The sequence below is a fragment of the Tubulanus polymorphus genome, chromosome 10, assembly GCF_964204645.1.
Source record: "Tubulanus polymorphus chromosome 10, tnTubPoly1.2, whole genome shotgun sequence".
NCBI classification, from domain to species: Eukaryota; Metazoa; Nemertea; class Palaeonemertea; order Tubulaniformes; family Tubulanidae; genus Tubulanus; species Tubulanus polymorphus.
In genome coordinates this window covers 11,835,073-11,898,289 of record NC_134034.1, presented here as the reverse complement: position 1 = coordinate 11,898,289, position 63,217 = coordinate 11,835,073, and the positions used below count along the sequence as shown (strand labels likewise).

General features: G+C 39.2%; 1 protein-coding gene across 1 annotated transcript; it reads left to right on the top strand.

Moving 5' to 3' along the window:
• Positions 1–21,018: 21,018 nt before the first annotated feature.
• Positions 21,019–35,150, top strand: LOC141912066 (autophagy-related protein 9A-like). The gene is made up of 20 exons (XM_074803247.1): positions 21,019–21,153; positions 21,655–21,810; positions 22,399–22,507; positions 23,188–23,331; positions 23,865–24,000; positions 24,316–24,418; positions 24,736–24,835; positions 25,088–25,137; positions 25,450–25,534; positions 25,613–25,712; positions 26,302–26,405; positions 26,488–26,562; positions 26,916–27,025; positions 27,206–27,381; positions 28,570–28,749; positions 29,308–29,391; positions 29,464–29,530; positions 30,741–30,829; positions 31,788–32,058; positions 34,192–35,150. Exons 2-20 carry the CDS (start codon positions 21,696–21,698, stop codon positions 34,569–34,571), a joined length of 2,478 nt encoding a protein of 825 aa, XP_074659348.1. The 5' UTR covers positions 21,019–21,153; positions 21,655–21,695; the 3' UTR covers positions 34,572–35,150.
• The last annotated feature ends 28,067 nt before the right edge of the window (positions 35,151–63,217 follow it).

The following is a 63,217-nucleotide window of genomic DNA, read 5'->3' as shown; positions in this document are numbered from 1 at the left end:
GCTTTCTCCCTCCTCTCCATCTCCCTCCCTCCCTCTCTCCTAATGAACTCTTTCAACTGGTCTCCGTAGATGAATGATATTCTAACAGAATTTCTCATACCTCTATTCAAGTTTCCTGCACGCTGAAGTGAAGACTGTTGAATTATTCTTATCAGTCTCTCTTAGAACCTGCAGCAGTTATCGGTACTCAGTACTGGCAGTAGTCATCGGTTACTGTCCTGAGGGCACGAGATATCCGTAAGGTCATGTACCTACATAGCTAAACTCTTCATTCCGAAATCCAATGATAAAGAGCTTTTGTACGCAATTGTTTAAAGATGACCGAATTTTGAAAAAAAAAACTTCTTTAGAAAAGGTTAAATTTACTAGAATATGAGTTTGCATCAGATGGTTGAAATGTCTGTAATAATCATAGGGTATTCCGCAAACCTAAAATATCAGATTTTCAAGACTTTTTGTGCATTCCTCTCCAGAAATATGTTCAGTCTACTCGTACTAATATAATTATTACATCACCTGTAGCTGTGTGGCGTACGAGCGTTAGAAAAACAACGTGATTCCGTAAATAGCTGTTATACAATAATTTTCATTTTTTGCCCCAAACAACTTATTGTAAAACAGGTGGCACCTCCGAACACAGGCAATTGAGTCTCTAGTCACTGTAACATACATCTGTGGAACTGGGTTCGGAGTAAAACTAAACCAACACAACTGTAGAACTGGATTCAGAGACAAATCAAACCCACACAACTGTGGAACTGGATTCAGAGACAAATTAAACCCACACAACTGTGGAACTGGATTCAAAGACAAATTAAACCCACACAACTGTGGAACTGGATCCAGAGACAAAGCAAACCTACACAATTGTGGAACCGGGTTCAGAGACAAATTAAACCCACACAACTGTGGAACTGGATCCCACACTAATTATAACTGCTAGCAGGGTTCATCATATGTGATATATTTGAAACTGTTCACACAGGTTATTGATCAATACTTTGCGTCACTTAATAAAAACTATCGATAACAATTTGTATAGATTTCCGGAGAGAATTTCACCACATTTTCCTCCAGCAGGTTCCGCGATCAATTGATCGCAAATCACGTAGATTGCTCCTCCTCGTCGTCGACGACGATGAGTATCGAAAAATTAACGTTTTTTTAATTTTGTCGATTAATCGCGTGGTTTCTCTACGAGGGACCGCGGCTGGTTTCTCGACGAGAGACCGCGGCTGGTTTCTCTACGGCAGACCGCGGCTGGTTTCTCGACGAGAGACCGCGGCTGGTTTCTCTACCAGAGACCGCGGCTGGTTTCTCTACCAGAGACCGCGGCTGGTTTATTCATTGCACAAAAACGTTACATTTTTATTAGAAAATTGATCGATTCATTTCGATTGCTTCCTTTCTATTGTTGTGATTGTTCCTATAGTTATTGACCCCCGTACTCTCTGATATACAAATCAACTGCTTGTCTTTTTATCTGTGATCAATTTCAGTGTTCTCCATTGCTGTTCTTATCGTATTTTTTTTACCCATCTCCATAATCTACGCCGGATCCTGTTGCGCAGTTATGAGTTTAATCTTTCTTTTATCATAAGTTGCTTCATTAATAGAAGAATGATTTTGGGCATGTATATATGGAACCATGGTTATATGAACCGTAGTCGTGGGCATGTATGTATGGAACCATGGTTATATGAACGGTAGTCGTGGGCATGTATGTATGGAGCCATGGTTATATGAACGGTAGTCGTGTGCATGTATGTATGGAGCCATGGTTATATGAACGGTAGTCGTGGGCATGTATGTATGGAACCATGGTTATATGAACCGTAGTCGTGGGCATGTATGTATGGAACCATGGTTATATGAACGGTAGTCGTGGGCATGTATGTATGGAGCCATGGTTATATGAACGGTAGTCGTGGGCATGTATGTATGGAACCATGGTTATATGAACGGTAGTCGTGGGCATGTATGTATGGAACCATGGTTATATGAACCGTAGTCGTGGGCATGTATGTATGGAACCATGGTTATATGAACCATAGTCGTGGGCATGTATGTATGGAACCATGGTTATATGAACCATAGTTGTGGGCATGTATGTATTGAGCCATGGTTATATGAACCGTAGTCGTGGGCATGTATGTATGGAGCCATGGTTATATGAACCATAGTCGTGGGCATGTATGTATGGAGCCATGGTTATATGAACCGTAGTCGTGGGCATGTATGTATTGAGCCATGGTTATATGAACCGTAGTCGTGGGCATGTATGTATGGAACCATGGTTATATGAACGGTAGTCGTGGGCATGTATGTATGGAACCATGGTTATATGAACCGTAGTCGTGGGCATGTATGTATTGAGCCATGGTTATATGAACCGTAGTCGTGGGCATGTATGTATGGAACCATGGTTATATGAACCATAGTCGTGGGCATGTATGTATGAAGCCATGGTTATGATTGTCTGGGAACGTATGTATGGAACCATGGTTATGATTGTCTGGGAACGTATACACCGGTTGGGTTGTTATTGTCGGGTTATTAAAGGCCGCGATTGTTTAGTCGATGTTATTCTCATTAATGATTTAAACTTCATTCATGGTTTGATCTTTCATTGCGTAAATCAATCGATGTTAACGCATTACCAGTGAATTCACTGTTGTACACTAAATCATCGCCGATAGCAACGGAAATTCGATACTATTACAATCGGGTCCCGATTGACTTGGAGAAACGCTCATAGACTGTCGAAAGAAAACTCGTAAATTCTATTATCTCTGATGTGCCGTTTATCTCTTAGGGATTTAACACAAACGACTTCCTCACTCTACCCTACTTGAGGCTTAATAAACAAATATGCAGCTGAGTCAGTTCCACAGTTGTGTGGGATTGATTTGACTCTGGATCAAGTTCCACCCTTGTGTGGGTTTAATTTGACTCTGAACCCAGTTCCACAGTTGTGTGGGATTGCTTTGACTCTGAACCCAGTTCCACAGTTGTGTGGGATTGATTTGACTCTGGATCAAGTTCCACAGTTGTGTGGGTTTGATTTGACTCTGGATCCAGTTCCACATTTCCACAGTTGTGTGGGATTGATTTGACTCTGGATCAAGTTCCACCCTTGTGTGGGTTTAATTTGACTCTGAACCCAGTTCCACAGTTGTGTGGGATTGCTTTGACTCTGAAGCGAGTTCCACAGTTGTGTGGGATTGATTTGACTCTGGATCAAGTTCCACAGTTGTGTGGGTTTGATTTGACTCTGGATCCAGTTCGACATTTCCACAGTTGTGTGGGATTGATTTGACTCTGAACCCAGTTCCACCGTTATAAGAGTTCAATTTGACTGGATCCACTCTCATAGTTGTGTGCGATTAATTCGATTCCACAATTTTGAATTCTCTTTCGACTCTAGATGAAGTATTTTACATATTCTACATGTTTCAGTCAGTAGCTCCACCCCCTATTCCCCCGACCCCCGACGGGCCCCCTACCCCATTCCTACATCTGCCACTTATTGCTCTGAACTATTGTTCTAACAGTGAGAACACGTCTGCGCTGATATTTTCACTAAACAGTTTATCGTTGTTGATGAATCTTTTTACGAGAAAAAAATCGCGAATATCCGAAGAAAATTTTTTTTCCCGCGCGAAAGTACATTTCAACTGGGGCATCTACAAAAATTGGAATGTGCTCGAATCTAATGAAAAAGAAAGGAATTTCTCGGATAAAACTGCCACACCGAAGGCCACGCTTGTCGCCCCAACTTCGCCGGTAGATATTTCTGAAGAAGTTCATCCGAAAGGCTACGATTACCGAGAGGTTGAGAGTCAAAGTTACAGGTTTTAAGGATCGGCATCTTGACAAAAAGGGCAACAACCTCGTCGGTAAGGCAGGGATCTGCATCCCCAGGAACCACCCCCTATAGACCCCCCCCCCCCTAATAGAGATAGATCGTTGCTCATTGCTGCGAATTCGGTAAAAAGACAATAACGTTGATTGTCCGTTAGCTGTAAGACAGCAGTGATTACTGTCCGATAAGACAGCGGAGATTGCTGTCCAGTCAGACAGATGTCATGACTCATTACACTCTCTGGTAAGATGAGACAAATAGAGAAAACAAAGTAATCAGTTTGTCTGCCGAGAGTTAATTAAACAGTCAACACTCTGTAGGATGTTATTGTCCGGTGTCTTATTAAAGTCACGCTCTTCCCTGCTGGTGTTTATTGCTATCTGTCATCATGATTCCTAACTCGTGCTGCGGGGCCAAACATCCCCCCTTGTGAAACTCCTTAAGTGTTTCATATTGTCTCTTTCGGACTTTTTTCGCCACTGATGTCTTTCGTGTCTATCAGCGCGTCAGAGATATCTCGCTCCTAGCCGACCAGAATGTGAGACCTGCTGATTTTGACCCGCTGTCCTGTCCGTTCTAAAATCTAAATATAGAATTCATTTGACGACCCCTAGAATCATCATGTGATCGTCGTGGCTATTGTTGTTTACGACTGCCGTGGTTGAAAAGTCAAAGTTACAACTGAGCTCATGCTTGAGGCTTCACTTTGATGAAAGTGTTTTGAATTCATCACCTTTTACTTCTTTAACTGTACAGGGAATGATTTATCTCGCGATTAAGAAAGATTGGATGGATTGGTATTCAGCGCAGTGTATATTCCTGTGTATAAAACTCGCAGCAGGGGGGGGGGGAGGGTGGAGGGGGATCGTCTTCGTTTTTCGCTCGTTAATTGTTCCTCGTAGCCGCAGTTCGTGATTTAGTGCCAGTTTCCTGTCATGCCACGCTAGCGGTCGCTCGATCGGTTTCTGTCCGGTGTGATAAAGATTTCCCCGGGAGCCGTCGAAGATATCGCTGAAATACGACTGGTCATTATCTCGTGGTCAGGGTCGTTAACCTCTGTTTTAACGACGCTCTAGTAATGGTATTTCTCCGTAGAAACGTCTCCAGAGTTTTACCTCTTTCAATTACGTCGCCTTTGCCCGCGTTAAATGTCATTAGTTAATCATGAAATATTCAAATCGCTAATGGCTCGACTTGTCTCACTTGAGACCGGTATTTCAGACTAGACTTGAGACCGGTATTTCAGACTAGACTTGAGACCGGTATTTCAGACTAGACTTGAGACCGGCATTTCAGACTAGACTGGTACGTCTGCTCGTAGCATTTTGTTTCATGTTCCACAGTTGTGTGGATTTGATTTGATTCTGGATCCAGTTCCACAGTTGTGTGTGGGCCATCAACTCTATATAGCTCACAAAAGTAAAGAACTGATGCTGAGGTTCGAATTAAAAGGGCCAAACTGAGGATCAAATAAAACTTGATTGTTTTCAATGTTTAGCCTCAGCTGACCTCTCTCATCTCCTCTGGCGCTGTACTTTCTCATTCTGTGGTTTTCTCCCACATTTTCTTGCACTCTAGTTTCCATATACCAGCACTATACACGTATAGGCCTACCAACCACTAAAACACGAATGATTTATACTTTCAACACCTGGTGATCTGTATCCTGTAATACTCAGTTATTCCTCTTAAAATACTCCTCAACTCATCCTCGACTCTCTAGATTAAAGCTTTATAATAAATATTTTTTCCACGTTTTTCGTAAAATTCGGATTTTGTGAAAGCTTCAAGAACCGAACGTTGTAAAGAGTCTGCTATTCATCAATGTTTCACCATTAGTTGTGTTTCAACTGCATTTTTATGTGTGTAGAATTTCCTTGAAAGTGACGTCATCAATTCCACTAGTTATGAGTTAGTTTAACTTGGAAATACTTCATTTGACTCAAATGTTTGGTCAAATAATCCATAGTTGTGTGCATGGGTTGAATTTGTCTCTGGATCCAGTTCCACAGTTGTGTGGGTTTAATTCGACTCAGGATCCAGTTCCACACAATTGCGCGGGTTTAATTTGACTCTGGATCCAGTACGACAGTTGTGTGGGTATAATTCGACTCTGGATCCAGTTCGACAGTTGTGTGGGTATAATTTGACTCTGGATCCAGTTCCACAGTTGTGTGGGTATAATTTGACTCTGGATCCAGTTCCACAGTTGTGTGGGTATAATTCGACTCTGGATCCAGTTCGACAGTTTTGAGGGTTCAATTTAACTCTGGATCCAAATACACAGTTGTATGGATTAGATATGGTTTCTAAACCCAGTTTCACAGTTGTGTGGGTGTAATTTGACTCTGAATCCAGTTTCACAGTTGTGTGGGTGTAATTTGACTCTGAATCCAGTTTCACAGTTGTGTGGGTGTAATTTGACTCTGAATCCAGTTGCCCAGTTGTGTGGGTTTTTATCAACATGAATAACATTCCCTATCCTCAGTTCCACAGTTGAGTAAATCAATGCACTCCTGTGCTGTTACTCGGTCTAAATGTGAATACATCAAACCCAGTCGACTGTTCCTTTATATTTACAGTACACTTCATTGCGAATATGACGCCTGTTTTGATTACGAGATCGAAAATTTACATTTGAAATTTACGCGTTTTTCGCTGTTTACAAATTGACAATATTTATGTGTCTCGTACTGAAAACTATACTCTCAACATAGTGGGAAACATCTCGAAAAACAAGAAACACCGTGTTACCAGAACACCACTAGAACAAAAGATATGGTTCTACAGCCAATCTAACTATTTCTGAGAAATTTTGGTTCTATAACCAATCTAACAACTTAAGACCAGTCTAAGCTCATTGTGGTTCTATAACCAATCTAACAACTTAAGACCAGTCTAAGCTGATTTTGGTTCTATAACCAAGCCAGCAATTTGAGATACAACTCAACTGATATTTGAGATTTTTCACTCTTCAGTCATAACTGCTAAGTTGGTTAATAAATCATTCACATCACTTCCTTGTCAGTCCAGAAATAAAGCCTCTCACAGTTCCTGCATCCATTTTTAGATATCTGAAAATGCGTCAAAGAGGATAATCATCGTAATTATCGACACAACATTATCAGGTATTCTTAGAGTGGAATCGACAATACCTGGTATTCAGCAATTGAACAAACAGCTAAATGACTATTTTTGAGATTGATGGAACGCTCGGGGATGTTATCAGTGTGTCTAATCAGAGATATGGGATAACAACTCCCCGATCTAATCATAGAAATAACCTTTCACTGCACCGTTTTTTGCACCGGGGCGCAAATATTTATATTTCCGTAGACAAAATATGAACAACTTGACTTATATGATAATCGGGACGTAGTTCAACCAGATACATAGTCACGTAAAACTCAGGGCCCAGTTGCACAGTCATGACTTAAGTCTAAAAGTGGTCTTAAGACTGGTCTTAAGTTTTTAGATTGGCTATAGAACTAAGTTGGTCTTAGACTGGTCTTAAGTCTAAGCCGTAACTATGCAACCGGCCCCAGAAATTGAGCGTTCAAAACTGAACCAAGCTTCTAATGAGGTCCCGGCACATATCAGATGTCACAAATTAGTTCATTTTTCAATGAAATCTGGACTGGATTTCGATTTTTAGGCTTGTTAGATTTGTTATGGTTTAGATTTCTGTTAAAGCTGATTTGAAAAGAATTAATTTTCTCGAGGTTTTAGCGCTCTCTGGTCAGTGCCGGGACCCCATGAGTAGCGTTTAAGTTATCGTCCGCTCCGGGCAAGTTCTTGTCGTCGAAGCTGTCTTCGTCCCGCGTGTCCACGCTTAACGTAAAAACTGACGCCATTGTTAATTAGCCGCATAAACGGCAGTACGAAATCTTTTCTCGGAAACACGTGAAACGTTTATCGGCGTAGAACACGGCGGCGGTGGCCGGCGACCGAATGAAATCCGATTAAACTATATCGTCACAATGCCAATACATCGCGTCTCGGTGCGGCCTTCATCAACGCTAATTTAAACATTATACGGATATATAATAATTGCTCTTTGCGCGCGCATAGCGTATTTGTTCAGTTAATGGGATTTGCTCGAATTTTAATCCACTTAAATCGGGATTCTATAGCGGCCGTAAAATCTACGGATCTTTATTGAGAGCAAGTATCGCGTGATTGTATCGTGGTTTATAGTCGGTTCTGTACGCTGGAATTCTAAAGGGGCCGCATTGTGAGATTGTGACTACCGAAATAACAAGGCTTCCAATCCACCCAAAAAAACAAAGATTAAGCTTAATTTTCGGTGTAATATTCTATTTTCTACATTTAGCTTGATATATTTCTTAACAATCATCAGCATTGATAGAATATTGGCATCCACTCTGGTCGGGGCAGCGGATATTCTATAAGGGGTGGCTGATGATTTTCAGAGGGGTGGATGTAAAAACAAAAGCGGTGGCCCAAAATGTGTTGTGGAGAACAGTGATAATGAATTTCTGCCTCGCGAAAAGAATTTATCATTCCAACAAGATCGAAGCAAGGGTGAGGTATATTTCAGAAATTGACGTATAATTACCCAGTGCCACGGTATACTAAAGCGTTCGACGATAGCAATGACTGATATTTTATTGAGAAAAAGAAGCTAAATGAATGGTGGAAAAATATCAGGTCCCAGTTCCGCAGTTATTGATTGCGTTTGACTTGATTGTGGACTCAGTTCCACAGTTGTGTGGATTTGATTTGATTCTCGGTCCAGTGGCACGGTTGTTTGTGGATTTAATTTCACTCAGAATCCAGTTGTTACGAGTTGGAATTAGTTGTAGCTTGCCCCGCCCGACAATATTATGTATATTATAAATTTTCTCATTCCAGTTCGTATTAGTAATGCCCCATCCCTGCTGCAACTGCCCGGGAATTCCCCCCATCCCTGCTGCGACTGCCCGGGAATTTGCCCCATCCCTGCTCTGACTGCCCGGGAATTTGCCCCATCCCTGCTGTGACTGCCCAGGAATTTGCCCTAACCCTGCTGTGACTGCCCGGGTATTCACCTCATCCCTGCTGCGACTGCCCGGGAATTTGCCCCATCACTGCTGCGACTGCTCGGGAACTCGCCCCATCCCTGCTGCGACTGCCCGGGAATTTGCCCCATCCCTGCTGCGACTGCCCGGGAATTCGCCTCATCCCTGTTGTGATTGCCCGGGAATTCGCCCCATCCCTGCTATGACTGCCCCGGAATTTGCCCTGTAGTACCTCGGAAGGAATTTAGTGAATTGTGAATCTAAATGTTAGAATGATATTTTATTTTGTAGGTTTGGCTGCCTATAACACTGAGCGGAGTTGTTGAAAGTGGAAATATAAATACTATGATGTACACGATCTCTGGTTACCTGTTGTTTTTCGTGTCGGTTTGGAACCCGATCGTGTTCGCCGGAATGATGCGTCAATATCGCGTCGAATTCCGACGGCTCGTCTGCTGCGTGTTCTGTCTACGTCGCCACGACGACGCCGACTGTAGCTCGTGCGGCGCGTCGTCGCAGCGTTCTCCGCGTCATCGCAAAACTTCGTCATCGTCGTCAAACGTGAGTAGCAAACTCGGCGGCAACAATACGCTCGTTACCCGGGCGACGTCGTCGTTCTCGAAGGCCGATCAACTGCGACCGTTACTCGTCGATAACGGTTGCGTAGATGGCGCCGCTGTCGTCGGTATAAAAATGGCCGATCGAAGCGCGCGTGATGAAACTAATATCTGATCTGACCACGTGAAAAGTTATTTTTGGGCAAAAATTCGCATTTCGGCAAAACTGGGACTAAATTCCAATTTCGGTTTGTTTCAGGGGGCGGGGAGAAATTGTATCGACCATTTCTCGGAATAAGAAATATGATAACTTCCGTAAATCCCCCTATGACATCATCAAATTGCTTACTAAGCGTAATAACTAGTACATTCCTGAATTCATCACTATTTTTCAGGCTCAATTTTTATTTTCAAATCAATTAAGCAAGTGTAAGTCATCTTTTGGATTGACCCTTTCAGTGCGTCTACACTGCAGTGCGGTGTACGAATCAGTGATGGATTTTGCTAGTACACTGCACTGCGGTGTATTGATGTAATTAGTAATTAGTTTTTATCTCTATTGAAAGATGGCAGCACCTGTCAAACATAGTGAAATATTAGTAACTAACGATACACCGCACCAAGGTGTAGACATACTATAGTGGTATTCCCATTATTCAACACACTGGGTTTGGATTTTTTTAAATTTTGAAATTATCACCAGCACTAAAGGGTATTAATCAGTCAGCACTGAAAGGGTTCATTGAGTTTCACTCTACGCATTGTCTGGCGATAATTGATGATGTCATAGGTGATTATATGACGGTGGACATTTTTTCCAAAATAGTAAAAAATATCTTTTTTCTGCTGACACGAAAAAAGCTTATTGAGATTATTCGAAGTTCAAGAGATCTCAGCCAGGGGGCGTATCGGTCGTTTATTGTTTAGCATTTAGATGATAACCTGTATTTGCTACATAGTATTTCCGCTTATCAAAATGATATTTCTGAGAGTTAAAACATGAAATACTAGTAATTGAAATGTTAAGGACGGGGGTTTGCTCGTTGGTATTATCTGCGCTGTTTTTTCCATTGGTTCATATGAATATTTTGCAGGCCTATGATCCGAAGGGAAGATACTCAAATGTTTGAGAAAACTGACACGTATAGTTGTTAAAATAGATTCATTACTAGATTCTAATTGCCGTACATTATCACTCGGTGTTTGTATGTGTCAGTTTGTATATAAGATAGAGAAGTATTTTATTATTCGATGTGTTGATATTAATATAGTTTTTGAAAAAAATTTTAGAGAATACCTGCGACCCAGTTCCACGGTTAACTATATTATTAATAACAAGTCATATGAGAAATGGGTTCAGAATCTAACAGCAATTGAGCTTCAAGTAGAATCTACAACACTGCAGGACTGCCAGTCTACACTGTCAAATTGTGGACAGTTCCACGGTTGTGTGGGTTTAATTTTGACTCTGAACCCAGTTCCACAGTTGTGAAGGTTTTATTTGTCTATGGAATCAGTTCAACAGGTGTATGGGTTTAATTTGACTGCACCCAGTTCCACAGTTGTGTGGGTTTAATTCGACTCTGAACCCAGTTCCACATTTGTTTGGGTTTAATTTGACTCTGAACCCAGTTCCACAGTTGTGTGGGTTTATTTTGACTCTGCACCCAGTTCCATAGTTGTATGGCTTTAATTTGACTCTGAACCCGGTTCCACAGTTGTGTAGGTTTTATTAGACTATGGAGTCACTTCCACAGTTGTGTAGGTTTATTTTGATTGTGGACCCAGTGCCACAGTTGTGTAGGTTTCATTTGACTGTGGAACTAGTTGTGTGAGGTAAATTTGATTGAATCTAGTTCCGCAATTGTGTAACTTGACACATAAACTCAGTTCCACGTGAGGATAAGCCCACAATACCACAGTGGCTCTTTGTCCGGTATAGAATTAGAAATTAGAATCAATATTGAATGCCGAGATATCGTTCATGTTACAATGTACAATGTAGTTTCATGTACGCATGTTACGTTTAAATGGTTTTCGGTTTCATTTTTTATGAAAATCGGTAGTATCGTGTCGAGTACATTGTCGCGGATTAGCTCATATTCAGTTAACCATGTTAACTTCCTCAGCGTCTGCCGGGGTGAATATCCCCCCCGGGTTGAATCCCCTCGCCTGCCGGTAATCCTCGACGCGTGGTTGATTAGTAATCTTATATCCCTTTTTATTCATCTCGACGATTAGGAATCCCCGGTAAAATAACGGCGTAAATCCATTGCGCTGACAAATAAACCATCGCAACAGTGTAAACAATAATTCCTTCTTATTATGTTTTATAACAGAGGATGGCCTTCACCTTTCAGGGCTGCCGTGGGTGTTATTTCTAATCTAGAAGCCGATATTTCTTTTAATATAGCGTCGCATTTCGTGCCATTCTGCTCCAAGAAATCAAGGAAGGATGGCCGGCTTACGTTTGATAGTTGTTTAAATCTTGAATATCGATTTTTATTTATCCCAAAATCTTGAATATGGATTTTTAGAAAACATTTTGTACTACTAGCAAACTTGAAATTATGTTGCAACTGTGTTAGCTGACCAGTGTTTGAATGTATGTTAACTGTGGCACTGGGTCTCTCCGAATTTAACCCATAATAACTGCGGTTCTGGGTCCTAATTTTCATCATCTAAGCTTCATTTTCTCGATATAACATAACTCGTAGCTATTGTCTAATGCTTTAGTATACAGCGGGTATTTGACTGAAGTTTATTAACTCAAAACCTGTGAAATCGATGAAATGAAATTCCTCAAAATCTCTGAAGAAATTCCAATTTCGTCACTTTTGGAATGGAATTGATGAATTTGTTGATATAGTTTAGTCAACTACTCGCTGATACTTTCGAGAATAAATAACCTTCTTCGACGTTTTCAACGTTTCATAAAAAATGTAAAATCTAGGATTATGAACTGTAGTAGTCGCGCTTGCATGCCTGGCATCTTTTTTCATATTTTCATCACACATGCCTTCAATGTTGTATGTATAGTAACCGGTACAATTTCGCTCGCAAAAAAAAATATTTTACCTGCAAAATTTTCCACCTTTTCGCAAGGTTGCTTAGTTTGAATTCAACCCTGGCAAGTGAAGATATTTAAAGTAACGAATCGCATGTTTTTGATGTGGAATTTTTCAATGCTTTTTAAACAAATTTGAAAAAAAATGTCCGTTCATATCAATAGAATGTGCTGCTAGAAACCGTGCCATAAAACCGAATTTGGAAGATATTTTTTTTATTCGAAGAAAAAAGAATATTTCTGTAAAAATTAAAATTTAATTTATTCACTGTACTGTTGCTAGATCTGGAAAAATTCCCATATTTTAAGTTTATATAAATGTTTCCTTGAGCTATTAGTTTATTCGACATATCAGCTTTATCCTAATAGTCAACTTTAGGAATACTGGGTTTGGAACATTTTCGGACTTAACATTTCATCCATTACTCCTTATCTTTACTGAGAAGGGTTTCAAATTTGACTTTTCAAGTTCAAATTCGATCATTGATTGTGGCAATTTACTACAGAGTTACGCTAAATTCTCAACAAGCAACAAGCAACTAGCTTCCTAGTCAAATGAGTTATTTGTAAAACTATCTCGTCTCAACTATTTGCCATTGATCATTTATAGAAAGCTCATGTGCGTCGGCTACGAAATCTAACATTCTGTTTGATACTATTTATAAGCAGGATTGAAAACGTTTAATGCGAGTATTGAGATTACTCTTGAAAGCCATTAGCCCCCTCGCCCCGCGGGGGTTTTTCGGGGATGGTGACTGCGTTCTGAAAACCGACGTGGCAGACGAATCTCCTGAGTTCATTCATAAATCAATACAAACGTCATACGCAGGAAATTAGATCGCTTCATCTTCCCGTGCCTGACCTATTCATTATTCATATCAACGCCCCAGACGGCCTGCTTACTGACCCCTTTCAAGTGATGAGAGTGGTTCGCGAAATTACGGGGAGATTAATCTTTCAAGACCCACAACGGTAGTCGATCCGTCGGCTAATTTAGAGAACTTTCATTGCTATCTTGAAGGTATTCTGGACCCGGTTCAGCAGGTTTGGGTTAATAGATTACTGCGGGGCTCGGTCCTACGCCTACGGTGTGTCGATACATAAATCATGAAATTCTTGTTCGGTGGAAAAAATGCTGAGGTAGATCTGAGGGAAGGGTGCAGGGGGTGCACATCCTTTAAAATGTCAAGTTACCCTGAAATTTAATGGGAAAATGAAAAATTTAACTGAACTTAAAAGTTTAAATTCATAGTCTTGTTCTCCGTATTTCTATGAATGTTTTCCTAACTTTCTTTCGGATGCCTTTTCAATTATGATATTCCTTTATTTTGGGGTGCATCCCTACCTAAATCAGATCCTAGATCCGCCCCTGAAATGTCTCGAAAAAATACCTCGGCACATTTCCGTCTGAAGCTGCCTCCATGAATGAAACGTTTGAATCACTTTGGTTTCCCATGTTCTAACGATAGACTGATCTTAGATTGATTAATAGGTTAACATTTCGAATAACAATGAAGAAAATTCCCGTCTACTGTTCTGACGGCATCAGTGAGATCAGTGAGATCAGGAGACGGAGTTGATTTGGACCCAGGTGGAATTTATACCGAATTGAAAAATGATGAAAGACTTACTTTACGACGTATGTTGTCACATCGGCAACATCAGAAAAGTTGTTTTATTCAAAGCATCGATGCTAGTCTTTGAAGCGCATCGCGAGGAAGGTGCCCTCAAGGATTTTTATTTAATTATTCATGTTGAACACGTCATGTTCCTGGTTTCACTCAGTGAGAATGTTTCACTCACTTAGACATCGAGTTCACTAGTTGTCAGTTTTTAGTTTGGCTTTTCAGCAAAAAGTCAAGATCCAGTGTCCTGAAACTGTTCCTGGGGTAAGCGGTCGCTATTGAGACTATTCTGAGGGTAAACTGTTCAAACAAGATCAGCTGATTTTCACACTGTTCTAGGGGTAACCCGTAAGATCAGCTGGTATTCTCACTGTTTAGGGGTAACCCACAAGATCAGCTGGTATTCACACTGTTCTTGGGGTAACCCATAAGATCAGCTGGTATTCACCCTGTTCTAAGGGTAACCCGTAAGATCAGCTGGTATTCACACTGTTCTAGGGGTAACCCGTAAGATCAGCTGGTATTGACCCTGTTCTAGGGGTAACCGGTAAGATCAGCTGGTATTCACACTGTTCTAGGGGTAACCCGTAAGATCAGCTGGTATTCACACTGTTCTAGGGGTAACCCATAAGATCAGCTGGTATTGACCCTGTTCTAGGGGTAACCGGTAAGATCAGCTGGTATTCACACTGTTCTAGGGGTAACCCGTAAGATCAGCTGGTATTCACACTGTTCTAGGGGTAACCAGTAAGATCAGCTGGTATTCATACTGCTCTAGGTGTAACCCGTATGATCAGCTGGTATTCACACTGTTCTAGGGGTAACCCGTATGATCAGCTGGTATTCACACTGTTCTAGGGGTAACCCGTAAGATCAGCTGGTATTCACACTGTTCTAGGGGTAACCCGTAAGATCAGCTGGTATTCACACTGTTCTAGGGGTAACCAGTAAGATCAGCTGGTATTCACACTGTTCTAGGGGTAACCAGTAAGATCAGCTGGTATTCACACTGTTCTAGGGGTAACCCGTAAGATCAGCTGGTATTCACACTGTTCTAGGGGTAACCAGTAAGATCAGCTGGTATTCACACTGTTCTATGGGTAACCAGTAAGATCAGCTGGTATTCACACTGTTCTAGGGGTAACCAGTAAGATCAGCTGGTATTCACACTGTTCTAGGGGTAACCGGTAAGATCAGCTGGTATTCACACTGTTCTAGGGGTAACCAGTAACATCAGCTGGTATTCACCCTGTTTTAGGGGTAACCCGTAACAAACGCTGACTGGGTTGAGCCATCTGAGTTTCTCAAGTATAACTGCAGGGCTGAGTTCGCGCCTGAGTTCACACAGTGAAATGAAAGAGTTAATGATATCCGAGGTCGTTAAACGTGTAATGTAAACATGAGGGACGTTTTATAGGTTTTTATCGGCCCGTATTTCACGAACGTCGACGACAATCTCGCGACATGAAAAATGAATCGTTAATTGCGTTCTCAGTATCCTGTACTACAGGACGCGGTCACTACCTGTTTTACCTAGACATCGAATTATTTTCTATGAAAACAACCGGGTGCTACCTTCGACGCCTCCGATGAAAATGGCTTATGATATAGATTTATGGGTTATAGGGTACATTATTGGCGAGGAAAAACTTACGATGAGTCTCGCAAATATAAGTAGGCGCCAGGCCCGTGCTGAACTTTTTAAAGGGGTACTTCTATTTCGAGAAAAGGGGGACTATCACCATGAAAATGGGGCACTTTCCTATCAAAAAAAAGGATATTAGATTTTAGATATGAACTGCCCGGGTACCTGAATGAATTATCTAAGAATGGATTACTTATCATTTTCCACAAAAAAAAACACGAGAAATTGTATCCAAATTTCGAAAAATCTTGACAAAAATTTTTTGAAGAATATTGCAATATGTTCAAGTGTTTTTCTCATATTTTCTTGCAGCTTTTGACGTATTCTACCGACTTGTATGAGTAGGATAAATCAATGCATGTAATTCAGGACCTGGTTCCGCAGTTGATTGTGGAACTGAGGTCTGTATCGTTATAATACTCCTACTCCTGTTGTACCAATACATATTCACCCGGTAGATATTTAATTGTAAATAGTTGAGACTAGTTCCAGTCTTGTTGAATATCATTAAGAGAAAACCCTGAATACAAATCTAAACAACTATTGTTTTAATGCCCCCACACCCTCAGGGTGTATTTTACACTTAGGCGTTTCAGTCATCTTCAGCGACATTCTAGTGATTCCTTACATTTCGGGTGGAAAGCTCGGAAGATGGGTGGAAGTATTCCACCGGAAACATGAGGAACAAAGCAATATTTGTTGTTCAGATTTGTACTGTGGGTTTTCGCTGAAACATACATATAGACATCATTGCTTTTTTGATTGCATATACATGTATATATGGCATTCATGTTTCACATTTGCATTTATGAAATGAGAACTTCGGGAAAATTGCAATATTTCAATGAAGTTGATATGATTGATGATCGAAAAGAAATTTAATTGAAATTTCATCGGGATCCAGTTCCGCAGTTGTGAGTCGAGCGAGATCTCGCTCATTCAGTAGTCACATTCGACTTTCAATGGGATATCGGCACACGCCAGATGGCGCCGCAATATCTTAGCTTTGTCAATATCCCGTTGTGGAACTGGTTCCACGCTAGCGAACTTGAACCCTGTAAATCGGTAGACTCTGCTCAGGGTGGATGATCCTTCTGGACCATGGATGTGCGTGCAACTTGAGCGCTATAGCTACGTCTTAATTGGATTCAACGGACAATAAACATTTGAGCTAAACAGTTAAATACAAGTTCAATCGATAGGATCCGACTAGAGGGAAGTCTACCGTATACAGATATAGAATTCTATCGCTTGTATTCAATATTCGATATGGAGCCCCAACGGGAGTCTTCCTCGTAGACATATCTACCACCTGTTTATTCCTTATTTACTCAGCTTCATCGACGCATAATATCGACGATGGTAAACATAAGTTTTTCCGGCGGTTCGGAAACCGCCCGGAATTCGCTGTCCGCGCGGCGCACGTTCGTGATCAATATCAAGTGAATCGTAGCCTTCAGGCTGTCGGATTCTCTACTCGTATGACAGACGATTACATCTTCAGATTAATCGTCGATAGCTGAATCTGATGCAATAAATCACTCTTCGTAATGACTGGAAGACCGATATTTATCTCAATGTTTAGAGTTAACAAGTAAAAACCCACTGTTGATATTGAAACGTAAAATCCATAGTTGATATTCAAAGGTGAAATCGATTTTGCTTTCTCTGATAAACTCCAAAACTGTCAGACAATAAACGTTTTGATATCAATCAACTGCAGGTTTAGACTTCGTAATCCTCTACTGACCGTAATTCTCTAAAAGAGGTCTCAGGTTCTAAAAACTGATTCTACAGTTCAGCAGTACAATGAACTGAAGTATTGTACCTAAACTTACCGGAATCGGGGAAACGCTTCCCTGCTGGAATTTACTGAAATCAATCCATAGTTAAACTCACACAACTGTGGAACTGTACTGTCTCATTGTATAAATCTGATTTCAACTGCTTTATATCCTAGAGAACTTAATTTATCACTCTAGTAGATCATATTTTTAATTGATCGTTTGGATCCCAAACGCAGTGAGTGAAGCAGAGTCTACTGTGCTTCGATTTCAAATGTTTTACACGATATTTATATTGAAAATAATTTCTCTTATCTGTCTCGAAACTTGTCTCATTTTCAAACTCATTTTTCCAACGTGTGTGATCTGAGAATTTACTGTATTTTCTCATTGCCGTCGGGCGTTATCAGCTACCCTGGAAATAATTCAATACCTAAGGGCCCTGGGTTTCGGGAACAAATCGATGCTTGTTAAAATTGCGAAAACGCTCAATTACAACTCATCAAATTTGTTCGTCGAAACCTGATGAATCCAGAGGCCTGTTTCAAATGAAGCGAATTGTGATCAGACCTAATTGCTTATTGCTAAACTGTCCTCTCTCAATCTAATGAATTCGCCAATTAAGATTTGTACTTGATTAGTTTCGTGAAGCTGTACCCCTCTAGCAGGTTCTCCTGTACTCTACTATCAGTCTATAGATTATTGGAGAAAAAATATTTTTATCGACGCAATCTGTTGAACTGTTACTAGTCTGTCATTGTTGTTGTAATCGAGTATCAGTTAGCGTCAACCGCAATAATGATCTAGCGTGCTTATTTAACCTTGTTACAAAAACTTCAGGGCCCAGTTCCACAGTTGTGAGTTAGAGTTAACTCTGAGTTAAATCAGTTCATTTTCAATGAGTTAACTCTAGAGTCAAATCTTAACTCACAACTGTGGAACTGGACCCTGGCCACCAGAAAGTCTAACCGATAGTTCGTTATATTGTGAAATTGTTGAAATCATCCTATTTGTGACTCGAAAAACTCGAGTTTGTAATAATCGATTACGAGGTTCCCTTGCAAAACGGTCAGGTTAGAATTGTTACCTAAAACTACAACTGGTCTTTCTTCCTCTGAGCACTTGTTTTTCTATCGCAATAGATTTGTTCGATTTATCAAGCGAAAAAATATTTATATTCTTGTAAAGCGTGAAACTTAAATGATTGAGTTTTTGTTAATGAAAGTTTGTAAATAATTGTCGCTGTGGTAATGATACAGACGTCACGTGACATTGTTTATGATTGTATAATTATGTAGTTCCTCGATGTAATACTGATCGTAGTTGGCAAATAATTTTAAAAATGCTGAAATAATCAATAAAATGTTGCATCATTAGATTTAACAGCAGTTTTTTGTTTGTTTTTCTTTCATCGTTTAGCTACCATTCGTTGCGGTAGGTTAGACTATTGACGAAGTCCGAAATTGCTCTTAAATCGTTCCCTAAATTGGTCTTGGGCTGGTCTTGAATCTGAGCCATGACCCTTGCAACTTGGAATGACCAGCTATTAGAGATTTTCTTAAACGGCTATTAGGACAGGTAGAACCTGACGATGACCCCTAGCGAGACTTCGAAACGCATCGTGTATTTCGATTTTAATTCTTGTTTGATGAAATTCGTATTTTGAATATCTTAATTCCTGTATGCAGTGGGTTTTAAATTTATATTCATTCCACTCTGTACATCACAAGTGTATGCGCTACAAAAATAGATTTCAACTCAACTTGTGCTGTGTATGCGCTACAAAAATAGATTTCAACTCAACTTGTGCTGTGTATGCGCTACAAAAATAGATTTCAACTCAACTTGTGCTGTGTATGCGCTACAAAAATAGATTTCAACTCAACTTGGAGATTAGTTAGGACCCGGTTCCAAAGTCGTGAGATGCAATTTGACTCGGCAGTCGAGTCGTCATTGAAAATAAGGTTATTTCAACTCATCGAAAATTAACTACGGTCAACACGAATCACAACTGCGGATCTGGAGATCTGGGAAAAGAAATCCCCAGACTTGAACCTCTACTGATAGCCTAGTATTCCGCGGTGGCCTCTAATGAAGTATGTCCACTAATACATCTAGATTGGTTACTGTCTTAGCTCGTTACTGCGCCGATATTTGTTTGCCGAAGTCTCGACTCTGGGAAATACGCCGTCCGTTCGACCGTTAATAATCGTCTATCGCTAGCAGACGACTACTGGTGTAATTTACGTGTTCGCGACAACGATTGACATCATAATCATTAACGAAACACTCTTGAGTCCGTGCTGTGGTGATGTACTAATAATGTAAAAATAGATTCCGAAATGTGAGCTAGTGTAGTTTACTTAATGTTTCGACTATAACCTAATAGTCATCTTCCGTGTTTTAATGAAAATATCGAGAGTCCCACATTAAGAATCAGAAATCAGAGTCCGAAATGTTTTCGCTTGAGCTAATACTTAATTCGATGTTTTGACTATATCAGACTTCTTCGGGAATAGTGAAATCCTCAACCCTCTTGTGTAAATGGCATAAGATAACAAGTAGTTCGTTATTATTGGAAATTGTGGTCGTGGCACCTTTGTAATATTGTATTATCATTTCATGTGACCACAGTCTGTGAGATCGAGTTCAGGTCGAGACGGCAAACAAACCTTCCACAGACCACCCATGCGCAGTCTATAGATTGACCAAATAGGTCCGATTTCTATTGTTCTGGTGCAAACCAGTCGATGGCCTGTACGACAAAAGGCCACTTTATTGTTACGTGAAGAAGCTCTGCGGCTCAGTCCTCTACACGGAGATTTCACAATGAAATGGCGGATAGGCATTGCAGTATCTTTTCCTAGGAGATATTTGGGTGATGTAAGGGTATGAAATTTTCCAAGGGAATTTTCTTCAGTTTTTAAAAATCGTGATGCACTTAAATTCTATGAATTCTATTCATTTGTCACATTGGGGACATAAGGCATAAGCTTTTGTCTAACCGGTACGATTCAAAAGGCTCTCCAAAAAATTCCTATCATAAAAAAAGGACAAGTGAGTCAATATTCTGATTGCCGTTTTGATTATACTCTAATAGCAAAATTCAGGGGTCAGTTTAATCAATAGACTGGGGTATAGTGGCATCCTGAACTTGTCAGTTTCGAAGATTAAAATCTTTAAATATGGAAAAATTCCGTGTTTATAGTAAAACTGACATAGCACAAAGATGCATCCAGTCGTCTTTAAGAGTCCCTGCGAGTTTCGTATCGAAACATTCAGAATTGGCGCCACAATTAAATACGTTAACAAATACCTGGGTAATCTGGCCGACCGGGCCGCCAGTACGAACAATTATACCGTCCAGTGCTGCCACCGGTTTGAACAAATAAACCAAATTTGAATTTGATCAGTACCGCCATCTATCGTTAGACTCTAACACCCACAATGCACTGCGTTGTTTTGATCTGTCAGAAATTTTCTAATTTTTTGATGATTTAGGGAAACTGCGACGATATAATTAAAACAGGTCAAATGTGAATGAATGGATTGATTGATGATAAAAAGAGGTTGAGAAAATATCGAACTGGTAATAATTTATTTATGTCGAATTGTCAGATATTTTACTGTTTTTGATTTTCAGTTTCTTTCTTTTCAAAATCAGCTGTTTGCTTAGTCTGTGTTTATTCCGATCAGTTTGAATGTCATTTCGTTAGGTAATGACACAATATCAAGTCGTGTACCTTTTATAGCGTTAATTCTAACAACCATACCTCTGACAATCCTCAATTTACCTCTGTCTGGTTCTTGAATGACTGACATGTTCTTGGACTTTTTTCCCTTTTAAGGAGGTACTTAGTAGTAAACAATCCTAGTTCTCAAACCCATCCCTTCTTATAGTTTTATTTTTCAGGTTCACCAACCCGTATCCAGTTCCACAGTTGTCGCCTGTAAATTTATCATTTTCATACAAAATTTTTTTTTTGTCAGATCAATAACCCAGGGGCCCCAGACCTGTGGAACGCATAGCCTATGCCATGGATGAGACCTACCTACCTAATCTATTCTAATGATTTGATTATTTTTGCAGAGATTTATAGAGAGAGTGGATAGATAAGAGTGGATAGTGAGATGGCGTCTACTAGTGGTTTTGAAACGGGATATCAACCCCTGTCGTCTTATTACGACGATGATACTGAAACTCCACAGTATGAGAACATCATACACATTGTACCTGATAATAAAAGTGAGTTCCACATCAATTCCACAATTCATCCACACAGTTCCACAGTTCAGCGCCCAGTTCTGCAGTTCACATCCATTTCCACTACTTCTGTATATCACACAGTTCCACTGACCTGAACCAGTTCCACAGCTTGACTCATTTCCACAATTCGGGATGTAGTTCCATAGTTCTGAAACCAGTTCCACTGATTAAAACCCAGTTCAGAAGTTATGAAGCCAGTTCCACTGATCTGAACCCAATTCCACAATTCTGAACCCAGGTCCACAGTTCTGAATCCAGTTCAACAGATCTGAATCCAGTTCCACGGTACAGGACCCAGTTCCACAGTTCTGGACCCAGTTCCACAGTTCTGAAACCAGTTCAACACTACAAGACCCAGTTCCACATTCTGTACACAGTTCCACACTACTACACCCAGTTCCACAGCTAGATTAAGTTCCACAGTTCTGGAGCCAGTTATGTACACAGTTCCACACTACTGCTTCCAGTCTCACAGTTCTGAACTCAGTTCCACAGTTCTGAACTCAGTTCCACAGTTCTGAACTCAGTAGTTCCAGTCAGTTCAATCGATGTGTTTTTTGTTTACAGCTCGTTGGAATCATATTGAGAATCTGGATGAGTTCTTCGCTCGCGTTTATCAGTTTCATCAGCGTCACGGGTTTCTGTGTATGGTCATCGAAGATTTATTACAACTTCTGTAAGTTAGTTTTTAAAACATCCTCAAATACACCTAATCACAGCGCAAGCATCAACCTACAGCCTACAACTACACCAGAGTGACTCTGTGTGAAGTGTGGACAGTGAGTTTTTGAAAGTGCGCTGATAAAATGTCTAATGTTTGGTGCTTATAGTTCATTTTCAATTAAAAATGTCTCAGGTGAAGTACTGAACACATGTGAAGTGTGGATGATCAGTTGTTGAAAGTATCCTGATAACTTAACTGATGTCTGGTGTTTGTAGTTCATTTTCAATTGAAAATGTCTCGGGTGAAGTACTGAACACGTGTGAAGTGTGGATGATCAGATTTTGAAAGTGTTCTGATGAAGTTAGTTCATTTTCAATTAAAAGATTGAAGCGTTGACAATCAAAATAGGAAGTATGAATGTGTGAGAGTGTGCAGCAGGGTCCACAGGCTAAAGGTTACACACAGGCAGTCAGTAACCTGTCTGTGGTTTAATTTCACGATCGGATACTTAAGTCCATCCGATGATAAGATAAAAAGCCCACTATTTACAAATTAGAAGAAATCTAAAATCCATCCGATTATGAAAGCTTACCACCGACGATTAGGTACGCAGGAAGGCCTAACTCACTAAAGGGTTACATGATGCAGATTGACACGTTTATGTCTCTCTTTCTCTCTGTTGTTATTTGTAGACAGTTTGTGTTCGTCGTCGTGTTCTCAGTTTATCTCATCGAATGCGTCGATTACAACGTTTTATTCGCCAACGTCATTTTCAACTCGACTCACAAAGTCACCATCCCGGAAACTGTGATACCTTTCAATCAATGCGTACGAGGGTAAGTTTAATATATTGCTCGTTTCGTCGATTAGATACACCGCTTATTTACATAATCATCGACTGAATAATCATCGACTAATACGTTGTTGATGAGGACTATCCTGTTAGATGGTGTGTATATCAATAGGACTACTCAATCAAAATTTAGTTCACTTTAGCCTCCTACATCGGGAACTTAGGCAAATGAAGACCTTCTGATAAACTCAGATTCATCTTCATTGTTCATATATCGTACAATATATTGATTCATCATGTATAGAATTAAGGAAATTGTGGCTAGATTTTATTTGAATTGGGCATGAAATCGGGCGTCGTTTTGTCTTAATTTAAACTGGTGACGCGTAGTGGATCCTCACTCGCCACAAGTGGAATCGTCCATTGCCGCAGTAGTTGATGTCCTACTGCACACTAGCAACACCTGGCAGATCCTAGCCTGCCACTAGTTGAAACCTCTACTGCTAAAGTAGTTGTCACAAGCGGGCTCCTCGTTCGCCGCAGTCAAACTTACGATCGTCTTCTTTTTCTCTGCAGATTTAATCCGATGATTGTAATCTGTTTGTTAATTGCATTGGTGTTCTGGATTCTACGCGTGATTAAAGTCATCTACAACATATTTAAATACTGCGAGATCAGGGCTTTCTACTTATATGCATTAAAAATCTCAGCCGTAAGTATCAGGAAAGAACATGATTATTTTCGGCTATTTAAAATATGACTTGTCTCCATAAAATCCATCTACGACATCATCAAATTACCAAGTTAATTGATATACTGGTAGATCCCTTGAGATAATATGGCCGACTCCATTTATCTCCCTATGACATCATCAATTGACACTTATAGATACTAACCGAAGTGATGACAGTCTCCATAAAAGATTAAGAAGCATCTTAAGGCACTGGTCAATTTGATGATGTCATAGTGTTATGTATGGTAGTAGCCATGTTTGTGAGGGGGTTATATATGTTGTAATGAATTGCAGGCTGATTTAAGTAACATGACGTGGCATGAAGTTCAATATCGTCTGCTCGAGGTACAGAAAGAACAACAAATGTGTATACATAAACAAGAACTCAGTGGATTAGGTAAGTTTCATAACCCGGCCACCAGGCGGCTCTCAGCGTTCTTCAGGCCTGGGTGATGTAATGTTTCAGAATTTTAGTTCCACGGTTTACGGTCCGACTTAAACGATATATCAGTCATCTACCCGTGGGAAGCAGTAACCTCCTAACAACTCGACTTGGGAGTCATCTATCAGGTCAGGTATCCATTTACTCCTGAAGAGAGGTAATGAGGATAAGTGTCTGGCCCGGGGACACTACGGGATTCGAGCCCCTGTCCTTGCTTCTCTGAGTCAGATTTTTCAATCGTTGATATTTTTTCGCCATTCGTTTTGTTTCAGATATTTATCACCGTATTTTGAGATTTAAGAATTATATGATCGCGATGGTGAACAAATCGGTTTTACCGTTTAAATTCGACCTACCGTTTATAGGAGAATAGTAAGTACATGTATAACCACTCCCTGAGTCCGCGTTGTGAAGATGATACGAGATCCTGAAATGTTTCCTTAAGCTAAGTGTATTTGACGTATTGTTAATATCCTAATAGTCATCTTCAGGAATACTGTATTCCTGGAGATGAATCTCAGGATACAGTCGAAATGTTGAATAAGCTACCGGCTGAAGGAAACATTTCAGACTCTTGACTTTCAATCGGTTTTCACAGAGTTTGTCTTCGCGATATTCTTGCAGCACTTTCCTCAGTCAAGGGCTGAAATATAACCTGGAAATGATACTTTTTTGTAAGTACCGAAATTTAGTCATCTATCGTGAATTAAAAGGTTCTTTACTAAAACATTGATAAAACGAGTCGAGCGTACGTCATCCGTGTACAATAAATATACATGTGAAATCAAACAATTATTCAGTCAAAGATTTAAAGTTGTTGAGTAAAGGGTTTATATATTTGGAGCAACGTTTCGGTAGCCATCATCAGTACACTTGATGATGGCTAGTAGTCTAAACGTTGCTCAAATATATAAACTCTTCTATTCAAGAGTTCTCTTTTTGTCTGAATTATTGTGGGATCTAGCATGATCGAATATTTATTGCAGGGGGTCCGTGGTCTCCGTTCCAAAATTACTGGCATTTAAAAGACGATTTCAAAAATATTCACAAACGAAAAGAACTAGCAGAACAGTAAGTCTTCACCTGTAGAGGATTTATCGATTGTCGTTTCAGTGAATTGACATTCTCGACGATATTGATATTTTTCAGGTTATCGAAACATATTTTGTGGGTTGGAATTGCTAATTTTATATTTTGTCCGATTATATTTCTGTGGACGATATTGTATTCGTTCTTCCAGTATGCAGAGGTAAGAGTTTATCCCGTTTAGTAATAGGGCGGCTGGGTTAGGGTAGTTTTACTCAATTCCTGAGAGGATAAGTCTGATACAGGGTTCTTACTGATCAGGGAATTCCGGATTTATTTCTCCCTGCAGAGAAAATCAGGGAATTTCTTGTGTCATGTTCTTGCATGCGATGAGTGTCACAAGGATACTCTTGATCCCTCACTGAGGATATCTTATAATGCAATCAGGGAATTTGAATTTTTGGTGTCATGTTGTTCTTGCTGGTGATGAGTGAGTGGCACAAGGAACAGATTCTTGATAAGAAACTGCCCTCACTGAGGATACGTTATAATTTGATCAGGGAATTTGAATTTTTGGTGTCTTGTTGTTTTTGCCAGTGACGAATGACACAATGAACCTCTTGATAAGAAACAGCCCTCACTGAGGATGTCTTATGATTTAATCAGGGAATTTATGGTCAAGGGTCAGGGAAATATGAGGGAATTTAGGATTCCCTGATCTGTAAGAACCCTGCTAATAGGAGGATGCTAATAGTTCAGAATCAAATTCTGTAGAATTTATGTCTGATTTTCATGGTTTTGTTTTTTTCCAGTTAATTAAAAGATCTCCGAGTAGTTTAGGAATGCGAAGGTGGTCTCATTATTCGAGACTTTATCTGCGTCATTTTAACGAATTAGATCATGAGTTCAATGCCAGGTTAGTTCGGAAAGGTCGTCGGTAATTACCGGTAGTTTTACTGATTCGTAGAAGTCATGAATGATTGTTGGCGTATTTTCAGATTAAGTCGGGGTTATCAACCAGCAACGAGATTCATGAATATATTTATTTCTCCGTTACTTGTAGTGTTTGCAAAGTAAGTCGATGATTTTAATTATTCGGAAATCTGATTCAGGCGGGAGGTTGGAGAACAGGTCAATCAGTGAGACTAGCCAGTCAATCAGTGAGACTAGTTGGTGGTGGTCAGTAACTGAACTAGTAGTGGTCAGTAACTGAACTAGTGGTCAGTCACTGAAGCAGTAGTGGTCAGTAACTGAACTTTTAGTGGTCAGTCACTGAACTCTTAGTGGTCAGTCACTGAAGTAGTGGTCAGTAACTGAAGCAGTAGTGGTCAGTAACTGAAGCAGTAGTGGTCAGTCACTGAACTAGTAGTGGTCAGTAACTGAACTAGTAGTTCTCAGTAACTGATATCTGTTAATTCATTTACAGGAATGTGGTATTTTTTGCTGGTTCAGTACTCGCTATATTAATCATTCTCACTGTTATTGATGAAGATGTTTTGGCCGTATCTCATATGTTAACCACTATGACCATATTAGGTAAGAAATTGTACTCCGAAGATTTAAAGATGAATGTTTAATTTCTACTCCAATAGCTACGTGGTAGTTCGATGATGGCATAAGGAGACAGACATTTCTGAAAATGGATTGTTTGTTTATGTCATTCGATAGAAGCGACCATTATATGGTGTTTATCAGTTTAGCGGTATTTTTTTCCAGGTGTCGTCGTGACGATCAGTCGCAGTTTAATCCCCGATGAACACATGATATTTTGCCCGGAAGCGTTGCTAATGACGACCCTCGCTCAGATTCACTATATGCCCGACTCGTGGAAGGGTAACGCTCACACGTACCGCGTCAGAGATGAATTCTCACAATTATTTCAATATAAAATCGTAAGTTTTTTCGTTTGAAAGAAATCGTTGATTAGAAAATAATACGAAAACATAAAAACTAAAAGTAAATTCATGATTTTCATGAGTTTAATTGCTGTAACACTTCATACAACCCAGTGCTATTCAGCTATTCTTACTGTCGATTACTGATTAATTTGAACAGAAATATGAAAGATGTTACTGAGGGTCTTACTGTCGATTACTGATTAATTTGAACAGAAATATGAAAGATGTTACTGAGGGTCTTACTGTCGATTACTGATTAATTTGAACAGAAATATGAAAGATGTTACTGAGGGTCTTACTGTCGATTACTGATTAATTTGAACAGAAATATGAAAGATGTTACTGAGGGTCTTACTGTTGATTACTGATTAATTTGAACAGAAATATATAAGATGTTACTGAGGGTCTTACTGTTGATTACTGATTAACTTTGAACAGAAATATGAAAGATGTTACTGAGGGTCTTACTGTTGATTACTAATAAATTTGAACAGAAATATAAAAGATGTTACTGAGGGTCTTACTGTTGATTACTGATTAATTTGAACAGAAATATAAAAGATGTTACTGAGGGTCTTACTGTTGATTACTGATTAATTTGAACAGAAATATGAAAGATGTTACTGAGGGTCTTACTGTTGATTACTAATAAATTTGAACAGAAATATAAAAGATGTTACTGAGGGTCTTACTGTTGATTACTGATTAATTTGAACAGAAATATAAAAGATGTTACTGAGGGTCTTACTGTTGATTACTGATTCATTTGAACAGAAATATAAAAGATGTTACTGAGGGTCTTACTGTTGATTACTGATTAATTTGAACAGAAATATGAAAGATGTTACTGAGGGTCTTACTGTTGATTACTGATTCATTTGAACAGAAATATAAAAGATGTTACTGAGGGTCTTACTGTTGATTACTGATTCATTTGAGCAGAAATATGAAAGATGTTACCGAGGGTCTTACTGTTGATTACTAATAAATTTGAACATTTTCTTTCATATTTCAATGAAATGTTACTGAAGAAAAATTAAATTTGTTACTGATAGCACTTTTCAGAGGTTGGGACTCTTATCTATCATTCTTAGTTTGAGACTTTCATCTTTCTTCACGACGCGGACCTGGAGTGTTAAATCAACGGTTATGATAATGATGTTTATATCGTTATATTTTCAGACGTGTATCCTCGAGGAGTTATTAAGTCCTCTGATTACGCCGTTCATTCTGTGTTTCTCGTTGCGACACCGAACTCTCGACGTTATCGATTTCTTTCGTAATTTCACCGTGGAAGTCGTCGGAGTCGGCGACGTCTGCTCGTTCGCTCAGATGGACGTCAGAAAACACGGCAATCGGCAGGTAATGCTAAAAACGCGGCCTCGGTTAACATCTGATTTGGTAAACCCATCTGATTTGGTCAACAAAGAAAATTGGTGCATTTCATTGCAGTAGTACATTGCCTTTTTGGACATCAAATGCCCTTATGGGACTTTGAAATTGGCCTCTTGATCTGCCCCTGAAAGCAATATGTAGTCCTATACTATGAACTCTTAAGTGATGGAATTCTAGGTGCAGTTGTATGAGTGAGATCCAGAATCAAACTACACTTCTTACTGTGGAATTGAAATCGATAATCCTTATTTTCCCTATTATTCTTGACTCGACCTGGGGCCAATCGCTGAATATTTGGTTCATGATAGATATCTTATCGGCGGATAAATAGCATAGTAACAATGCAACTTTAATTGTCACTACATCAATCCACTGGTTAACTCTTGAGCAACTCTTGAGCAACTGCAGCCCCTGGTTGTTTTTGATAAGTAACCGGGACCATTTTTAGACTATTTGAAAGAGTCGCAATGGAACTGGATGTTGAGGAATGCGTGAAGATGAATCTGTATTTTGTTTTATATTCAGTGGGTTGATGAAGATTTAACTAACGCTAATCACTACCAGCAGGCGGAGAACGGTAAAACTGAATTATCACTGATGCATTTTACTGTAAGTATCAGATATTCATCTCAGTGAGTTTCTCTCGTTCGATCGTTGACTTTTCCTATTTGTTGTTTATAGTTGACGAACCCTGAATGGAAACCGCCTCAAGACTGTAGTCTGTTTATTCACAATGTTAAACAGCAAGGTATGTAGCAGGGGTTCACACAGGGGGAGGGGGATCGGGTCTGTACATGAGTAGGGGGAGAGGGTCTGTACATGGGGAGGGGGAGAGGGTCTGTATGGGGGAAGGGTGAGAGAGGGTCTGTACATGGGGAGGGGGAGAGAGGGTCTGTACATGGGGAGGGGAGAGGGTCTGTACGGGGGAAGGGGGTCTGTACGGGAGAGAGAAGGTCTACATCAGGGAGGAAAAGACATAAAATTGGAACCTACAGGCCATGAGGTTAGGCGGTCGGAGAGAGAGGTATAATAGGAGTCTACTGGGTCTGTACAAGGGTATGGAGCCTGTAGACTCTTAGCTTGAATATAAAGAACAATTAGTCTAAGGTGAAAAGGATAGAGAGCCTACATGTTGAGAGGATAGTGGATATATACAGGAGTAGGGTCTGCATAGGGAGAGGGGGCTCTAGAATAAGAAAGGCGGTAAAATGAAAATTCAGGGGAATTTGCGCACAATATGATAATGAATGGATGATCCTGCCTCGCGAGTATAAAATACAACAGTTGGTAGAATAGTTATCCGGTTAAATTTTTCCCGATTCCAAAAATATACCGCTTCGAATCGATTATTTCGTCGGCCAGATTGAATTGTCATTTCGTAGATATTCGATGATTACTGCTGTAATTTACAGCATTGTTTTTATCCACGTTTTAGACGAGTATGATTTTAATTACCCTGTTGAGCTGCACACGTGCGCGTGACACCTTGAACTAATTGTTCTTTATATTCAACCCAGGCATCTCCTGTGTCAGTTTCAAAAAATCATGGTATGCATATTCGCGCCTGTGACCGCATTTAGATCGGGATCATCCAAAAATTCCTAATCCTGATTAGCCCGATTTCGAGCTTGAATTATCTCTTGGAAATAGACCTAGGGTTCTGATGAATTTTTTAAGATGAAAACAAATGATTTTGCGCTGTAAAACGTTTCATCAATTGAGGTCTAGATGCATATGGTGTTCTATTTCTACTCTCACTGTCAAGTTAAATGTTAATTTGTTTATTTGTCTTAATGTTTTTAACAAATTGACAATTATTCGTATTGTTAATGTCGAGTATTTCATTTATTTTCTCATTTTATGTTAAGTGCAGATATTACCCTGTAGATATTAAGTAAATAGATTATCATTATTATCATTATTAATCTTCTTTTTTTGATGATTGTAATTTTTTTCAGCTCAAAGAGATGCGTCTAATACGTTGGGTCCTTTACAAGAGAACGCATTGTTTAATTCTATTAATACATTGTCTTCCAACGGTCCAGGGGTAAGTCTGCAGTAGTACAGCCAGTACACACTTCCACAGGGTTTGGGCCACTACGAAGTCAATAAATAAGCACCCACGATGGATGACTCACAGCTGCCATTTCTTCCTGATTTTCAGTATTTGTAACTAATCTATAGTGAGAAATACCGATTTGATTTGTTTGATGCAAATATGAAACATATGAAAGACGTTACTGAGGGTCTTAACCCCCTTGATTACTGATAGATTTGAACGGAAATATGAAAGATGTTACTGAGGGTCTTACTGTTGATTACTGATTAATTTGAACAGAAATATGAAAGATGTTACTGAGGGGGTCTTACTGTTGATTACTGATTAATTTGAACAGAAATATGAAAGATGTTACTGAGGGTCTTACTGTTGATTACTGATTAATTTGAACAGAAATATGAAAGATGTTACTGAGGGTCTTACTGTTGATTACTGATTAATTTGAACAGAAATATGAAAGATGTTAGTGAGGGTCTTACTGTTGATTACTGATTAATTTGAACAGAAATATGAAAGATGTTAGTGAGGGTCTTACTGTTGATTACTGATTAATTTGAACAGAAATATGAAAGATGTTACTGAGGGGGTCTTACTGTTGATTACTGATTAATTTGAACAGAAATATGAAAGATGTTACTGAGGGTCTTACTGTTGATTACTGATTCATTTGAACAGAAATATGAAAGATGTTAGCGAGGGTCTTACTGTTGATTACTGATTAATTTGAACAGAAATATGAAAGATGTTACTGAGGGTCTTACTGTTGATTACTGATTCATTTGAACAGAAATACGAAAGATGTTAGTGAGGGTCTTACCCCCATTGATTACTGATTAATTTGAACATTTTCTTAAATATTTCAAAGAAATGTCACTGAAAAAATTCTGCATTTTACTGATAGAACTTTTCAGAGGTTGAGTCTTTGTTACGTATTGTGTATTTTCAGTATTCTAGTATGATGTCAAGTATAGTAAATCCGAGTCTATTAAGAATGAACGTGCCCGGCTCGGAGGTGCCCGTTAATCAGCGCAGTCAATACCCGTTACGCGGAGCCATTTCTAACACTGAGGGACCAATCACCGGCACCGATAACGGACTAGTTACTAGTATCCATAGTAACCATCATCTCGACCTATCGCCGATAGGTGGTGGTCAGACTCCTAGTCTCGTAGGTCTAACCACTTCCTGCATATCTCCTAGACAAAACTACGAAGAAGGTTTGTATAAAAATTGATATTTCTTTCTATTGCAAATTTTTTTATTGTATGTTTTAAACAGGGTCCCTACGACCCCTTGAATACTTTGAAAACTCCTTCAAAACGGAAAATGCTTTTTAAGGTGCTTGAAACTCTTTTAATTGAGCAAAATACCAGAAACTCCTTTAAAACTCTTTTAATTTGAGAAATAGGCGATTAGAAAGTTCTGTCTAGTTTGTAGTTGTACAGTTAACTACTGAATTTATATCTGGACCGGAGTTTTACATTCACCGTCAAACGTAAACAAAAATATATTAAACAATATTTATTCATTGGTGTTGAATATGTGAATGAAACCGACGCTCACAGCCTATTCACTCCCTATTCACTCCCTATTCACGTGCGTCAGCTGGCGTATAACCGATAATTAGATGTCGGCGGCAGAACGAGAATCTGAGATTGATTTTCTCCGCGCGTGTTTTGTAAAACTTCAACATATGCCGAATATCGACGTGTAGTGTGTATATATATATATATATATATATATATATATAGAATTACGCCAGTGATGTTTAGACTGCGTTCTCGAAATGTTTGATAAATCAGGAAGTAAACTTTTTAATTGCACGTACGCGCGGCGCGATTAGCGCATCGAGGAACGTTGTTTTCGCAAACCGGTATTCGGACAAGTCTTGTCTTGTATTAGGGCTATCTAAAAGTGTGTTTAACTTTCCGTTTTAGAGCCGGCTTGGTTAGACCTCGTGTAACACTTCAGTTGCGGTTGTAGGAATTGATTCTTAACTGAAATCTGTTAATAATTAAAATAATAAATAATAAACAGTCAGGCATTTGTTATTTCTGAAGTCTAATAGCTAAGGCCATGTAAACTTTAATACAGGATGCATTTCCACGGCTGTGGGTTAGAGCAGACTTTTGAGTAAAATTTTTTAATTCATTTTCAATGAGATGAATATAAAATCGTAACTGTGGTTGAACTACTGGGTCCAGTAGACTCCGGTCGACTTTGATGTTTTGGGATTATGAAAATTCAAGAGTGATGTCTGAGTTGTATGGTTCATATATAGATAGGGTTAAAACATCCCTGTTAAACAACTATTTTGGAATTGTTTGGATCAGACTTTAGATGTCAGAGAGAAGACTTTAGACTGTTTCGGTTCTTGTCTTTTGATACTGCAGTGTAGTAAAAATGCTAGATTGAAGGAAAGAAAATATGCCCGCCTCCGTAAAATCCCCATATGACGTCATCAAATTACGTAGTGATGCAATAATCAATACACCATTCCAATACTAATGCATAAAATATCTCAATGTCGTCATCATCAAACAACTATCTGCATCTTAAAGTTAAGATATCGAATCACTAGATATGTACCCGGTAATTCGATGATGTCATTGGGAGACTTTTAGAGGTAGACATCCGATCGTAGTATTTTGGGCACCGATGACAGGTGTGATTCAATTAAATCAAAGCCTATGGAACAAATGCAACGTACAAATACAGTAGTTAGTGTTTTTAAAGTAAATTTGATAGAAAGTGCAATTCAGTCAGCTTTACATGGCTTACATAATGAGGCGTAGTATTTGAATAGTTTCCCAGGTCAGTCATTTTGAGTCAATATTGAACGCGCGTGTATTGATGATCGAGTCAATATGAGTCTCGGTGTCTTTAACACCTGCTCGACTTTTATATAACTCTGGTCAACATCTGTCATCGTCGTCGCGAAACCGACTACGGTCGCTTTCACGAAACGGAATTGTTTTAGATTTCCGCTGATTAAAAAGAAAAGAGTTGAAAAACTTCAATTTGAAACTCGACCCTGTACATATGCTCACAATGTCGTCTTTCCCCTTGACGAATTGTATGCAATTCTAAGAAAGTAAGTTGGTTAAAAGTTTGTTGAAGTTACCTGGTGGTCAGATACCATAATAACAAAGCAATTTTAATGGTACTATGGTATTTATCCAAATTGATGTAACTTTGCGACAACTGATCAACTGACCGATGAATCACGAAATAACATTTATTGAAATGGATTCTGTTGACTCTTCATTAGTTCGATCATCTACAGAATGATTTCAGCGCCATCTTTATCTCGACTGTCAAATCAGTAATTGTTATTTTTCCAATTTTAGGCACTCTGGAATTGATGTCGGCCGAAATGAGTTTGAGCGCCCTCTATCTTCACGAGATTCACCATCAACGCGTCGTTCAATCGTCGTATCACGAGGTCGAAGATCAACGCGCGCGGTTACTGTGGCAACAGCATCAGCAGCAGCATCAGCAGCATCAGAGCGCTGGTCCAGCTGTCGTCGCTTTACCCAGCATCGGAGAGGAGGATGACACGCGGTTACTGGGAGACAGTTACCACAGTTACCACAGCGACGACAGTAGCTCGGACAACGAAGCTCCGCCCTCGAGTTTCCCGACTCCGCCCCCTCGACCGTTGTCTCCTCAAGATATAGAACTACAACCTATCAATCAAACTTCGGCGACCGGTTATAGGCGCAGTTGATCAATCAATGAAATTTGATTGATCGATTGATTTGTGTAGCCATTTCTATTGTATAGAATAAATCACTTGATGAACTGATGATGTCATAGGGTGATTCATTGAAACAACCATCTTTTCTAGAAGTGTCTGTAGTTCAAATCACATGAACTAATGATGTCATAGGGTGGTTTATTGAAACAACCTTCTTTTCTAGACTGTCTGTAGTTCAAATCGCTTGAACTAATGATGTCATAGGGTGGTTTATTGAAACAACCTTCTTTTCTAGACTGTCTGTAGTTCAAATCACTTGAACTTATGATGTCATAGGGTGATTTATGGAGCCGACAGTCATTTCACGAACAAACGGTCTATGAATTGTTCGTTTAGGGAGAGAGGGATGTTTGCTTTCAATGTGTATTGTATGTATCAGTGTATCACAGTTAAACATATGTTCCTCAACAGTTTGAAACGTGAACTAGTATTGAATTTGCACTGAACACGAAACAAAGTGTGTTGTTTTTAATAATTGAAAATTCAATATTTATGCATTTTCAGATAAAACATCTGAACGAGAGGGAGAAAGAGAGAGAGAGGGAGAGAGAGAGAGAGGGTGGAGAGGGTGGGTCTTGTTTCAGAAGTGCTAAGTAAAGTGCAACCTGCTTGTTTGTAGAATTCACCCTCTTTAATAGCCTCTTTTTACTCAATTTTTGTTATGAGATCATCAAAATCTTTTTAACAGTGAAACTTAATTCGTCACAATCGTGACACTCATTGCGTTGATGACTTATGTGATGACTTACACTTAGTAGATTGAATTTGAAATACAAATTGATATTAAAAAATAGAGGAAACTTAAGTGTTGTGTGACGAAGACTTATCCAAATAACGTCTTAGTTCGACCGTATTCATAAAACTATTTGTAAATGGTCAAAATGAATTCAGCTGACCCCCACGTATTCAATACCTCAAATATAACCATCTCTAAGTCAGTGAAATGTAAATATCCGGATGTTTTCAATGTTAGCCCGTGTAAATGTTTCTACAGAAAAAGTCCTTTATAATGCTGCCGTTAGGATTGATGCCAAATATGGGAGTCATTCATTTATTACGTACGCATTTGAGGAGGGCTCAAGTACAATTGTATGCTGTAATACTTAACCCTTTCAGTGCTGACTAATTAATACCCTATAGTGCTGGAGATAATTTGAAAATTCTAAAAAATTCCACCCTAGTGTGTTGAACAACGGGAATACCACTATAGTGCGTCTACACCGCGGCGCGGTGTATCGTTAGTTACTAGTATTTTACTATGTTTGACACGTGCTGCCATTTTTCATGAGGGATAATTACTAATTACATCAATACACCGCGTTGCGATGTACTCGCAAAATCTATCACTGATTTATACACCACACTGCGGTGTAGACGCGCTGAAAGGGTTAAAAATCAAATTAAACGCGTACCTAATAAATGAATGATCCCATGGCATCGTAACGAATTTGGCAGCGGAATAAAAAATGATATTTTCATTGAAAAATGTTTGTAAAATGGTGCTTCGCCTCTGCGTGTATATATAAACCAAAATAACATGTATTATCATTAACGATGATGAATTCTGCTGCTGTATGATGTTAATTAACTTTTGATTTGGGAATTTTTTCCCTAGATTTCGCCGCCAAATATACCGTAGCTATCGTCGATGTTGACTATCGATAAAGTTACTAGTCGGTAAGATAATCTTGGTTTCATCGGAACTCTGCGATTCAGAGCTCGGGGTTTGTGTTTAGTAAGATGAATGAAGCGTTTAGTTTCACACTTCTGAGTTGAAGTTGACTCTAAGCTCTTACAGTTTACTTCCTAAATTGTCAATGAACTAATTCAACTTCAACTCTTAACTGCGGAACTGCGTTTCTTGACTCCGTAGAACATAATTTTGCCAGTAAAACTCTATGGCAGTTATATATTTATTTGTAATGTATATTAACTGTATATATATATATTAATGTATATTGCTGATCTATTGTATATAGTTGCAGGATGATTCATGGTTGTAATTTCTGTGAGTGCGCCACCATGTCTACCCCTACCCCCCCCCCCCTGCGAGGCACCCCTACCCAACCCATCATATTTTTATGATTTATTGATATTTTCAATGTTCAAATTTTCTATCTTATTATGTTTTCTGTGAGGGCGCCACCTTTTGAACTTAATGTATATATTGGTCTACAAGGGCGCCATCTTTTGGCTTATAAATAAGTAGTTTTCTTACGTTAAGTTATTAATTACGCGTAAGGCCGCCCTCTATTAGCCGTAACGCTATACATTTGTAAATGATACTTTTTGTAAATAATTATCGATCAATTGTAAATATTTAAATGATCGAATTTTATTATTTTAGAATATTTGAATTCGAATGACTACGGCAGCTTTTGCATACAATATTCGTGTTCGCGTAAATAGCCACGTATGTGCCAGTTTTTCTTTTCACTCATAAATAAAACGATGAACAGTTTGTAAAATAATGATTTTAAGTCGTTGTTAATTGTTGTTACAAATGAAAATATGATTCTTTAACGAATTGTTTTAATTGAAGTGATTTTCGCAGTCAAAATTTACGATACAATATTCGATAAGTTTAATTGAATAGAATTCTAGCGACGAAGAAAGTTAGTTAAAACAATTGATTTATTAGCAGATTATTATAAGCTAACTAGCTTCCAACTACTAGTTAATTAGTTATTGATAATGGTTAATCCGTTTAGCGTTGTGTGAGCTTCATAAGATGTTGAGTGATAAATAAAATATAAATGAGGAGTAAAAAATGAAGTTTGTTAAAATCGCAAACGATGTTTTGTCCAAGTTTGAATTTTGGTTTTTCGCCGCATGATGATAGATCGAGGAATGTTGCCTTCGCCGGTGTAGCTGAGTTATCAAAAGTAGCAAAATGTTAGCAAAAAGTTAGCAAAATGACTACTGGTACCTCAATAAAGTATAGTACGAACTTCAGGAGAATCTGTCCATTATAACCGACAGTTCTTAATACAGTGGAACCTCGTTACAGCGAACTTCAGGAGACCAGAAAATCTGTCCATGATAGCCGACACTTCTAAATACAGTGGAACCTCGTTACAGCGAACTTCAGGAGACCAGAAAATATGTTCATGATAGCCGACAGTTCTAAATACAGTGGAACCTCGTTACAACGAACTTCAGGAGACCAGAAAATCCGTTGAATCCGAATCGGGAATAACGGGTTTTGCGCGTCAATGAACACCACTGCGAAAAGAGCGCGTTTCTATAATAATCACGTGAACAGGGCCTGATGTTAGTTTTAACGACATTCGACAAAAGGTTCGAATCGATTCGCAGTCTGTACGCAATAAACAGGTGCACATTTTAAACGATAAATCAACACAGTATGAACTGTGTGTGGAGGAGTCGTATGCTTGACTCGCGTGTGCGTGCGCGTCGATTACATGTTCCAAATCACGACTTTTCTATAACTGATGCCTACATTAAATTTTCGTCGCACCGCTTTTAACAGTTAATAGAAAAGTGTATATACCAAAAGAAAAGGCAGGAAAAAGTTCTGGGCCAAATTCCTGCAATCTCAGCTCCTGGAATTCTATCACTAAAAATATCCGAAAAGCCCATCTATTCATTCTTGTAAATTGTATATAATTGCTTTTAGAAGAAACTTTGAAAAGTTAAATATCCTTATATTTATTTATTTATCTTGCTTATTCGACATTCCATAAATGATTATAGTTATCATGCTTAATCTATATTTCGATTTAAGATCATTTCAAGATCATATTTGGCTTCGGGAGATTCTTTGAGAAGGGCGCTGGGAAGATGGATGGGCTGCAAAATTTAAAAAGAAAGAAATTTGTGATTAAGCAGACAATTAATGACTTATACAATCGTTATGAACGGAGGTGTGAATTTCGACGTCTTGGAATCCCACCCGTTGCCGCCACCGGTTTTGTTAATCCAAGGGTTATGGGTTCGAATCATGATGGCAACAGATCTTTTATTAGTCGAGCGCGACGATTTTTTCTGGTCTCTCGAGCCCACTAGCAACACCGTGCGTGGCGCCTAGTGGGTTGAGGTTGAAAAAGTCGAAATGAAATCAAAACCCGTTTACGTTGAGGAGGCCGATCCATCTCAGACGTGCGCGTCTAGCAGCTGTCAAAGTCCAATTAGCCCGATTTTGTAACGAATCCCCCGAACTGCTGCGTCGGCATAAATTCAGTATTTTCACGCGGTCGGATTGATCCGGCGAGTTTTGACGCGCGAAGTAAACCGATTCGAAACGGTTCGTATTTCGCACTACAGATTTTTCAAACAATGAACGAGCTTCCTAGAAACACAAGACAAGCCGGGATCGATTTATTAGACATGTTTTCCGACTTACAAAGTGTACATATCACTGTATATGCAGCTAGCGTTTCTTAAAAAATTACGAATGCAATTCTTCGAAAATGTTCAAATCAGAATTGATTTTAGAAATAGCCGCCAGTGCAGAGAACCCACCTTCAAGAAACAAAATATATAATTAGTTATTTATCATTATTGTTATCATTATTATTAAGGTTTTCAGGGGCGGATCCAGAGGGCAAACTTGATTGCCTTCCTAGATTTAATAGGGCATATTATTGTAATCATAAGAGAAATTGTCTGCACTTGAGTCAGCGAGCGAGCCGCGCAGCGGCGACGCCCTAATTCCATCGGAAAACCACCACTTCGTTTTTGAAAGCATGCCAGGGGCAATTTTTTTCTCAGAGTTGAAAGAAAAATTTATTACTTTGATTTTTGAGGGAACCTAAAAATTTTGACTGCCTTCCGGAAGGCATGGAAGGCAACCTGGATCCGCCCCTGGTTTTTGATTGTAATTGCTACGATAATTTCGTTAATTCCATAAAGGTAAAAAGAAACTATAAACGAGGAATTTATGAAATCTTTAGTTTCTTTTTGCACATTCCACGCCTTACTCGCTGCACGATAATAATAATAATAATCATGATAATCATAATAATAATCTGAAATGTTTCTGACGCCATTTTCATTCAAGAAATGTTCATGAAAAACTGCTTCTACAATTATCTATACGCTTTACAGAAACTGATGTTTCAGATTATGTTTATATATTTTCAGATCATCAATTTTCTAAATCTCTGAATCCAAACAGTTCCACAAAGATACTCCTCCCCTCGAATTACCGAATTCATAGCTGCAACACTTTTTCAAATTGGTAATTCAAATATTATATAAAAAGCCGATCTGATCGATCGATCGGGCCGAGTTCATTCGTACATTATAGAATGTGGTTTTATATTTGGCGGAAAACAATACCCGGTCAGCGCAAACGAATCCGATACGAAACATTGATTCCGTTACACAAGTCAATCATCGCGTTTCCACAAAATCCGATCTGAACAGCTGTAGATCGGGCAGCCGAACAATGACGACAGCCTAAACTCCGTCGTTGATTGGCCGTACGGCATCGCTCGCGACCAATCGAGTCACCGTCCGTCGCGTGTATATAAACGGCCCGTGCCCGAACCTCGACTGTCAACCTCGTCGAAGAGGAAGCCGAACGAGGATAGAGCATTATTGAAATAATTTTTGGTCTATTCCATCGGAAAAATACATAAAACGCTCGAATAGTGAATCAAGAAACGAAAATCAAAACGCTCTGTCCGATGGCTAACGCCTGTAACCCGCTCATGCGGGCTATTCTACTCGCTTTGTTCGTCCTTCAACGGACTAATGGTAACGTGCTCGACATGGATATGGACTCAGATAACGCTATCAAAGGGTAAGACGGCGATTAAATCTAGCGATAAGAACGTGAATATATAAGATTGAAACCCACTAAATTCAAAATAGATCGAAAACGAAACTTTTCTACGAAGAATTGAAATCGAAAGAAGTTTTTGGACTTCTCCGGGTGTCAGGTGTGATAGCGGGTTTCATTCTATCATTATCTTATTACGTATTCTATTCTTCTCGTCTAAGAGCATGGGCTTCTATTATTATATTATAATACTACGATCATACTACGATTTAGTCCCTAAACAATTATCTAAAAAAATCCTTCACCGAGAATAGAATTTAAATTCGAAATGTTTCCTCGGGTTATCAACCATCGATGAAAGACTCTCACGTAGAAATGGATTCGTTTTTTTGTTCGTTATTCTTCAAGCGAATTTTTATAAATCATTTAAAAGTATTCCAACATTGTAAACAGTTACTATATCTCGGTTGAACTTGTGGGGCTAGTTTTATAGATTGGCATTATTAACTTTACCCTAGGCGTTTGCCTGAATTAGAGTCGAATTGAGCCAGTCGGGTTCAACACCAGGAGCTGCAATCTAAAATTTTCGTTTATCGGGTCCAAGGTTAGAACTTACTCCACCCCGTCTGTTACGTAATCAAATAACGGGACTTCTAAATGCGCCGCTCTTTTAACGCGAAAACAGTTTTTTAGAGAACAGATTTGCACAATCTTACTCAAATTCAATGAAAACACCGTTTCATCTGTCTCAACAGTGGCGTTATAAATTACTTTTACCGTCTTAATGGTTTCAAACGCCTTCATAAAGTATATACTTCATCTTTTAAAAAATTAAATTGTTTTTTCTTTATTCTACTATGACATACACGGGCGATAAACGGATGTCGCCCTTTCAATATATATATCTATCTGTTCTCTGAATACGATTCGGGTCAAGTCAGTCTTCTATATAGAAATGGACCTTCGGAGGACAATAGACAACACCGTTATTATTATCAATCAAAATGATATTGTTTAGAGTGGCATTCGACGTCACGTCGCACGTATACCGGCGTAACTAGCGTGAGCCATAATCAGTTTTAAAATAATCACTTTCTATATTATAACAATTAATAATGATAATTCAATAATAATTTTATTTCCACAATAAATTACAACATTACGTCGTAAATTACCAGAGATATACGAGAATATACACATATGAAATATTTGAATATAATGTGCTGGGTCCAGTTCCACAGTTCTGAGTTAAGATTTGACCCTGGGTTAAAACATTGAAAATGAACTAACTTTAACTCAGAGTTAACTCTAACTCACAACTGTGGAACTGGGTGCAGGAGATTAGATGAAGCTAATGAAGGCTTATAAAATCTGTGATCCCCCAGCGCACACCGATTCACACAAACCCAACTTTGAATTCACCTACGATGATTAAAGATTTGAAAATATATCAGTTTTTTTTCAGTTTTAATAACGGTTTTAATTTGTATAGTTGGTTCTTATATCTTATATCGGAGGAAATTTTGAAATCATTCAATGTTTTTTTTTTTTTAGAGCGTAGGACTTTTTCAATCAATAACAATTCTGCAAACACGCTCACGTACCGTATTAACTGAGTGTTCACCCGATGTGTTTAAGCGCTGATTTCTTTCCTATACAATACGTTTTAGCACATGTTTTTACTTCGGTCACATGTTGCAGACGAAAAAAACTCAACGGCATCTAATTACAATTAAACGTTTCAGATTTCGAACATATGTCGCCACAAATTTTGAACTAATACTTCATCGGAAAATATATATGTATAAAAATGATATTATTTTTGATCGAAACCAATTTTTGTTCTGTAGAAGTGAAATGTGGAATTCGTAACGTTATTTATTATTATCAACAGTGTTGATCCAGTCTTCTTCGACTGTTTCACTTCAACAGTTTCGTAACCTTCCGGAAAATACGGGGCGTTTTCATAGCCTAGTATCAACCTTAAGCCGGGGTCGGTTTTATAGACTGGTATCAGCTTTAATCCCGGGGTTAACTCAATTGAAAATGAACGCGCCTGGGTTAAAAAAGTTAACCCCAGTCTATAAAACCGGCCCCAGGATCAGTTCCACAAATTCAGTTCATTTTCGATGAGTTAACTCTTAAGCCGAAAAGTGGAACTGGATCGAGGAGGTTAACCCAATTGAGTTAGCGCACTGGGTTTAAGTTGAAACTGGTCTTTAAAAACTTGCCCTAAAGGCTTTGGACTCAACAGTGATTTCCAACATCATCCATATCAGCAAAGCTTTGAGCCTTCAAATGCAACAAATAATGATATCACTTTGTTTCGACCCCGCCCTTATGTTATTCTATTTTCATCGGGCCGCTTGTCAAGATCTTGGAGTAATTTGACAAATGATTAAGTCTAGATAGAATGGCACCTGTTTCTAAAACCTATTGTCCCGCATCATTGGGAAAACTGTCCAATTACAGCCTGTTTTGTACAATAACTTATATTTGCATCCGACGGTGGCGTCTGTTCGGTAGTTTTTATTTTTGTTCAACATTTCTAGACTTCCCCGTCTAAATCCCACGATCTCTCCGTGTCTTTCAGAGACGACTCAATTCTAGCGCACAAAATTGAAGCCGATCAGATCCCGATAAGGAGCGGCCATTTTTGTCCGAAATACAAAACGATGCTCGTGCGCGAACGAAAAGACGTCGAACACAAGGAACTGATGGAGTACTTCAATTGTGAACGGGCCAAAAGAACCCCGGAAAAATTCCAGATCATCTGGGATTCCGGGCGGAAGCTCTGCACAGTACAACAGTACGTATGATCTAATGAAATGATTAACTTTTATTTTTTTCATCTTTTTATTCATGCTAAATTAGATTCAGGGATCAGTTTTATTGATTGGTGTTATATGTAGCTAGCTGCGTCTAAAGAATGGCCCTTATCTACGAAATAATCTACAAAATTATGGTCTTTTTTTGGTAAATATATCTCTAAATAAAATTCGCGATCGAAAATGGATTTTCGCTCCTTCCATACAAGTACGTATGATGTAAGTTTAAAAACGGCCCCTTGTTTACAAAAGATTGGAACGAACAAATAGATTTTTTTAAAGATTTTTTTTGGTAAAAACTTTAAAAATAAAATCCATTTTCAATTTTGATAGAAAATTGATTTTTCGCTCCTTCCATATATAAATGTTTCATTTTCAATTCAAATAGAAATTCATTTGCATTTTTTTTCGGGTCCTTCCACATAGATTACTTGTTCGCATCGTAAATCGTTAATTTCTCACGTAATTTGTGTGTGTTTTATTCTAGGACGGTGACAAGACCTGAAATTCGGTTCAATAACCGTAAGATTAAGATTAACCACTGTTGTGAAGGCTGGACCGGCGAACACTGTGATAAAGGTAATACATCGTACGGCGGACGGTTCGGTATATTCTCATTTATTCTGTTGCCCTCTCCAACTACAACTCCAATTCTTACATAGGCCTTTTTTAATTACTTGGAGCACCGCCTCCCAGAATTCGGAAAATTTATTTCCAGTCCTCCTCTGTGTTTTTTCACAATTTTTAATAAAACAAATTTGATTTTGATATGTCCGTCTTTATTTTCAATCTAGTAACTTGTGAAAGTTATGTTCATCTCAATTTTCAATCTCACGATTTTCTCACGAATTTGTTTTTTTTTTCAATCGACCATCATTTGAATCAAATTCATCACAATTTTCACGCCTTTGAAATTTCTTTTTCTTCAGTACTTCCGAGGTTTCATGTGGAAAATACTCGAATGATAAAATAGTTTCTATTTTTGCTTTTTTTAATGTTCCGTTCCATTTCAAAACGCCTATTATAAGATTTTTTTTTTTAATTTTCTAATTTCTACCTTCGCCCTCCCATCTTATTTTCTTTGAAAAAAATTCGTTATTCAAGTTATTCAAGCATAAAAAGAATTCGCGTAAAATAATGAGTGTGATTATGATTATAAGGGACATGAAATTTGACGTGTAGTATTATTTCTATTTCTGAAATGATTTTCGTTTGTTTGAACAGCTGTTTGCAGTCATCCGTGTCATCACGGAGGTCAGTGCATCGCTCCTGATACGTGCGACTGTTCCGGCACCGGCTACAAAGGAAACGCGTGTTTAGAAGGTAATGAAAAACCGAAACCTCAAAATAGCAACTTCATCGACCTCTTCTTAACGAATAATCGAAATAGTACCGTGATCCGTGAATAATAGTAAACCTCGCTTAACTACGACAAATTGGGACTGGCTAAATACGGAAATTAGAAAATGATTATGTTTTTGTTCGACTTAGTCAAAGGTCTGCCACGTCTCAGTAAGGCTAGGTTGACTGTATGATAAAGATCAATCCTAACACTTAATCACAAGACTGAAAATTTAATAAGAAATTAATTACTTTAAAAGCCAACTCGAATCATTTCATCATCGAATCAGCGATATAGAAATCAACATATAACGCGTATTCAATGTGTTGCAGCATCCTGTCCGAGCTGTAAGTACGGAAACTGCGTCGGTCCGAACAAATGCCAATGCCATCCAGGTTATTTCGGAGACGACTGTAGCGAGTTTAGTTGCGGAGCGCACTGTACCGACCCCCACAAGTGTCTAGCGCCGGGCAAATGCGAATGCCACCCAGATTACAAAGGAGACAAATGTGAAACATTCTACGGTAAGATTTCTGATGGCAACAGCCGAAAATTTGCTGTTTATTTCTCGCTAAAAGGACGTTTTCAGCGCTGGATTCTTCGGGTATAGTCCTCGAGGTAGACCTTTAGAGGTTTTGTACGATAAAAATCTAACGAATTTCAATGTTTCATTTTCAACTACGTATGAATAGGCATTCATTCTGGATTCACGAAATATAATTCGGTTTCATACAAACATATTTGAATATGTTACAACGTTTTTTAATTGAAATTTCTCCAACAACGCTGACAATTCAGACGAAAAATTCAAAATAATAATCTTTCAAAAAATTTGAAATGGTGTTTTTTTTTCATGTAATTAAATGCGTGATTGTATTTTAGGTCCGTGTACTGATTGTATGCATTCCCCGGGATACCTGGGCTGTGATAGGACTACCCTGTCCTGTATCTGCGCACAAGGTTACAACGAATCCAACTACTGCGAACGTAAGTCTAGAATGATCATTCCAGTGATGATTATATTACAATGATCATTATATTACAAGGCTTAAGAGGAGGGTATGATCTTAAAAATGGGTCTGATACCGAAATAGGGCCTCGAACAGAAATTAATAATATATAAGTTGAACAAATGGAGAAACTTAGGAATGAGTTCTCTAGTTATGAGTTTACACGAAAAACAAGGTATTCATTTATCCAGTTGAATACAAATTGATGGCTTTGTTAAAGGGAATCACGAATCGACTTGTTTTTGTAGCTATTTGCGACCCACCATGTCAACACGGCGGATTCTGCGTCGGTCCAGATCGCTGCACTTGTCATACGGAATATCAAGGAAGGAAATGCGAAGAACACGTTCCATCCTGTAAGTAGGACCCGACATTTAAAACTGGCGAATCAAAATGATAGAAAAATTCACCGACTTTTATACTCCAGCATTCAGCTCCACAGTTCAGAGTTAGAGTTAGCTCCGAGTTGAAATTAATTCATTTTCGTCATGAAACTCACAACTGTGGAATTTGTTCTAGGATCCAGTTTATGGAGCTAGCCCAGTTGGGCTAAGTGAAAATCAAAATTGAACTGATTCAAACAAAGTAATAAATCGAGCAACTTGAATCTGATATCAGTTGTATATTTTCACTGTGCAGTTAGAATAAGTCTATGTTCCCTGAGCCCATAGCAGTTATGAATTTGAGATGAATTCAATTTTCTTCATTTACGGATAGATTTGTTTCTACTGCTGTGAATATAATCAATGTTTAACGATTACTTTATTTCAGATATCAGAATAGCAAGACAGGTTAATGCGCTATCTGGTGAGTTTATGATAAACTGCCGTGTGTAAGAACACAGATAATAATTTTGTTCCTAATTCGGCCATCTGTACTGAGTACAATAGCGACCGGTAAACCAGTTTTCTCCCCATGACAAGATGCGATGTCTTCGATCTACGTAGTCAAAATTGGTTTATTATCGATCAAGTTTGAACTGATCTTTAGGCTCCCGAATCCGAACATTATCACAGGCCCAACAAAATATACTCAGAATTCATTTTCTACTCAGCGATTGGTTATAGAAAAGTTCCTTTTACTAAAATTGAATGCGAAAGACCGAGTAATCGCAAGCGCCGCCTGGTGAACCCTCGCTTGCCATAAGCGGAATCCCCAATTGCCACAGTAGCGTTGGAGGTTCCCTATTTCTATGAAAAACATGACGTTTTCTAATAGGATTAAACTGATTTTATCTTGAAGCAACGTCCGCAACCGCTCTCCACCCCGAACACGCCGAGTGTAACGCATTAGAAGGCAAACATTTCATCACATTTGACGGAGTCGCGTACAATCAAATGGCCACCGGTCGTTACACGTTAGTTCAGGATTGCAACAAGAATACCTGGTCAGTGCAATATACAACGGGCTGTACGACAAACAATTACGCCTGCACACCATCATTGATGGTACGTATAATCCGTTAATTTCAGAACTCGAACGCTCTCGTTACTTTCTTCAAATTTACGTTTGAACTCTATCAGCGACTCTCACGGGAACGTGCTTCAATTTCCCTGTACCCTTTTGAAAGACAACGGCAATTTTCCACCCATAACTAATAAAAGGACAGTCCTCTGAGCTGGACATATACACTAATTTTCGTTTAAATGTCACTCAAGCATCTGGAAATTGCGTCAGAAAATATGCTGCAATGTCAAAATGTTCCAGACCCAATTTTTTGCTGCCATGACACTATACGTATCTTTTTCGTTTCTTCGCGCTCGGGTCAAAAGTCTGCCCGTGAATCCCCCCCCCCCCTGAAAATCAGTATGAAATAATTCGTTTTAAAACTTCGGTTCGCAGATCATGGCTGGGTCAGACAGCTACACGATCGAACAGGGAGGAAAGGTCGTCACTTCGAAAAATGTGCCAGTAGATTTACCAGTAATCACACAAAGTGTTTCCATAATGCACGACGGCATCTACACAAAGGTCGCTTTGAGAATAGAAAGTAAGTATGTGAATTTGTTCTGGACAGGAGGGAGGGCTAGGTCCAACATACATCACTGCCCTAATCTCAAACATCCCTCGACTTGTAAGCCTCATTGAAACCTAACTATCGGGGTATTTTAAAAACGGTCACGACGATATCCTCTAATTTCTCTATCTAACTGAATAGATGTGTACGTCTACTTCGACGGAGAGAACGGAGTCTACGTTTACGCCGCGAAAAATTTGAAAAACAGTTTATGCGGTCTGTGCGGCTTATACGATGGTAACAAAGGAAACGATTTCCGCACCCAGGCTGGAACAATCACCACCGACGTGTCGCAGTTCATGCAGTCGTGGCTTCAAAGTTCGAGTGGAGGACCTATGAACGCCATTATACATCCGTGCGTCACATTGCAAAATCAAAAACGAGAAATGGTAAGAAATTTGCATAATTTATACAACGGGCATTGACTAATTTGCATATATTCTCGATGATACGTTGAAATCTCACAATACAAACGAAGAACGAGTCTGGGGAATGTTTCCTTGAGCTAGAACCTCGTTGTAACAATGAAACAGATATAACGATTTATCGGTTCTTACAAACCTAGAATTTCCTCGCAATTGGGACAATTTTGATAATTTAATTTCACACTGGATATAACGAACTATCGGTTATGACGAACAGATTTTCTGGTCTCCCGAAGTTCGTTGGAACGTTTTATCGAGAATGTACGTTTGTCGGCTATAAGGACGGCCTTCAGATGAGCGGTGTGGCCGAGTGGTTAGAGCGTAGCGGGTTTCGAATCCCGTACTTTGCTGTATTGCCTCCCTCCACCCATGAATAAATGCGTACCTGGCCTAGTAGCAGCTCGGGTGTTACTTCTCCTTAATTGGCAACATTATTTCTATCACAAACGGACGTTTTTCGGACGATCCTATTTTTTTTCTATTTACAAACAGTACGACACAGTCAAACAGCAATGCAAGCCGTTGAACGATTCTACATTCCAAGCCTGTCACTCGAAAGTCGACCCTGCAGGTTACTACGAGGCATGTATGTTTGACATTTGCGCCCATGTAGTCGACGGCAAAGAGGACCTCAGTTCGCGATGTGTAGCGTTCCAGGAATATAGTCGTGTCTGTTCACACAAAGGTGTCGTATTCTCCCAATGGAGAACACCGATGAATTGCGGTGAGTTGGCAACAAGAAATCTAACTTGAAAGTTTATCGACGCCTCGAAAGAGTAACACATATATTGCTTCGTACCCGTATTGTCGACCTCAAAAATATTATGATTTAAATCATATAACATATAGGTTGATAAGGAGTTATTTTGGATTTGTTTTTAATTGCTCCCGGTATCCATCGACTTAAATTACATTACCATATTATCACCTGTAATTTTCTAATGTAAATTTGATTCGCGAATAAAGTATGATAATAATAAAAGATGATAAATTGAAATGACCGGCCACCAGTCTAGTCCCGATATATCGATGACGCAGTGCACATCCTGGCAAAAGTAATCACTAAAAGCTACTAAAATATTATAATAGTTATCTTAAAATCTCATAATCAAAATATCATTAGAACAATTACCATCGATCAAAAATACAATAGGAGTCATGAAATATATTCAATTACAAGATAAAGGCCAAAATTCACAATTGAATTTGTTATTTCGAAACGCCAATATTGATGACGTAGTGCGCATCGACTCGCAAAGAACCGCCCTTAAATAACGCGTACTAGGTATCAATGTGTATAAACATTATTGGAACGGTTTTTACGGCGTCAAAAAGCTTTTTCGACCACTAGGTGCAAATAAAGCGCAATGATCATAATTTTGTCTGATTTTCATTGCAGAAGTCGGCGCCAACGTCTGTCCTAGCGGGCAAGTATGGAAGGAATGTGGAAAATCGTGCAATCAAGTTTGCGGCTCGACGTCGAGCTGCGCGTCTGGATGTCTAGACGGCTGTTACTGTCCGAACAATCAAAAACTGTCGAAAGACACGTGCGTCGACGAGAAGCAGTGCGCATGTCGCCGACCGGATGACGACGATACATTCTACCCTCAAGGTTACGAATATACCTCCGGCTGTATTCAAATGTAAGCATTCATCCATTCATGACGTGTCATCATGGTTGATCACGTGGCAATTATATAACAAGTCTTACAGAAATTGCCGTTTTTAGGATTTTTTCCGACAAGATTTTGCCCTTTTTGACGAAGTACCTTTATGTTTTCAAAAAAGTGAAGATCTTGCGAATGTCTCGTAAGATCCTCTGGATCCCCGCTGCAGAACCAGTTGCACAATCATGGCTTTGCTTTAAGACCCCCCTAAGACCAAATTATACCTATAGCCAATCAAATAACCTGAGACCAAGCTCATTTTGGTTCTATAACATCTTAAGACCAGTCTGAACTCATTTCGGTTCTATAGCTAATCTAACAACTTTAGGCTAGTCTAAGCTCGTTTTGGTTCTAACTTAATAAGGGCCAGTCTAAGCTCGTTTTGGTTCTATAGCCAATCCAAATCCAACAACTTAATTGGGGCCAGTCTAAGCTCGTTTTGGTTCTATAGCCAATCCAACAACTTAATTGGGGCCAGTCTAAGCTCGTTTTGGTTCTATAGCCAATCTAACAACTTAAAGACCAGTCTTAAGATTTAAGACCCCATGACTGTGTACTGTACTCATGACTTTGAACCAGCGCTTGCTGATTTTAAATGTCTTCTTCCGACAGAACATGTAAACAGTTCGGTAAATGGGATCGAAAATCAAAGCCAAACTGTATGGCCCGGTGTCAAATTGCGTTGCCGCATTTCACGACATTCGACGGAAGACGTTACTCGTTCGAGGGACCCGGCTGTAGTTATTACCTGATGATGCCCAGTCAGACGACCTCGGGAAAAGAATCAATCAGCATTCCGATCAGTATTGCTGTCGAGAACTCGCTCGTCCAGCCTCTGGAAAGCGAAGTAAAGAAACTGATGATTTCTACCGGTATCGGCGAGAAGTTGGTCACCTATGAGTAAGTGTTTTGAAAAAAAAATTCTTGTCGAGCAAGTGTATATATCCATTTTTAACATCACTAATCGGTATTTTTTTCGCCGTACAAACCGTTACAATTGATGTTTATATACATTGATACCTAGTATGCGTTATGTAAGGCGTTCTGTGTGAGTCGATGTGCACTACGTCATCAATATTGGCGGTTCAAACTAACAATTACAATTATGAATTTTGGCGTTTATTCTGTCATCAAATATATTTCATAACTCTTATTTTATTTTTGATTAATTCTAATAATTACTTTCCGAGTGGATGTGCACTAGGTCATCAATATATCGAGCTCGACTGATTGCCGTTTAATTCAATTCAATTATCGATATATATTCAAATCCAAAACTATCTTTTTAGGATCAGCCGCATCGGAGGCCAGGTCAGTGGTGGATTCACTGCGCATATGCAAACTTTGAACAGAAGGACGATTTTAAACTTGCCGTACGAGAAAGATGGCGTGTTCATTCGAGAAGTGTCAACGCAGTACATCAAGTATGAAAATACGAATTACGATTTTTCCATGTTGTTTGACGGAGACGCATTTATGGAATTGGCGATCAGTTCTAATTTCAAGGACAAAACTATCGGTCTCTGCGGTACCTACAACAACAAGTATGTATAAATCACCGAGTTAATTTACTCCCGTATATTGATTAAAATCATACAGTAGGATCATAATGGGGAGCTACAACACCGGTTATACCACCAGATGGCGTGATGAGCAATGCCCCACTTGTAATACTTTAGGTGACGGATCCCATTTTCTGTTTGACTGTACCTTACTTAACGAACAACGCAAAAACTTTTTGAATTTGAATACCTTTAATACCCTTGATATTCTGAAAAACCCAACGGTCAACTTAGCTAAATTCATTAAGACCGGCTTAGATGTATATAGATCCCTCCAATAGTATATATAGTATTGTAAATAATTGATGTATATATATTTTATTACGTTTTCATTATCTAAATTTTAATCACTTCAGTGTTGTTTTGTTATTTGTATATACATGTGTAATAGTTTTCCTCCATATACCATGGAAATGGTTGGAGTGTAAATAAATCGTAATCGTAATCGTAATCGTAGATTTTTCAAAAATTAGTTCATTTCTGATGAACTTTGAGCTGAATTTCCAGGCTCCCGATACCGTTAAATTATCACTGAACCAAATACACATTACACATTACGTTCATTTCGCTATTCAGTTTTTTTTGTATAGTTTTCATTAACGATTGAATTATTCTAGAGAAAAGTTCATTCAGTTTTTACTGGAAAGTAGTAGAAATTGAACGCGATAGACCAAGAAACTACTAACGCACCTGGCGGATCCTCGCTTACCATAAGTGGAATCCTCGATTACCACAGTAGCTCACGTTTATTTCATACCGGTGTAAAGCGCATTGATTACAATTTGTAGGAGAGCGCTATATAAGAATATGGATTATCTTTTTAATCATTATTTGATATATTTTATTTCATGTATCCCGCATGAAAGATAAATTCTTAGGTCGTTTTTTTTTATTCATTGACGTTTCGTCTTGTTGTTTAATCGATTTTTCGTTCGATTTCGTTTCGTCTTCAGCCCGGACGATGATTTCAAAACCTACGGGTCGGACATAGCTACGAATAAAACACGATTCGTAAAAGGATTCTTGAATTCGGATAAATGTACCATCGAACAACCCCAAGACAAATGCACTTTCAACCTTCAACGAGATGCGATGTCAACGGCCAACTGCCCCAATTTCGATAGTATAGCAGGTCAGTACGAGCTCAAAGTCCCGCGATAAGAATGGAAAATACATTTCGAAAAGTTAATATAAAGCGCCCCGCAATATTGAAGAAATATATATAACACGCCCCACAGTGTAAGATTGACGACGAAATCTGTTACAATTACGTTATGGGTTAAATGTTTCTACCAATTTTACCGATATATTTGACGCTTTTTTAATGAGGAATCTGCAACAAAATATATGTAACGCCTATCCATTAAGGAGAGTCTAGGCACACAGTCAAATGGCTCCTTGCCGAAATCTGGACTCGGTTCCACAGTTGTGAGTTAGTGTTAACTCTGAGTTAGAATTAGTTCATTTCTAGTGAGGCAACTCCTCGTGAAATCTTAACACAGAACTGTTGAACTTGGTCCTGATGATAGTATTATGGATTATGAATTTGTAGAGCACCTCGTAAAATAGAAGTTGCTCTCCAGAAACACGCGATGACTTGAACAGAAATGTCTTCAACGGCCCTTTGATAATAATGATAACGATGACAATAATGATGACGATGGTTATAAATAAAATCGTTCTTTGTTTTTTTCTTTTTTCGATGCAGCCTTCAAGGCGTGTAACAAAAAAGTGAGCGAAGACGTGCGCGATGCTTTCGTCAAGCAGTGTAAATCAGACGTGTGCACCGCTACGACAGAACCGGAGAGCGCACACTGTGCCGCCTACAGCGCTTTCGCTCGTATTTGTGCCACACACGAAGTAACTGTCTCGGATTGGAGAACCGAATTGAAATGCGGTAAGTTTAACTAATTGATGACGATTCGCGCAACGAGAAGTTGAATATATACGCCCCACAATCACACACACATATTGTGGGGTGTTTATATATAACACGATATGAGGCTTTAACGATCTCGAGCGTGAAGATGATACGTACGTAATATAATCATATATGTTGGTCTATCGAGAAAATCAGATATCATTGTGTTTTTTGCAACCGGTAACTTTTGAAAATTCAATTTTTTTTCAGATATTACTTGTAAAAGCGGTATGGTCTACAAAGAATGCGGGACAAATTGCGATTTCCAATGCGGTGATGTGAAGCCAGCTAATTGTTCAAAAGAATGCATAGCTGGCTGCCAATGCCCAGATGTGAGTTATCCAAATTTTCGTGTCGGACAAATTTTTTCGAGATTTTTCGAGTTATTTCGAATTGTTCCCATGAATGAATACATTTTTCCTGTTCCAATTATGTTATTTTTTTTCAAACACAGGGTCAACGATATGACATAGAACGAAAAGGCTGTACATCGATCGCCTCATGCACTTGCCAATACAGAGGCTTTCCTCATGGTCCCGGAGCAACCCGTAAAGATCGTTGCAACACTTGGTGAGTTGAACAGAAAAAAATACAGAAGAAATTGAATGTCTGAATACGCGACTGAGGGGTAGATCCAGAGGCTAATTTTGTAGTACCTGTCACATGGCACTTTGATGTCGGAAAATATTAAGTCACTTCCAACTGAGTTAAACCGTACACCCCGGCTGTTTTATGGTGACAATTTTAGTCACTTGTAACATGACCTCAAACCCAATACCCTCAGCAGTTCTGTGTACCAGGACCTGAACTTTTAACACCTCAAACGGCACTTTTCCAAGAAGGCAATATTTAGATGAAGATAAGTGTTATCATTAAGGATTTTGATTTGTATTTCCTCTTAAATTTCATCGATAGAAATATTACATTATTATGAATGAAATTCACTGGCAGAAAACCCGTTATCGCGAGTATAACGAATAAAATTTATTATTTCAGTACATGCACAAACGGTGTGTGGGCGTGTACGGAGAAAAAATGCGTCGAGGGTGATTACTGTCCGGCGAACATGAAGTGGTCGACATGCTATGAACATGATGATAGAAGTTGCGCAACAATGCACCAAGGCATCGGAAGGAATGTGGAATGTGCTACCGATGGCTGTGTGTGTAGAGATACCTATGCCAAGGATAGCACGGGCACGTGTATCAAAGAACTGGAATGCCCGTGTTTCCATGCCGGCAGGAGTTACAATGAAGGCGAAACGATGAAGTCAGACTCGTGTAATCAATGGTATGACAATTAATACGCGTTGCATTTGTTTTCTTTCAAAATCCATCATTTTTTTCACACTCTCGTCGAACATGTTTAAGAGGCCAGATTGATAACGCATATTAGCTTTTCATGTTTCTAATGTGTTTAAAAGTAATAACAAAATGATATATACACTGGCATATACATGTACTTCATATATCCGTAGCTAAAACTGTTAAAAATCCTTGTTACGCCCCTGATTGGCAAACCGGGGTTCTTCCTCGTATCGAAACCAGAAATTTTTTATAACGGATAATAAGTTAAAAATCCACTAAGTACAAATTAGATGAATTTTAAAATCGAGAATTTATTTATTCAAAAAATCTAAAATGAAATACACGACGTTTCGAGTTCACCCTAGAGATCATCGTCAGGTGTGAGAAATGTATATGTAATTAATGTATTGTGAATATATATAGTAAATAGAAATAATCTATGAAATCTATCTATATTTTCAGTAAATGCACAACTGGTACCTGGGATTGCGCGAAAAAAGTGTGCCCAAGTTATTGCAAAGCGTGGGGTGACCCGCATTACCGAACATATGACGGAAAATACTTCTCATTCATGGGCGACTGTTCCTACACTCTGACCAGAGATGGCTGCAATGGTGGCGCGTCGACGTTCAAAATCGTAGTGTCGAACATCGCTTGCGGTGAAACGGGAATGTCCTGTACGAAGGGCATCCGTATTCATTACTACAAACACGTGATCACACTGGTGCGAGGCGCCGACCCGATTATCTACGATGATCTCCAATTTTCGCTGGAAGATAGATCATTCCAGATCAGCGATCCCTCGGGACTCAGAATGGGCATAACGCTCTCCGATGGCACGTAACGTTTTTATATTCTTTCTCGTAGATTTATCTTTTTTTTTCAGAATGAAATGATATTCAATTTGTCCTCAATGAAAGGAAATCCCCCGAGCCCATAAAGCCCAACGCACACGACGCATGGAAACGCTCGGAAACATGTTTCTGTCTCCTGTTTCTATGTTTCCTTGCGTTGGGCGATGGGTATTACCGTTGTGGATTCACGGTAACGGGTTTTTAGGCTTTGAGGATCCCCAGCTAGTACTGGCGGAGGGGTGAGGGGGGACTGGTCTGAAGCTACAACTATTCAAGATTCCTAACTATTGACTAGATCAGAATCCAGTTTCACAGTTGTGAATCCAGTTTCACAGTTGTGAGTCAAAGTTAACTCTTCGATCTTGAAGTTCCAATACGTTCATTTTCAATGAGTTGGATCTTAATTCACAACTGGGTTCCGCACGGTGTCTAGAATATCAAATTCTTTTTGTAGGTATTTACATTGAATGGGATCACGCTATGTCCGTGACGGTGTGGCTAGGGCCCAAATATGTAAACAAAGTTTGCGGGCTTTGTGGAACCTTCAATCAGGATCAGACCGATGATTTTACGACTCCGTCGGGCGGTCTGGAAAATACAGCTCGGGCGTTCGGTAATTCGTGGAAGGCGCAGAATTGCCCGAAGGAGAGGAACCCCGAACCGAAGCCGTGTGATTTAAATCCGCACCGAAAACACTGGGCGTCAACAGTGTGTGGTGTACTCAAAACTCCACCGTTCCAAGCTTGCACGGTAAGCTATGAGTCTCCTACAGGTTGTTGTTGAATTTAATTTGACTGTGAGCTATAACACCCTCTAATTGTGTGGGGTTTGTTTTTATTCTAGACCCAGCTTCACAGTTGTGTGGGTTTGATTTGACTGTGGACCCAGTTCCACAGTTGTACATGTTTAGTTCGACTGTGGACCCAGTTCCATAGATGTGTGGGTCTAATTTGACTGTGGACCCAGTTCCACAATACGGGTTATAGGCCTAACGTTCGTTACCGGAAGTAGGTATCAGTTTTCGCGTCAGCCAACTACAGTTCAATGAAAATCCGTCGATTCAAGTTTCCAGTAAGCATTTTCTTTCAAAAAAGTGGGAAATCTTGGAAAAGGTGAGTGCGTGTATAGTTTTTGAGAAAATGCTTTCTGGAAACTTGAACCGACGATTTTCATTGAAATGTAGTTGGCTGACGCGAAAACTGATACCTACTTCCGGTAACGAACGTTAGGCCTATAACCCTTATTGTGTATGTTTAATTTGACTGTGGACCTAGTCCCAGTTTAATCATGGACGTATAATCTGTATTTGACTGTGGACCTAGTCCCAGTTTAATCATGGACGTATAATCTGTATTTGACTGTGGACCTAGTCCCAGTTTAATCATGGATGTATAATCTGTATTGTCACGTTTGTACATACGTATTTTTTTATATCGTCGTCACAGATCCCTGTTGAGGTCTATTTTACATATTGTATGGACGATGCTTGTGGGTGTGATAGAGGTGGCGATTGTGAATGCGCGTGTACTGCTATTGCTGCTTACGCCGACGCCTGCTCCGCGGAAAAAGGCATCTCAATCCGCTGGAGACACGATGGATTATGCGGTAAGCAAACTCGCATTCATATAGATATTCTGTATATTAACTATGGCCTCCGTGTGGAGATGGTACCTACCGAAGATCTCACTGCGACGTCTTTAAGTTCACGTTAAGACCTTTTCAAAAGCGCGTTGTCGCTTCATGCTTAAGTTGTAAAAAATTGTTTTAAAAAAGCGTTCTCTTTCCTGTGAATAGGTCTACAGTGTTCCAACGGAAATACAGAACCATTTATCAACAACTCGACAGGAAAAAATGTCATTCCGTTCCCACAAACGTATTCCGAATGCTGTGATCACTGTCCGAAAAGATGCATCGATTTGTCCATAAGAAACAATGGCCAATCGATGGATTGCAAGTTACCCTGTTCGGAAGGATGTTGTTGTCCAAATGGCACTTATTTGGACAGCCAAGGTAAGAACACCAGTCGAGTCCTGATCACTTAGTACTCTTCGATGTGAAGGTGACGCGGTACCTTAACGACAGAAACATGAAAACTTTCAAATCCACCTCTAGAAAGGCCAGGTTTCCACGCAGACCGAGTGCCAAGCCAAAACAAGAGTCTGGAAAATTTAGAAATTCCCGAACCCTTTTTTGTTCATAGTTATCTAAGAGAATATAAGCGGTTCAAATCCAGAATAGGTCAATATAGTTCCATCGTTGTGGGTAGAAACCGGCGCTGAAAAATGTTGCCTTTGTATTTTCAAAAGGGCATGGGAACATTACGGCGCCGGCACGTGATGCTTGTGCTCCTGTCTGGATCGGCGGTGAAGTCAAACAACATTATTTCATATCATTGTTTTCTTTTACTCCAGGGCGATGCGTCGAGCCAGAAAACTGTGAGTGCGCCAACCCGGAAAACCCATCCGAAGTTTATCCACCAGGATATAAATTACTGTTGAACTGTAAAGAATGGTAAGCACCGCCCGGGATATTGAACCGGAGACGGACGAGAAGCGAGCATTATTTGCAACGTTTCAACGTTTATTGCTTTTGTGAATTTCAGCATTTGTGAAGACGGTGTTTTCGAATGCACCGAGACTCTCTGCTCGACGTCAACAACGCCACCTTCCAGCGGTAAGAGAGACTAAAAACAAATAATATCTATGTATACACGTTACAGCGCGTCATATTGGCCGTCGGAGTTCCATACCGCGCTCCAATTCGTCCGTTTACACAAAAAGCATGTTAACATGTTATGTTTTTTTTTCTAATTAGGTTCCACGTCTCCACTGACAACACCTGTTACAAGCACTACCGTTAGCGTACCACCAACTACCACAATTAGTAAGCAGCCTTCGTACCTCCGCGTGTGCTTGAGTTTGATATTCATTTATTCCTCCATAAGACACGATTTCGAATGTTTCATTGTGGTTGGACGTTTTTGAACCCTAATTCGAATTTGTTTACGCATTCGTGTGGTGTTTAGATTTATTACGACGAAAATATATTTGAATATCTCAAAATTTACATTTACCATCGTTCTCTTCGCTAGCCTGCCCGCCCGGTAAGGAACCGACCGATTGCTTTACCCCCTGCGATCACATGTGCACCTACCAGAAGAACGGTACGTTCGTTCAATGCAACAGACAACAAGCCGACTGCGTCCCAGGATGCATATGCGCAAAGCCGATGAATGGCAGCAGCCCTCTCCTTTTGGACGGAATCGATTGTGTATTAAAAGAAGAGTGTCAATGCAAGGACCCAGAAACCAATTCCACTCACAAAGTACGTTAGAATGACTTGAACCTTGTTGATATTCGTTGATACAATCCCAAAAATGAAACGAGTCCGAAAATCTTATTCGAGCAAAGTTTCGTTCGAAGTTTTGTCATAATAGTCATCCGTGTCATCTTTGGGAACCCGAAGATGACTATTAGCTCTTAGTGGAATTTTCAAATGAATCATAAGCTCGGGTAAAGTTACGGACTATATCTTACATATATATGATAGATTGATAGATTTGATTGTTATCACAACTATTCTACTTCTACGGTCGTGACCGAAATTGTCTTAAATCATTCATTAGACCGGCCTTAAGATTGGAAATCGAACTAACATGACCTTCGAGTGATCTAAAATCTAAGTATTTTCCGTGGTATAAGAATGGTCGTAGATCTAAGTATCCCGTGCAAATAATTTCCAAAACGGCGAACTCTTTTTGAAAACACGAAAAAAAAACTTTTAATGCCGGTTTACTCCGATGTAACTGCTAAAATATAAGTGTTTCGCGTGAAATGACTATTTTCATTAATATTTTTTTGCATAGCCTGGCGAAACTTGGAAGAAAGGCTGCAAAACGTGTACATGTCTAAACGGGACGATATCGTGCGGCGTTCAATGTGCGCAACTTCTCTGCGAAAAAGCGGTAAGTAAACAACATCGGTTTGAGGTTCGATTTAGAGTAAACTTCGCCTTACTGTGAACTAGTACGCGTAAACGATACGAAAATATGTTAATCAGAAAAATGATTTTGACAAAGGTCTCAGTTGGCCATGTCAGAGAAAGGCCAGGTTTACTGTATTTCCGACACATTCATGAATCGCTCGTTTTTGAATTTAATTCACCCGAACTGATTTCATTTACTTTTTGCTGTGTTTGGAAAAAGAAATTACGTCATCATTTTCAGGGATTGTCGGCCGTCCACGTAGAAGGAGAGTGTTGCCCGTCGTGCGCATCGACAGTACCACCCCCGATCACTACAGCTTCCGGACCAATCTCTTCAACTACATCACCCGGTAATATATACGCACATACAATATTCTTCAAATCATCTTACACTGAAAGTATTGATGACGAGTCCGACATCGGTCCACTACTCGATGTTCTAGCATCTTACATAGGGGAACTTGTCTTTGTTGTCAACAATCCTACATTAAAGTAATAAGTCCGGAAAAAGAAAGTTCTTCCGTAAATGGATATGTTATTTCAACAACGTTTCGGCTGTATCGCGTAATGGCCATTGTCAGCCATCAGTCTCCACTAGTTCTACTTGAACTACACTTTATTTTCGTTAAACCGACTCGATCGATACACGTGCTGGGGTCAGTTGCTCAAAAGTTGGATCGAGTTGAGTAGTGGATAGTTGACATAGCGATAGTTAAATGTTCATTGTTGCTATGGTATTTATCCGTTGGTTTTCTTTCGGACAACTGCAGCCCCTGCAGGTGCGGATCCAAGATTTTTTCCAGGAGGGTGTTAATGAAAGTTAATGTCAAACCACCGACTAAAATCTCTGATAGGGACCCTTAACGGGATATTGTATGGCCAAACATAAAATGATATGGTACCGATTATATAGTACTGTTCGGCCGCTTTGTCTTGAGTATATTCCTTCAAAAAAACGATTAAGAAATTTTTTTGGTAGCTGAGCAGGGGGTCACGACCCCTGAAACCCCCCTCTGGATCCGTGCCTGCCCTGTATTAGATGTCTCATTGCGAACTAACACGAATCTGTGTCGCGTTTTTTCATAGGTTGCATTAAATCGGTGTGCACTAACGTCATGAAGGATATCGCCGCTTCGAAGATCCGGCTGTTCATAAATGGCGGCGCGCTCAGCAGATCGGGAGATATCGTTAAGACGGACGGTAAAGGTTGGACGTTGAATTACGGACTCAGTTCGAACCCACACATCGAACTGACTCTAGCCGGAATCGGGGAACGGCCTCTTGTTATTCACAATATCAAAGTCATAAACGGGTACGAATGGACCGCAGAATATTCCAACTCGATGATGGCCAGAAATACAATGGCACCAGTAAAAGACATTAACGGAAATAAACAGGTAGCGTTTATTCCCAAAAAATGTTCGACAATCGTTTCTACACGAAAAGTGGGGAGTTCGTCTTGTCTTTTTGATTTTATTCATTCTCGATAAATAGATATCGATTATAATCTTTTTTCTCCTTGGACGAGTGTACGGGCTATTTCACCATGTGGTTTCTAGATTTGAAGATTTTCAAATTTCATATTACATGTACCCGTATTCTAAATTGACAAAGTTTACTCCAGCTACCTGCATGATTGCTAAATGTACTTTCTAGATGACGTAAGAACCCGTGAGCAGTGCATAACACTAAATAGGACGCCAAAATGTCAATAATAATGATAATAACGATTATGAAATTGTCTTACGTAGGTTTTCACACCGAGTAATACACTGGTCAACGAACCTGTATCAGCGAAGAAATTAACGATTTACCTAGCTAAGGATCCGAATAACCAATACCTGGCGAACATAAAGATCGAAGTCCTCGAGTGCATCGATATCAACGAATGCTCCTCCCCGATACCGACGACATCCCCGAAAACCGTGCCTACAACTTCGCCTCAACCGACAACGATACCACCGACCACTCCACCGTGTACCGATGGTAAACAGTATGAAAGCTGCGGTTGCGAACGAACGTGTCAGGACGTCCTGAATAATCGACAAGCATCGACCGTGTGCACGGATAAGACTCCCGATAAATTCGGTACGTCGGAAGTCGACGTCTTTTAAGTTTTATTTGTTTCATTTACACTGAAACCCGGACAACACACAATTTACATTTATATTCATAACAACACAGTAGAAAAATTACAAATTCAAAAACGCGATATACTACGATATAACTGATTTAGATAAAAAATAGAAATAACAAGAGTAACTACGAACATACTAATGAGAGAAATATTTCGGTAGATAAAATGTAATTTATTGATTAGTTAATTTTTACGAAATACTTCAAGATGTTTATAGGCGGTGAAGTAATAACATCAGTAGGGACATTTTCTTATCTACGATTATTCGGCCGATATAAGTCAGTAATATTTCAGTGCAGCTATACCGAGGTCGCGATGAGATTATTTCTATTTTCGTTTAATAATCTCCAGAAATATCCAATTGCCATAGGAATATTGTTTTATTTTTTCGTGCAGGTAAATGCTGCATGTGTCCCACTGATATGGTCGTCGATGACCAAGGAAAATGTGTCAACCATACCGATTGTGTATGTGGACAAGGCAACGATACGTACCCGGTAAGAATCATGTTCGTTCTCGTGAAAACCTTTGAATTTTGAATCATCTCAATTTGCAATTTTTGGACCTTATTTTCAAGATGGTTTTCTATATTGATCTATGTATCATGATGCTGATATTGAAAAAAAGATTTGGTGCTTCTTGACAACTGCAAATGTTTGATGTAAATTTCACTAGCATTTTATTATCATCATTATTATTATTATTATTGTTATTGTTATTGTTATTGTTATTGTTATTGTTATTGTTATTGTTATTGTTATTGTTATTGCTGTTGTTCTAATAATGGTTAATAATGATACGATGTAATAAATGATACGCATGATATTGTTTCGTAGATCGGCAAGCCGTTCACGAGGAAATATAATGGCACAGTGACCTGTGACGAAACATGCACGTACGATCTAGGGTGCACGCTCAAATGCACGATAATCTGTTCAATTACTTGTAGAACAGGGGTTAGTATAGTATCTGTTGTCGTCTGGGCCAAGAAAAGATTAGGCCTTCCTCGAACCTTTGTAATCAGTGTATAATATCACTGATTGAAATTGTTTTTTTTTGTTTTGTTTTAGACAACATTGGTGAATAATCCAAATGACTGTTGTCACTGCAAGAAACGTAAGTTGAATATGATATAGTTGAGGTCTCTCTATCCGGATGTCTTATATTTATGTTGATAATTCATTCGAATTCAGTTCAAAATATGTTCTTTATTCATCCGCAATGATTAGATTATTGGAATGATTACAATTAAGAAATATTCGAGAAAAATAAACCGTGTAGAATACATTTTTTATGTACATCTATGTAACTAGATATGTAGAAATCTTACATAATCTTTCCTCGGTCATTTGGAAATTTAGGATTTTGTCACCTTTCAACGCGTTGTACATACATTTTCCGCAATATTATCGCCCTGGTAATACATAAAGATGATATAACATATAACGATGTATTTGGCTTTTTGTTCTAGTTCCGACTACGCCCCCGATAACCACTACAGTGCCGCACACAACCACTCCCGTCAGTAGTCCAGCTTCAACTGCGACAACTCCAGTAGTCCCACCGAGCTCGCCAACAACCTCGCCTTGCGTCGAGTGCGCAGACAGCACGTACATGCGGTGCGATGATTGTAAACAGTGCTTTAAAAAGGTTGATAAATGTAACAAGAAAATCGACTGCGCGGACGGGTCGGATGAACGGAATTGCCCTTGCTTGGAACAGTCTACCGTACCTGGTAAACCGCCAGTTGAACGTGCTGTAAGTATGAACAAGATTTCATCTACGAGAGTAATGTCATCAGCTCTAGACGTCA

Coding starts and splice junctions, on each gene's coding strand:
- LOC141912066 (XM_074803247.1), top strand. CDS start 21,696: ATGGCGTCTACTAGTGGTTTTGAAACGGGATATCAACCCCTGTCGTCT. Junction 24,001..24,315: donor ATGCATTAAAAATCTCAGCC/GTAAGTATCAGG, acceptor AATGAATTGCAG/GCTGATTTAAGTAACATGAC. Junction 32,059..34,191: donor TAGACAAAACTACGAAGAAG/GTTTGTATAAAA, acceptor TTCCAATTTTAG/GCACTCTGGAATTGATGTCG.